The sequence below is a fragment of the Oratosquilla oratoria genome, chromosome 14 (genome assembly GCF_046742065.1).
Source record: "Oratosquilla oratoria isolate Oo_2021 chromosome 14, ASM4674206v1, whole genome shotgun sequence".
NCBI lineage: Eukaryota > Metazoa > Arthropoda > Malacostraca > Stomatopoda > Squillidae > Oratosquilla > Oratosquilla oratoria.
In genome coordinates this window covers 24626059-24698147 of record NC_134790.1, presented here as the reverse complement: position 1 = coordinate 24698147, position 72089 = coordinate 24626059, and the positions used below count along the sequence as shown (strand labels likewise).

The 72089-nt window shown below is 38.9% G+C and overlaps 1 protein-coding gene across 2 annotated transcripts; it reads right to left on the bottom strand.

Moving 5' to 3' along the window:
• Window positions 1–40035: 40035 nt before the first annotated feature.
• Fkbp12 (peptidyl-prolyl cis-trans isomerase Fkbp12) lies at window positions 40036–58637 on the bottom strand. Of its 2 annotated transcripts, none has more exons than XM_076197852.1 (4): window positions 58527–58637; window positions 42730–42777; window positions 42290–42402; window positions 40036–41590 (listed from the first exon to the last, which is right to left on the bottom strand). In XM_076197852.1, exons 1-4 carry the CDS (start codon window positions 58561–58563, stop codon window positions 41459–41461), a joined length of 330 nt encoding a protein of 109 aa, XP_076053967.1. In that variant the 5' UTR covers window positions 58564–58637; the 3' UTR covers window positions 40036–41458. The 2 variants fall into 2 exon arrangements, with proteins under 2 accessions (XP_076053967.1, XP_076053965.1); XM_076197850.1 differs by lacking the exon at window positions 58527–58637 and adding an exon at window positions 57946–58009.
• Window positions 58638–72089: the final 13452 nt, after the last annotated feature.

Here is a 72089-nt window from a genome sequence, read left to right as displayed (position 1 = left end):
GAATTTTCTCTACATATGTTTTATTATTACATTATTCAATTTTCATCTTGTTACTATTATTATTATCATCATAATTTTTATGACAATGCCTGTGTTGTGTACTTCAATCCAAGCCAGATTAGATTTTTTTTTTTTTGTCGTCTCGTCCATGCAGTGACCACGGGCCTAATTGTGTGTTTTGACGACGCTACCGCAGCATATTCCAATTTAGGGCGAGTCAAGTTTCCCTTTTTCTTTTCTTTTTGTTTTTCCTTATCATATTTTCGCCCATGCAGTGGAATGGCCACTCTTATGTTTGTAAATAGTTATTCAAAATATTTCATTCCTGCAAAAAATTTGGAAAGAATTTCCGTTGATTTTTTCCTTGATTACTTTTCAGCCTAATTTTAGACCATTCTCTCTCTCTCTCTCTCTCTCTCTCAGTTTCTCTGTTTACGTGTGGGCATGTGCGTGTGTTCGTGTGTGTGTGTGTTCTGTTTTAACCCCGTATGTGCATTTAGCTAATTTCGTTTATCTTAATGTCGTATACAAGAAATGAGCGTTTGTGTATATGCGTACGTGTGTGTGATTCACCATGGTCTTGGACCATGTGTTGGACTCTTGATCGACAGCTATCCCCCCCCCCCGAAAGAGAGCTCAGAGCTTATATATGACCGATCTATGGGTAATGCACCTTACACGCACACACACACACACACACACAATTCCCCGCCCACGAGAATTGGAGTAACGACTCGTACCACAGTAATATTGAAATTATTACAGCCCATGGACGGGATTCGAACTCGGACCACTGTAGTAACGGTTACGAACGCTACCACTGCGCCGTCGGGTGTGCGCGTGTATGTGTATGTGTGTATTTACCTAATTGTACCTATTTGTAGTATACAGGAGAGGAGCAAAACTCTTGGGCACTGCGTTCTATGTGTGTGTATGTGTGTGTGTGTGTGTGTGTGTGTGTGTGTGTGTGTGTGTGTGTGTGTGTGTGTGTGGGTGGGTGGGTGTGCGTGCGTGTACGTGTGTGTGTGTGTGCGTGCGTGTACGTGTGTGTGTGTGATCGACATTCACCCGACGGAGCAAAACTGCGCCAAATAATAATGAAACGCACAATCTAGCAAATATTATAATAAACCAAATTGAGTCCCTTGATTATGAATGTTTTTCGATTAACTTGAGAAAAAAAAGTTACATTGTGGGCTAAAAATAAAAGTTGTAGTACAAAGCTGTTTATCAAGATTCTCCTGCTTATGCAAGAAGACTGTGTACCCTCCCCCAACCCCTTCCCTTCCTACCCTCTCCCCCTCCTCCTCCCTCCCCATAAACTTTTCTTGGAAATCAGTGGACTGGATAAAAACTGGAAGGTTAGATGCACACTTGCATTAAACATAAATGCACACACGTCCGCCCAAACGCACACTCGAATATTTACACTCGCAAGTATGAACATATATGCACACACATGTAAATAGTTGTGTCCTACTTACACTTGTAAGTATGCAAATATAGACACATACACACATATAAATGTGTAATGTCTGTGTTCTTAAATATGTATATGTAAACACACATGTACGCGCACACACACACACACACACACACACACACACACACACACACACACACACACACACACACACGCACACACACACACACACACACACACACACACACACACACAAGCACACACACATAGAAAGAATACAGAGAGCAACAACAAAGTTGGCACCAGCTCTTTCCAATTTAACATACGAAGATTATCGAAACTGGAACTACCAACACTAGAGCAGAGAAGAGAAAGAGGTGATCTACTGACTATATATAGAATCATGAAAGGAATAGAAATCCTTGACAGGAATGATTTACTAAAAAATGGCAATGAAAAAACAAGAAGTCATGAAGAGAAACTCAAAAAGGATAACTATAGAAGAGATCGGAAAAAGAATAGCTTCCCACACAGAGTGCTGGATATATGGAATAACTTAGATAAAGAAACAGTGTGTGCAAATACTATTCAAAATTTTAAGAAAAAACTTGATGCTGAAAGATACAAAGACGGGGTCATTACGAGCATAGCTCCCTTCCCGTGTAATACAACCAGGTAAATACAACTAGGTAAATACGCATTCAGATCATCAAGACACTTTCTGGGATTTTAAACAACGGACAAATCTGAAGCGGCGACGACTTCAGTAACCCCCCCCCACACACACACACATACACACTTCCCAGCTCCCGCGTGAGATACGTAACTTAAATCTAATGTAAACAAATTTAGCTCAGAGCTACCATTTGGTGAAATGGTACGTATAACAATATATGTATATGTATAGGAATATATATATATATATATATATATATATATATATATATATATATATATATATATATATATATATATATATATATATATATACACTGAATGGTTCCCAGTGATCCATTAATATCTTTTTTCAACCACAAATCACTTTTAAATCCATGCCATCGCAGTCGAGACTGAAGAATCGCTCGATGGAGGCATCCGTTGGAAATTTAAACGTGGATGAGCCAAGGATTCGAACCCAGCTAACCCGTAATAAAGTTACAGTGACTTAAACCAATACGCTATCAAGAGAGATATAAGTTGAGTACGACTCTCTTATATTTGTATGCTCGAATTATATACACCTACACGAAATATCGCGTTCAACCCACCTCCGCTATGAAAAGTCGTACTCAACTTATATCTCTCTTGATAGTGTATTGATTTAAGTCACTGTAACTATGTTACGGGTTAGCTGGGTTCGAATCCTTGGCTCGTCCACGTTTCAATTTCCAACGGATGCCTCCATCGAGCAATTCTTCAGTCTCGACTGCGATGGCATGGATTTGTGGTTCAAAAAAAAAAAAAAAAAAAAAAAAATATATATATATATATATATATATATATATATATATATATATATATGCAATAAGAACACTAGGAACGTGTGTTTTATAAATGCAAGGTAACCACTTAAGAAAATAAACAAACGCTTTCGTATATTACATCTTCAGATGTAAAATACGAAGATGTAATATACGAAAGCGTTTGTTTGTTTTCTTAAGTGGTTACCTTGCATATATATATATATATATATATATATATATATATATGTATATATATATATATATAATATATATGTATATCAAGTAACGTAGGTGTCGTAACACACGAATAAAATAAAACTTAAACCCACTCTCGGAGAAAGATAAGCTGAAATACAAAGTAAAACCGTATATTTCGACCACTGACTGTGGTCCTCTTCAGCAGTTACAATTATAGGGTACATAGACAAGAGGTTATATACAGAGGAGGAAGGAGCATTGGGGGACTCAGTAAGCCTCAGGTCACTTGCCCCGAGTGAGGTCGGACGTTACGTCCTGTAGAGATGAACTTGTCAACCGCCATACTAGTTATAGCATCAGGTGACCATTGACCTTTGGATGTATTATAATTAGGAAACTTTTTTATTAGTGAGGACTCAATAATTTTTCTTTTGAAACTACAATTTGAATTGTACACTGTAGCTGCATTCCTCCAATCTATTCTGTGATGTAAAAGGCTAGAATGGAGGAATACAGCGGAGTTTTCTTGGCCGTATCGTAAAGAATTTTTATGTTCTTTGATCCTAGTGGGTAGATCACGTCCCGTTTGTCCCCAGTACACTTTATCACAGTCGAGACATGGTATCTTGTATACTCCAGATATGTCCTTATTGGATGTTCTATGATGGACATTTACTACTTTTTTAAAAATATTATTTGGGTAACTAAAAGTGACCTTGATTTGGTTCCTAGGTAATAATTTAGATGCGGCATGCATGGATTCGTTATAAGGGAGTTTGATATTTGATTTTTCCCAGACAAATTTTGTGTTGGAATTGTTTGTTCTAAAATAACTGGTTTTGGCTTTGCTGAGGGCTTTTGTCAGAAACCAGTCTGGGTAGCCTATTTTTAATAATTGAGTGCGCACTGATTCAATTTCTGAGTTGAGAAATTCCGGGCTGCAAATCCGAAGAGCTCTTAAATAAAGGCCCGAGGCAACACTATATTTTATATTATCCGGATGATTACTGAAAAAATGTAAATAACTGCCCGTATGAGTAGGCTTCCTGTATACTGTAAAGGACAAATTATCTGGACATCTGATCACTAAAATATCAAGAAAAGGTATTCTTCCTTCAATTTCCCATTCTACTTTAAATCTAATATTATGTGCTAAATTGTTAAGACTATCAAGAAAAACATTGAAAGAGCCCCATTTGTCATCCCAGATAGTGAAAACATCATCTAAATATCTGAACCAGAACATGTCGGCTGGTTTGATACTAGGTATTAGTACGCACTCAAAGTATTCCATGTATAGGTTCGCCAACACCGGGGAAAGGTTAGAACCCATGCTGCATGTTTTCACTATCCGGACTGTGCTACTTCCTCATTTCTCGGCTGATGTGTGACGTCATCATTCTCGCTCCGTCGTCCAGGGACCGTAGGTCTCCTTACACAAGGGAGAGCCTCTAGATCCGTGGTTTGTGTATTTAGATTGGGGGGTGATACTTTTATGAAGAGAGCTTCGAGGATAGAGTCTATACACATTGGTATAAATGTGTGTGTGTGTGTGTGTGTGTGTGTATGAATATATATATATATATATATATATATATATATACATATATATATTGTTTACTTTTGTTTCTTCTGTTGATATATCTTGAAGATGTCTGAATAGACGAAAGCGCTCGGTCTATAATTTATTGTTTTTCTTTGTGATTTCCGCCTATATATATAATATATATATATATATATATATATATATATATATATATATATATATATATATCAAAGGTTTTTTTTTTAAGGGAGGTAGCCAAAAAACAAAGACATAAAAACCACTCCCACCCATTCCATCCCCATCACACTCCACTCTCCTCCACCCTTTTATCTTGGCACCTCCTAATTGACGGGTAATCCCTGCATCTTGTCCAGTGCCTTGGGCCAGAGGCAGTGTCGCAAGACACAGCACATCCACAGCAAGGCCGCTTCATAAAATCGGCGAGCCCCTCTCCATCCCCTCGTGCAGAAAAGGAGAAGACGGGGAGAAATCCCTTCGGGCTGCGTCAAATTTTTCTCACACATACTCCCTCATCCCCCACCCATTCCACCTCATGCATCACAACATCATCCATATACAACCATTCTCCATTCACCCCTGTCTTCTGTCCTTCCTCAACAGACATTGCCCTCTTCCCCAAAGCCCCTTTTACCCCATCCATCCATCTCATCCTAGGACGCCCCCTCATGTTCACTCCTTCCACACCTCTTTTATTAGTCTTTCTTCACTCATTCTTTCCATGTGTCCAAACCATCCTAATACTCTTTCATCCACCCTATCTCACAACTCCCTTTCCACCCCCGTTCTCCTCCTCATTTTTCACTCTATCCAGCCTAGTAACCCCTATCATAATTCTCAGACATCTCACCTCAAATACATTCAAACTCCTTCTCTCTTCCTCTCTTATGTTCCATGTTTCTGCCCCATACAGTGCTGTCGGTACAATCACTCCTTTGTACAATCTCCTCTTAGCATCCATTCCCAAATGTCTATTTCTCATTACACTTTTTAATCCACCAAGGTATTTACTCGCTTCTCTCAATCTACAATCTTCAATTTGGTCAAACGTCCGATGATCTTTTGTCCGGCAGGTTCCAAATTCCACACTCACGTAAGTTTTCTCATTAATTCTACATTCTTACTCATCTTCAATACATGATTTAAGAAACTCATTTTATTTTATCTTATTCATTTTATTTCATTTTATTTATTTTCAATTAATTAATTAATTAATTAATTACAGGTCTCTGTCTACCGACCCGCGTCCCTTGCCCAGTTGGTGGGATTGTGGTGTCGGACTACTATGTATACCGTCATATATAAATACATATATATATATATATATATATATATATATATATATATATATATATATATATATACGTATATATATATATCAATTTATATATATATATGATATATATAATATATATATATATATATGTATATATATATATATATATATATATATATGTATACAGTATATATATATATATATATATATATATATATATATATATATATAGACATATATATATATATTCAAACACTGAATGGTTCCCAGTGAACAGATTAACATTTTTTCCACCACAATTCACTTTTAATTCCATGCCATCGCAGTCGAGACTGTCGAGGAGCTCGATAGAAGCATTGCGTTAACGCAATGGGCTAAGTCACTGACACTTTGTTACGTCCGAGCTGAGTTCGAGTTCCCAGCTCGACCACGTATCAGTTTCCTCATATATGCTTCTACTGAGCTCCTCGTCAGGCACGACTGCGATGGCATGGAATTAAAAGTGAATTGTGGTGGAAAAAAAATATATATGTGTATTTAATATATATATATATATTCAGACCCTACATTTTTTCTCACTTAAGTAAGCAAAGCTTTTACTTAAATTATATCAAGAGTAGGGTGAATACCATTAGTTTTGGTTACATTATTTTGATTAGTTGTGGGTACTAATGAAAATCATTACGGATAATTATTAAAAAATATATGTATGTGATGAATCAAAATATTTTACAAATTACCTGAGTTTAGTTTATTGATGCTATCACCAATGAGATTCTTATGCAGTTTATACATAGGGGGTTTCATAACAGAATAATATAAAGATACCATTTACATCGTTCCCCCCCTTATCTTAGGGGGACAAGGGGATCTATAAAAAAAAAAAAAAAATACCTGAGGGGTACATAGGAACAAAAAAGTCGGGAACCCTTCTTTGGAAACTCCAAAGTGATCTGTCCTTACTAACAACTGCCGCTTCCAGACACGCCTCTTTGTCTTTACTCTCATTCCAGTGAAAACATAACAGTGCTACGCCGACAGCCTCTTCGTCCAGAAGAGGTCGGCCATTGTTGCTGGAGCTGGAGGTCGTAAACAAACGTATCCACTAGAAGGTGTCGGCAGTACTGGCAGATATCGGAGGTTGGAGGTAGGATGTGGAAGGAAAAATAGCCACTTTACTCGAGAATTTCTATGCCCAATATAAGATGAATGGGCTTTTCTTTAGCTGAATAAATTCTTCTGGTGATGAGGTGGCTGAACTACTGAACGGGGTACATTATTCCATGCATAATATTTGCCTTGTGCAGACGCCCAGCAGGGATGGCGTGGCGTTACATGGTCCGCCATACTTATCGATCGGTTCGCGTTCGTGTCGGTTATGAAAATAAGAGTTGGAAATATACTATGGCCCACGCCTGTTGCGAGCGGCATGATCTAGTTGCCCCATCAATTTTCGCTGCTAGACTATATCTCATAAATGTATTATTCTATCCTGTTTTTTTTTCGTTTTGTTACACATGTATCATTTTCTGTTCGTTTCCTTGCTTTCAATTTTCTTAGTTTCTGGTATATGCTACATTGTTTATAGAATTGACATAATATTTTTGGCGAGCTATATTGTTTATAATTCCCCTAAATTAATTTAATATGTACTTGATAATTATCACTACATTACTGTATAGTACTTATAGAGAAAAAAGATTTCATTATCATGAAAATGGACCATAATGAGGATATGAGGTACTACATACGTTAGGTGTGACTTTGGGCGGTTCAATGCTTTATTATATTCCCCTGTACCAACTCGACTGCATATGCATGTTGAGCTGGTCTGGAGCCATTTAAGTCTTGGTCTTGGAATTATCCATCGATTAGTTTTTGTATCGGTCAATGATTTTGTCTGCTTGTGCCCTGACGCACACGACTTGTTCGATTCCTGTGATTGTATACATGAGTTGAAGATTTGTTCTTTTGTTGCGTGTTCCCATGGCATTTGGCAGAGTGCAGATAAGGTTAATAATTTCGTTGTGAAATTGGGACTTCGGTGATGTAGTTAGGAAAAATTAGCATTCAAGGCAACTGTTGATATCCGTGGTTAGAAATGTGATTACGTTGAAGTGCAATGCATTTCCAAAAGCATTTATTTGGAAATGAAATTGTTTTTTTCCTGCAGATTTTAGACGGGAAATTATGAAATTATAATTACTTTTTTTTTTCCTTTAGATGACAAATAGGAAATCATTAATGTATAAATATAATAATTACTAAAAGAAAAAGTAGTTTATTGATTATACAAATGCGCATCTCCGTGTTCGTTCGAACTGGAAGTAAATCATAGAATTTAAGAAACGAGAAGAGCTAAGGTAGAAATGAAAAATGCTTTAAGACAGAGAAAAGTATTGCAATATCAAACGAGACAAAAATCCTCATGGTTTTAGGCAACCCCGTTTATGGTAACCACGCTACTGTAAGGAAGTGAGTCTTGGATATGTTCGGAAAATGTCTATGGAAGAAAACAAAGCTAGACTGGCTGAGGGTTTCGGCCATACTAGAATGAAACAGAATGCAATAGAATGAAATAGAGTAAAATAGAATAAAAAAGAATAAGATAGAATAAGATAGAATAAAATAAAGCAAAACATGAAAGCAAAAAAATGAAAAGGGAGAAGGGGAGATTTTCAGAGGAAAATAGAAAAAAAAAATACTGTTCTGCTGAGGTAGTATAGGTACAAGACAATGATCTATCATTAGAAGAGTATGTGATGTGAGTGTGGATGGGAGTGAGGAGAGGAAGTCTGAAAAAGGGGGGAAAAAGAGATGGGTTTAAAGAGACTCCTAGGGAGGATGTAACTAACCGTCACTGCTGAGAATCAGAAAGAGGCGCGGGACTTGAACCTACAACTAATCGAATGCGAGTCCAGTACGCTTCCGTTGACGCCACCAAATAGATGAGACCACCTATATCTTCTAGTTTCTTTAGATAATTTTCTTGAATACTTATTTTTTCAGTAAAAAGACCAAACATAACAGATAAGGATATTTCTTCCCACACAACAACGCCAAGACTGTGAATTAGTATTTTTTCACTAATTAATTAGTTTATTTATTCATTTTCAATAGCTGTGTTTCACATTTTTGTTTAGGCTGAATTGTTCTTTATTTGCTCAATTTTGTACTGAAAACAATTTCTTTAGTCACTTTCATTATGATACTAATTACAAATTTAATTTCGTCCATTCTGACCATCATCATCGAGTGTATCAATTATCCAAATTGTAATTATTTCCATAAATCTTTGCAAAGCTGTTCTTGTAATATACTACCTCATTTATATTTCTATGTTCTATTTTGTTTGTTTATTTAAACTATTGCTAATCTGTCATCTCCCTCTGTGATGATTTTCTACGCTCTGCCCTGTTTTTACTGATCTCTGGTTGCCTATGTCCGTTACTGAATCTATTTAATTCAATTTTATCTAATTATTCATTATCATGTTATCTAATTCATTTATTATTTATTTGTTAATTTATGCATTTCTCTTATTGTTTATTTATGTAACTTTTTTTTGACAATTCATATATTGGTTGACAACTTATTGAAGTGTGTTTTTTTAATTAGTTTTGACTTATTTTTCTTACATCAACGTTCTTTTTTCTGGTGATAGCCATTTTTCGAGTAGAGCTAAACCCAGCGTAGGAAACGTCGATACTGATTTGCATTCGATTAGAAACAGATCTAAGCATAAACTGCAAAAAATAAGGGATATCACTGTCTTCAGGGAGATTCACGATATACAAGATTATTTTTCGGGGGAGGGGATATCCCTGTCTTTTTCCTTTTTTTTTTAATGTAGTTTTATGACTTCTGTAACAAATGCATTTATCTAGTTTAATTTTTTTATGTATATTTAAAGCAATACTTTAAACCTAAGTACTTATTTATTTATTCTATTTAATCTTACTTTATTATTTTTTTGCTATCGGGCTTAAGTTCCAATAATGTCCGCCAAGCTTAGGGGTTCATGAAATTAGAATCCGGCATTGCATCAGATTGATACCGAGCAGAAACTGGTCGGCCCGTACAACCCTGGGATTGTTTTTGTTGCGTTTTTTATTTTTTCGATTTTGGCTATATCCTTCTCAGGCATGTACTACATACTAACTTGGGTGGAATTACAGTTTTGATCACGCATACACTCAATTCATGTGTGAATGAACGTTTTACAGGTATATATTAAGGAATATTTTTTCTTGCAAATCTAATGCTACATACGACATATATATACAAAAAATGAGTCTATCATGACATTCTAGAAATATTCATAGCGAATATTCCACGCAAATAAAAACGCTTGTTACAAGTTTGCAAAAGATGCAAACTAATGTAGCTTGTATGAGAAACCAAGCATACTTATTAGAGCATGTAATTCACCCGGCAAGAATTTCTACTTTTTATACGACATAATCTGTATAAAGTTCTTCGTACACATCTTTCTTTCCAGACGTAAGTGTATATACATGTACAACAACACATTGCATGCCTGTGTGCAGCTTCTTCCAGCCTAATAACTCAAATAATAATTCAGTTGAGTTGCACCGTCCACGCCTTATGTGGCAACGCCGCTTGCAACGTAGCAGAGGCGGCGGACGGAAAATGTACGATTCAAAAGTAATACAAGGTTACCGTTTCTAATGGGCTTGCCGACAGGTTCAGGGTGGATGGGGGTGATGGTAGGATGATGAAGGACTTTAGGTGGTGGGAGGTAAAAAGAAAGAGGTGGAGGAGGAGCAAACGAGATGGAGTAGGGAAGACGGAGGTGCAGGACGAACAGACGCGAGGGAAAAATATTAGTGGAGAAATAGAGGGTACATCCTGAGGAAAAGATTAATGCGATAAATAGAGATACATGCATAGAGATAAACACAGAGAGAGAAGATAGAGTATTAAGTCAACTTTATATTCAGCATGTTAGAGGTATACTTAGCTGAACAAATTTGTCTATAGCTTTGAACAATTTGACTGTAGCTTTCCTACAGTTGAATGAAATACCACCTGACGGGAAGCATAAAAAAATCATGCTGTTTTCGATAGTGAAAGGATGAAAGAAAAAACAAAGAAAATGAGGACATTGAAAGAAGGGAAATTGTATGTAAGGAAGGCTAGGAGGGGATGTGACCCAAATGGCTTCCGATCTTGGAGGGCACTCAGCAATGCGTCAACAAATGAATAAAATAAATAAATGAAATGAATGAATAGATAAATAAGAATAGATAAATGCATAAGTAAATAATATAATATAAAATCAAATAAAGTGGAATCAAGTAATTTTTATTAATAAATGAATAAATAAAAATCTTATATTCCTACCATAATGAAGAACTGCACCTTACATCCAAAATATATAATTTAACTGAAATTATCCAAATTTGCCAATTCAGGCAGAACACTGTCTTCTAGACTAGATAAATTTCTTGGTGATTTGTTCAAGAATATCAACTAATCGTACCAAATAAGGAAACTCCTCCACACCAAACGACGGGAATGTTAATTTGTTTTCCACATATCTCTATTTTTGATCTTCCTAGTTTTGGTGCGTCTGTTATTGATCCTGTTTTGTTTATTCATTCATGTACTTATTTACTTATCTATTCATTTATCTATACATTCATAGGCCTCAGACCTGCTTACCGAGCCATGACGAAATTCCACTCCAAATATGTGACCCATAGGAGTACAGTTCGTACAGATGATGGACAGTCAGTATCAGATGTGAAATGGTGGAGTCCCTTTACCAAGTACTATGATCAGTTTCTCATGGGCGACCCTCCAAATGGACAGCATCCACTCGATGGTGTTTGGGTGGCGGTTGCCGATCCACCGATGGACGAATCTCCACCCTCTTTGACAGAGGGTGGAAAGGCAGCTGGCATCTGCAACATCAGTACGGAGTTGATGAAAGCTGGTGGTGAGACCATGATCCACAGGTTGTATGCGGTACTGTTTGCCGTCTGGCAGTTATCATACCCTCTTACTGGAAAAAGGGTCTGATCGTTCATATCTGGACATGGAAAGGGGACCGGTAATACTGCAACAACTACCACAATATTACACTGCTCAGTGTGCCAGGTAACGTGCTTGCCCGTCTGTTGCTGATACGGGTTCGTGTTCTGTACATCAAGTAAAGTTTCAAATGTCTGACCAGTCTGGGTTCACGTCAGGTAAGTCGACAACTGATCGAATCCTAGCGCTTCGTTTTCTTGTGGAGCGCCGACGTGAGTTTCAACAGAGGTTTCTTGCAGTTTGTGTTGATTTCAAGAAGGTGTTTGACTCGGTATATCATGGGGTGTTCTGGAATCTTCTGTGAGATCGTGGGATTCCTGCGAAAATTACTGACTTGATATCTAGTTCATGCCTTGGGACAGAGAGCGCTGTAATGTAGGGAGGAGGCGTGTCCAAGTTCTTTCCTGTTAATTCAGAGGTGAGGCAGGCGTGTTCCTTACCCTAACACTTTTCAACACCTGCATGGATCGGATATTAGACAGAGTTGTCGATGAGCATCTATTGGCAACACAAAGGTCACTGACCTTGTTTTTGCTGCTGCTGATGTCTTAGAGGAGTCGTTGGAGGTTCTGGTTGCAGGCCTTGAGTCACTGGACAGGGAGGGTAGACCACTTGGTCTCAGGTCTCCTGAACCAAGACCAAAGTCCAGGAGTTTGGGAGTTTACAGGATGACACAGTTCAGTCTGCCCATGCATGTGGCGAGGACACTGAGGTTTTGGAATGGTTCACATACCTTGGCAGTTGGCTTACCTAAATTCAATTGACATTCAGCATCTGACATATTTCTTAAATATTGAAAGAAATGAACATGGTTACATTGAAACTCAAACACATATCCAAGTTGAAATAGAACTGTTTGGACTCATATATGTGTTGAAGAAATAACATTTCTATCTACTTATATATCATAAATCCTCAATATATATATACCATATATGAATATATATTTGCAAGCTTTCACATCACCGTGAAACGAATTATGCAATATCACCACAGGAGAAGAGAAACTTGTAGACAGTAAGTACTTCCGTATATTACATCTTCAAAGTAAGGCAGATACAAGGGTGTTTAAATACAAAAGTACAGAAGGAATGCGGGCATAGGGGAACTGCAGGGGGGGGGGAGAGGAGACTGTACAGAAGATGGGAAGGGGGACTTACCTCCCTTGTTTCGACCTGGCGGAAACCATTTCATCCCCAGTTCCGTTAACAATTGATCGCATTTGAAATGTCCATAGCTTAAGTTTACATTTCTATCAAAAGTGCCTGAGATTAAACATGATTCAATTACGTTTCTCTCAGGTCAACTCTGCTTTTGCTACGATTATGGCTTTGGACCAATCAATATGATGGTTATCTAATAATTGATAATGAAACAAAGCATTGATTTCTTGGGCAGACCTCACATTATATTTATGTAAGGTGCTAGCGGCGACAACGGAAAGAGCACCACAGAGGCTGCGCGCGTAGGCTCCACCGAGACATATGGCAACGGCGACAACAGAAGGAGTACCACTGAGGCAGACGACAGCGCCCCCACCCCACCCCCAAATAGCAACGGCAATAGAGGCGACGGATGGACAATAGTCGGCGCTGCCAAAAAGCAACGCGCCCCTCGCGTGACGGGTCGCCACAAGTTCAAGCTCGGGGAGACCAACGGACATACTAGCCACACTGGAAATATTGAGGACCACAATGGAAATAAGCTTACGAGTACATGCTTTTTTTGTGTGTTATCCTCGGCAATTTGCAATTATCATTTCGAACTATGTGTTCTTGTCATCTGCACTTCATGTATATTGATTCTTTGCCAAATAAATTTATCATTATTACTATTATTATCATTATTATCATAATATCAGGCGGTGTTATCCCTCCAGCGAGACAACGCAGGACTAAACATAGCCATCAGGCCAAACCTGAAAGGTGAATATGGGCTCACCCCCATGGATGACGAGAGCACATTGAGGATGCGTGCTCTCGCACAGGGTCCCACCTCCAAGATGGTGCTGCTGGATCTCAGTGGCAAGCGCACGAAGGGCATCGTTCAACGCTTTTGAGTAGATAGCTGGAAGCGGTGAGGAACCACTCCAACGTCTTTAGGGCGAAGCGTCTCGGCAGCACGCGGGACAAAACTACAACTCCCCAGGTTCTGGTAGAGCTTGAGGGACCCCTATCGGAAAAACTCGACCTAGGACTATGGAGAAAAATACACCCTAAGGCCCTACGACCGAGATCCGATACGGTGCTGCAAGTGCCAGAGTTGCTGCCACAACACTGCAAGGTGCGGAGTGTGCAGCCAAGCACACGCAACGGAGGTGTGCATCGCGAGGCATAAAGGGAACCAGGCCACCACAGCTCGGTGCCCCAACTGCCAAAAGAAGCACCACGCGTGGCATCCTCACTGCCCAGAACGCCTCCGACGGCTCCCCGGTGACAGGTGAAACATTCAAGGGGAAGGACGGACCCCCCCTCCCCCAACAGCAGCAGCCCCGGTCCATGCCTGCTCCCCCACCATTGCACCCAGCTTGGGGGCAGGCACCCGCCCTCTGCCAAAGATTGGAGGAGCAGCCACATCCTTCCCCGCCCTGCCGTGGCTGTTTTCCTTGTCCTGGAGAAAGCATTCGAGCTAGCCAGAGCACATGCCATCCTAGATGCGCTGGTACAGCGGGGTGTTCAGGGACGACTCCTCGCCTGGATAGAGGACTATCTGTTGTACCGACGCGCCCTGGTCAGATTCCAAAGCCACCTTTCAGTCTACCGTGAACTAGAGAACGGCATACCACAGGGTGGGGTCCTCAACCCCGTCCTCTTCAACCTCCTGATGGAACAGTTGGTGAACCCATCCTCCCGGAGTGGCACGGTGCTTCTGAGCTATGCCGACGACTTAGTCCTCGTCGTCTCGGGCAGAGCCCGAGGCAGTAAGATCGCAAGAACGCAAGAGGCCCTTGATCTCATCACTTACAAGTGTGAAGAATTGGGCCTCAAGATTATAGCTTAGAAGTCCAAGGCCTTAATGTTCAAGGCCTCCACCTCGGACACCCATCTCCGCATCCAGCAAGCCTGGACCAATTCGTACCAGTATCTGGGAGTATGGGTTGACCAAGGTTTATCCTTCAACACCCAGGTCGCCAACCTAGTGAGAACGAGGACGAGAATCACTGTCATGAGGGCAATGACGAGGACACATTTAGGTGCCTCATACTCCGTGCTGCGGCTGTTCTACATACAGGCTGTCCACTCGTTGCTTGATTACAGCTCTGTCGTGCAAGTCTCTGTCACCCACCCAACAAAGGAGGATCGAGTGCATCTAGAACTAGGCCATGAGGACCATGCTCGGAGTTCCTCACTGTACCAGTGTGTCCGTAATGCAAAGCGAGATTCGACCGGTTCCTCTGGCCTCCAGGGCCCAACAGATTGTGATTTGCCGGGTGGCCAGGGTCCTCCGACAAGGTGACCATTGCACGAACCAAAATCAAAAGGACGCTACCGTAGCGACGGGACTTCATCAACACCAACATCTGGCTATGAAGGCTAGCTGACGCCACCAACGCACTGCTCGACGACGACCATCTAACTCTGTGGGTTCTGGATCTGCCCTCATTGGCATCTATGGCATAGGCCAGCATCCCAAGCGGAACCGTGTACTACACAGACGGGTCCGTGGGCCCTGTCCGAGACACGACGGCGGCGGCTGCAGTCACGTCACTGGCGGGGAGACGATGTCATGGAGGACCCCCGACCAGTGCCCCACCCTGCAGACGGAGTTAGCTGCCATTCAGGAGGCCCTGGATCACGCCCTTCCCCATCGTGAAGGTGTGGTGATCGTAAACACGGACTCAAAATCTTCCCTCCAGAAGATCCAGCAAGCTAGCCCCATCGACAACATCTAGCTGGAGACATTCCATCCAGTTCAGTACACAGAGGCTTGCCAGGGAAGGTCGGCATCTGCGGCTGAATTGGGTACCCAGTTACGTGAGAGTCCGAGGGAATGAGTTGACGAATGCGGCAGCCCGTGCAACTAGCACGATGCCCACAGTCACCTGCAACGTCCTCCCCAGGATGGTATGCCGCCACCTCGAACTACCAGCCACTACACTGCAAGTACCAAATGTCCAGAGCCAACCAGGTCCGGTGGCATAGGCTCTAACTTGGCTACGGCACGCTGGAATAGATGCGGCCCGAGCTTATTAGCCACGAGTGCGAACATTGCGGTCTCCGGGCCCGTCGGCCACTTATACACTACTTGGTCCACTGTCCTGCCGCAGCGCAGCTAAGACAACCCGTCGAGGGCTCGCAGGACGAGGAAGCTTTGGCCGCTAACTTGGTCAGGCGCGCTCTCGAAGCGCCCGACGAGTTGTTGACCATCCTGCGAGACACTCCGCCTCCTCGTTAAGTCACGAGGCGTAAGCCCCAACGGCGGGCTTGTGGCGCCCACATTTGTGGGCCTATATGTATATATGTATGTGACTGTGTGCACATATATTTATGTATATGCATGCATGTACTGATGTTAGATAGATTAAAAATGCCTTACTTTGTCTGAAAATGTAAAATACGAAAGTACTTACTGTCTTCAATCTCTTATCCTGTGGTGATATTGCATGTGTGTGTGTGTGTGTGTGTGCGTGTGTGTCCACGTGCGTGCGTATTTACCTAATTGTAGTAAACAAGAAGCAACATCCGCCATGCTCCATCGTTATCATACCCAGAATCAAATCCATGTGTGGTTCCAGCTTGGAAACCATACCTACATGGTGTCTGCGTGCGTGTTTGTGTGTGCGTGCGCGCGTGTGTGTATGTGTGTATTCGTGAGTTGTGTTCCTGCATGCATGGAGGGAATATTATAGAGATCAGCAAGTAGGAGGAGCAACTGGGTCAGTTCTGAATTGAACTTGGAAGATGGAAAACAATGAAGGGAAAGGGGAAAGGATAGGATAGAGGATAGAATAAGGAAGGAAAGAAGGATAGAATAAGGGAGGGAATAGCTGGAGATAGAAGGGGAAGGGGGATAAGAGTAGACGGAAGGAATGGGTGTTCCTAAACAATCAGACAAAATTTGTATTTTACTGAGTGGTAATTCATCTAGGTTGTATAACACACAATAATGAACTGCAATGCATGTTTTCCTGAAGTTGGTGAGGTGGTTCATGGTGGTCTGTGAAAGGACAGCAACGTTTTTTGCCCGCTGCGTTTTGTTTTGGCTCAACAACGAGTTTTTGTTTTTCGTAAAATGAAAAAGAAGAAGAAGAAAAAGTAGAAGAAGAAGGAGGAGGAGGAGGAGGAGTAGGAGAAGGAAACGAGTCTAATCAGATTTGAGAATCCTTTTATTTTGTTTTCGTACGTCGATGTAACATTGCATCTATAACGACTTTACAACACTGGGTTTGTTCTTATATCTAATCTACTTCTAGATATGTATTTTTTCCGCGAAGTGTTATGTTTATCTTCGGATGAAGGGTGAGTGGACTGGGAATCAGACAAGCCTCGTTTTTTGTTTTGTTTTTCTTTTTCTTTTTTTTCGACCAAATCACTCTTCTTGCTCCGAATACAAACCTGATATAAATAAATTCGTTTTGGATTATAAAAAAAAAATAAGTAGAGGAATATAGAAATTAAATGAATAAATGAAAAAATAACAAATAAACTAAATGATGATAATATATGTTACATTGCCTTGCTGAGATTCTGACGTCAGTCGTCCCCAAGCGCCAGTCCCCTTCCTTACCGTACTCCCCTTTTCTTTTTATTCTGTCTGTCGTTGTATGGTTTTATTCATCGCCGTGGCACCCTCTCGGTGGGAGAGAGAAGGAGACAGAAGATGAACTGAAGAGAGACTGTGGAGGGATTAGAAGGAGAAGGGAGGGAGGAGGCAACGGGAAGAAGGAGCTTGTGCAGGAGATGAAGGCAGGAAAATGAATTCGAAAATGTGTGTTGGTGGACAAAGGCAAAGGATGCACCGAAGCGAGATGATGTGGGAGAGGCAGCCGGTTAGGTGGATGGAGAGAGACTTCTTGGGGCTCGGAGTGAGAAGTTTCGTGGAGAAGAGGAGAGCGAGAGGGAGATAGAGGTGCGGTGGTGTAAAATGTGAAGTGTAGTTCTTCTAGGTGCAGGATCAGGTCTCGTACTTGTTTGTCAGTGCGGGAGGGGAACACTGTTCAACGACGCTGAGGAGAAGGAGCCTGACATAGTAGCAAACGTCAAGATGATGATCATGGGAGAAAATGAATAAATAGATAAATTAATAAATGAAGAAATGAAGAAGAGTCAGACTGCATTCATGTTCCCATTGCAATTGTTGTTACTATTTATTTATTCCTTTTTGTAGGAGGATTCAGGGGATTTTGGTTTGCGCATGCGCCAAATTATTACGACCATCTTGAAAAAGAGTTATACACAACTTCGCCTGGTAGTATTTTTCTTCATCTAACACACACACACACACACACACACACACACACACACACACACACACGCACGAACACACACACACACACACACACATATATATATATATATATATATATACATATATACATATATATATATATATAGATATATATATATATATCTATATACATACATATACCAAAGGCTTTTTTCCCCCTCCATGGGGGGTAGCCAGAAAGAAAAAGGCATAGAAACCACTCTCACCCATTCCATTTCCTATATATTCCACTCCCCTCCACCCTCCTCCCTCTTCTCTTGGCACCTCTTGGATGACGGGTCATCCCTGCATATATATATATATATATATACATATATATATATATATATATATATATATATGTATATTTATATAATATGTATATATATGTATATAATATGTATATATACATATACAGTATATATATATACATATATATATGTATATATACATACACACACACACACACACACACACATATATATATATATTATATATATATACGTACATATATACACACACACACACACACACACACACACACACACACACATATATATATATATATATATATATATATATATATATATATATATACATACATATACCAAGGCTTTTTCCCCCTTACCAGGGAGGTAGCCAAAAAGGACAAGGCATAAAATCATTCCCACCCATTCCATCCCCGAAAACACTCCACACCCCTCCACCCTCCCTCCCATCTTAGCACCTCCTAGATGACGGGTCATCCCTGCACCCTGTCCACTGCCCTGGGTCAAAAGCAGTGTTGCAGTACACAGCACATCCACAGCAAGGCCGCTTCATTAAATCGGCGACCCCCACTCTCCGTCCCCCCATATAAAGGAGAGGACGGGGAGAAATCCCTTCGTGCTGCGTTAAAATTTTTGCTCACACACACTACCTCACCCCCCCATTCCCCCGTCCATTCCACCTCATGCATCACAACATTTTCCATATACAACCATTCTCCATTCACCCGTCTTCTGTCCTCTCCCGTCCTTCCTCAACCGACATTCCCCTCTTCCCCAAAGCCCCCTTCACCCCATCCATCCATCTCATCCTAGGACGTCACACATACACACACACACACATACACACATACATACATATATATATATATATATATATATACACACACATATACATATGTTGAGACATTCTGACAGGTTGACGTAAATGTCGCGGGATTTGACTCTGAAGAAGAGGAGCTAACCATATATGTTTAAGTCCATAATACAACGCCAAACGTCAAAAAGATGACCAGGGAATGACTGAGCATTCCAAAGCTGACCTTCTTGACGGTGATGATGAAAATGGGAAATCCAACCAGAGGAGTGAAGAAAGTGGATAGGAACAAGATCAGGAAGAGAAAAACTAGGGATGCAGGTCAGAAGGAATAGGAAATACTGACAGATATGCTTAGGGATAGGCTACACCTTGGGCGAAACTAGATCATCATTGTTAACATAATCATTGTTAACATCATCAATGAAATAGTGATGTGGCCAAAGGGATAACCATAAATTTACTCCCCCCATCCCCCTGACCTAGTGCCAGCCATGACAGTCTCTGTCTCATGTCACGTAGACATAAGACAACAACACAGGCCATAACTTGGGACAGTCACATTCATCTCTGTTGTCTATCATAGGGTCTAGGCCTACATATGCATGTGGCGTGTCGTTTGTTTAGGCTGCCATACACATTTTGTGAATCTGCACATATTATGAATATTCGTTAAATGTACATACATACATATACCAAAGGCTTTTTTCCCCTTACACGGGGGGTAGCCAAAAAGAAAAAGGCATAGAAATCACTCCCACCCATTTCATTTCCCATATATTCCACTCCCCTCCACCCTCCCTCCTATCTTGGCACCTCCTGGATGACGGGTCATCCCTGCATCCTGTCCACTGCCCTGGGTCAGAAGCAGTGTCGCAAGACACAGCACATCCACAGCAAGACCGCTTCATAAATTCGGCGACCCCCCCCCTCTCCGTCCCCTCATGCAGGAAAGGAGAAGACGGGGAGAAATCCCTTCGGGCTGCGTCAATTCTTTTCTCCTACATACTTCCTAACCCCCCATCCCCCCACCCACTCCCCCTCATGCATCACAGCCTCACCTATACACAACCCTTCTCCATTCACTCTCCCGTCCTTCCTCTACAGATATTCCTCTATTTTGTAAAGCCTCTTTCACCCCATCCATCCATCTCATCCTAGGACGCCCCCTCATGTTCACTCCTTCCACACTTCTTTTACTAATCTTTCTTCACTCATTCTTTCCATGTGTCCAAACCATCCTAATACTCTTTCATCAACCCTATCTCCCAGCTCCCTTTCCACCCCTGTTCTCCTCCTCACCTCCTCATTTCTCACTTTATCTAGCCTGGTAACCCCTATCATACTTCTCAGACATTTCATCTCAAACACATTCAAACTCCTTCTCTCTTCCTCTCTCATGTTCTATATTTCTGCCCCGTACATTGCTGTTGGCACAATCACTCCTTCATATAACCTCCTCTTAGCATCCATTCCCAGATGTCTATTTCTCATTACACTTTTTAATCCACCAAGGCATTTACTCGCTTCTCTCAATCTACATTCTACCTCCACCCCCACTCTTCTCTTTCCTGTCACATTCGCACCCAAGTATCTGAAACTATCCACTTCCTCCAGTTTCTCACCCTTAATGCTCACTTCCAGCCTACTGTCACTCTCTCCCCTTGTACATCTCATCACCTTACTTTTGCCCACATTTATCTTCAGCTTCCTTCTTTCGCACACCTTCTCAAACTCTGTCACTAACTTCCTCAATCCCTCCTCTGATCCTGCTACAAGCGCAGTGGGCGCTAGGAATATTGCCACTGGGAAAATTGCCACTGGGTAAATTGCCACCGGGAATATTGCCACTGGGAAAATTGCCCACGTAGGAATATTGCTACCCGGAATATTGCCACTATGATTTTTTTATTTACTTATATTCGAGACTTTTACTATCAGTTTATCACTCAAGATTTTTAACCTTTTTATTTTAGTTTTAAAAACTGTTTACCTATTAATATTGCTAGATATATTTCTTTAATAAAAGTGACTTGAAAAAATATAGAGGGAAAAGAAAAAAAACAAATAAAAACACGATTTTATTACAACAAGTATTTTAAAAATTTAGATCATAAAGAATACATAAGAGAGAACAAAATTGGTTTATTAAAAAACATGCATGTTATAAGCAATGGAACGTAGATATCTTATTTTATCATCATAAGTGCTGTAGTTTAAGACGATGTTCTTTATTCTGGCATTTAAATCTTTATACTTTTTCTTGTCTGGAAGTGAATCCCCGCGCTCAAAATGAATTCTCTTAGCTTTTGCTAAGCATTCCTCATCTTTGAGTGCGTCAATTAGTCTCCAGATACTGGGGTGGGCGTTACTAACTGATTTATTAAGCGCATTATGAAATGCCTCCGCGTTGTTATTTGTTCGTGGTAAAGAATTTACAACACGGCTATAGACATTCCAGAAACTGATCGGAAACGTAGGTGTAGCTCTTCGTCTGTTATTCCGTGTCCCTCTCTCAATTCCTATGTATGTTGATTCAAAATAGGCAAGAAATTCCTGTGGTATCGCATCATCGTCCGATAGTTCTTCGAAAACCCAAATAACATCTTGGCTTGGCACAAAAGCAAGGGCTGAAAAATGTCGCATTTTTAAAGAAAATTCGTTGTTGTTGTGGTATTCTTGTTTAAAACCCAGCTCAACTATTTTTCTATACAGTGATTGTGATAAATGGAAGAAACACCCATTAAGGGAAACATTAGGGAAAACAGCCATTATTCCATTGAAACAGGCCCTTTCAAAATCAATTGTTATATTTTCGGGCTCTTCACTACTTAAAAGCTCACTCACTTTTTCATAAAGTCTTCTATATGTTAGTTCTGTCTTGTTAGGTAAAAGAGCAAAGACACGCGGGATGCTCAATTTACCTTGCTGCACATGAATGGTTAACAATTGATAATAACATTCCGGAGCAACTTTAAATGTACCGTCAATTGCCCAGTTCTTAAAGTATTTCAAATCTTGTTGCCCAGCATCAGATGCAAATATCAATATGCGATCCTGATCGTCAATACCTGAATCATATTGAAGGAAAGTTTTCCCGCCATCTATGATTGTAAATTCTAGTGGTATTGCATACCCTGTCCTTCCACTTGGTACGGAAGGAAAATTTGAAAGGTTTTGTCTCCACTTCCTGATATTTCTGCTTATGTTACTTGTATTGGGCATTTGAGATACAACAGCTTCATCGAGAGACGCTGTAGCTTGAGATACCAGGACACGACTTGATTGGTGAGACGTTTTCCCTTTTTCTTTTAAAGTTTTATGTGCAACTTTAGCATCTACTTCATCTTTCGTTGATGAGTGCGTGTGTTCGTTTACATGTTTCAAAACTTCAAAGTCTTCGTCCGACGTTTTTGTATCCAGTCTAGCCTTGCAGTGTCTCTTTTTTCCGTTGGCTACACACCCAGTATATGACTGTACTGTCCTTGTTTGTCCCATGTTTATGATACATAAATTGTTGCTCATCAACGAGCATATTATTTCCACGTTCACCCTTAATGATCGACACCATTATGGGCTGAAGTTAGCAGAAATACTAAATTGTTAGTTGAATATTTGAACGTTGTCAACTCGTTTAACCTATACAAAAAGTCAGTTGTTACCTAAATTGGTAATTAGCAATTTCCTAAATAACAATTGTTGGAAAAACTATCTAACAACTTTAAGAGGTAAACAGTTTTCAAAACCGTAATAAAAAGGGAAATCTTGAGTGACAAACAGATAATAAAAGTTTGGGACATAAGTAAATAAGGTTGTAGCGTCTGTCTGTATATTTCTTAGTGGCAATATTCCGGGTAGCAATATTCCTACGTGGGCAATTTTCCCAGTGGCAATATTCCCGGTGGCAATTTACCCAGTGGCAATTTTCCCAGTGGCAATTGTCCGCGCACGGCGCAGTGTCGTCAGCAAACAACAGCTGTCTCATCTCCCACTTTTATCCTTTTCTTTACTCATCTCCAATCCCTGACCCACTACCCTTGCATTCACCTCTCGCACCACCCCATCCATGTAAAGATTGAACAGCCAGGGCGACATAACACACCCCTGACGAAGTCCCACCTTTACCTCAAACCACTCACTCTCTCCTTTTCAAATCCTATCGCAAGCTCTACTACTCTCATAAAAAGTTTTGACTGCTCTTACAGCTTTCCTCCTATCCCATATATCTGCAGTACCTCCCACAGTGCCTTCCTGTCTACCCTGTCGTAAGCCTTTTCCAGATCCATAAAAGCCCAAAAAACATCCTTACCTTTTCCTATAGCTTTCTCACATATCTGTCTTACCACAAAAATCTGATCTACACATCCCCTACCTGTCCTAAAACCACACTGTTCCTCACCAATTACTCCCTCTGTTACTCTCCTAATCCTCTCAATCAAGACCCTCCCATAAGCCTTACCAACCACACTTAACAAGCTGATCCCTCTATGACTACTACATTCACACTTGTCCCCCTTTCCTTTGTAAAGTGGAACTATACATGCACTCCTCCAGTCCTCTGGCACTCTACCCTCTCTTAAACACACATTAAATAACCTCACCAGCCAGTCCACCATAACTGTACCTCCTTTCTTCAGACATTCTGCATGGCACCCATCCAACCCAGGTGCCTTACCTGCTCTCATCATCTTAACAGCTGCTTTCACTTCATCCTTCCCTATTTCTCCTCCATTTTCCTCACTCATCACTTTCATTTTCTTAGCGCTTCCCACTGCAACTACCTTTCCCTCCTTATCCTCCTTCACATTTAGCAACTCCCTAAAATACTCTGCCCACCTTCCTCTCACTGCCTTCTCTTCCATTATCATCTCTCCATCTGCACCTTTTACCTTTTCTTCTCTACTTGATTCGCCTCCTCTTCCTCTTTTAACTTCCTTCCAAAACATCTTTTTATTACTTTCAAAATTTTCTGTCATACTCTTTCCCTATTTCACATCTGCTCTCCTCTTTGCTTCCTTTATCTTATGCTTAACTTCCTTTCTCTTTACTTTGTACCTCTCATACGATTCCCTCGTCCTAATTTGTAGCCAATCTATGAATGCCTGCTTCTTCTCTTCGTTACATGTACAGCACTAATAATGAATTCATAATTGGACGTACAGATAACAAATCCATTAGACATGCAGACATTCTGGGCCTAACCTAATATTTTATGAACCTTCATAATGTGTGCATATTAAATGGATTCGTCACCTGAGTCCAATTATGAATTCATTATAGGTGCTGCACATCTTATGAATATTCAAAATCTGCGCAGATTCACAAAATGTGTTCTAAATAGGCCTATCGCCTAGGCTATGACCTGTGTTGTTGGTCTAGTGCCAAACACTGCAGTGTAATTAGCAATGCCTTACCTCTTGCCTGCGGCGTCTGTTGAAGATCTGACTTCTTCAACTTTTGGCCACTTTAGGGGTCGATCCAAGGACTAGCTTGGGTGCAAAGATCAATGGGATCGTATCTGCCTTTAGACGAGGCCTTACAACCCCCGAATATCCAATAGAATGAGCCAGATTCTCCACAAAACAGTCGGGTTCAAAGTGATCCATGCAAAGTTTAGAATGTGTACTGGGTACCCACAACGATCCCTTCTTTCTCCCGGCTCCGTTCACTTTCCACACCCATTCAGCTCGTCGGCCTGCATCATTGGGAAATTGAAAGAAGCTCCAACTGCTACTTTGACCGTTCTTACACTCGGCAGCTATACAATAGACCATGATTTATTCAATTTTCTCACAGCTATTCAATAAATTCAATGTCAATGATGAACAATGGCGGGTGAATAGCGATGTTTGCCTACTAATGCGTCACGCTTCCGAAGATTTCTGACAATAGCCGGTATGAAGGAGCTGTTTTCGAAATGTAGACGATTTATTTAGAGTTAAAAATAGATTTTTTGAAGCGTAAGTTAAATTTTAATAACAAAAATATATCGTGGGAATGGTCGGCAATGCTTTTCTATTTACTCTGTATGGAATTAAAAAAAAAAAAAAAAAAAAAATCTCCAGTTTTGCTTACTGACTTTTAAATTTAGACCGAGATTGATAATAGAAAACATATAGATTCTGTTTCTTAAGATTTTTTCCAATAACATATCTATACTAAAATATAAAGATTTCCCATTCTAAACACACAAAATAATCAATAAGTAATATGCAATATTTTTGGTGTCTGTATCACCAATATAGTATTTCTTAATCTCTAAATAGATTTAGTGAAATTTGTAAGATAAACTATTAGGTATGTGTTGCTTTTGAAGATTTAATAGTCAAAAAAATTATTCCTTCATCCGGAAAAATTAAGTCTTTTCTATATCAGTGAAAATGTTTGCTTTGATCCGGAAAATTTGTCTTATAGTTAACTTTTTTATTAACTGAATGAGGACAACTTGGATTTTTTACCACTATTTGATAGACGAAAGATCTTCTATATTGAACTTTCCTGTACCTATCTTTACTTCGGGTTGGGTAGAAGATTTGAAAACAAGATGTCGTGGAGTCTTTTCTGCAAAGACGATCGACTTTCTTAGCCTTCTCTGGCTCTTGAATGATATTTTTGAGGCTTGAATATACAAATTCTTGAGTTATGTAAAATTTAGGTAGCGACTTGATTAGTTGCAACTAGTGGTGCGACGATTATAAGAGTTACTTTGCTGAAATCTGGCTGAAAAGTCGTCGTTGATCAAAAGCAGATCACGCATATTCTTGAAATAGACATACATATAGACATATATGATCTCTCGGAAGAGACTATTCAGTCTGTCGCCAGCTCTACCCCGTCACCGTCATCACTAGTTTGACGGCAGAACTTACCCAATTAATTTTCAAACTCTTTTACAGTTGCACATTTCACCAATGATTCTGGTAACGCATTCCACATATCAATCATTCGACATGGGAACGAATATTTCCGTTTTGTTGAGTCTTGATTGTGGCTTGAATAACTTCATTCAATGCCCTTTCGTCACACTGTGGTGACCCCTCTCCACAAAGACATCCTCAATGCATTCCTTATCATACTTCCCACTAATAATTTTGTGTGTTAGGTCTCCTCTTAATCTTCTATATGATAGTGCAGGAAGATACAAGGCTCTCAGTCTATCCTCGTTTGTTAAATGTTTCATGTTGGGCAAGAGTCTGGTTGCTCTGCGTTGGACCTTCTCTATTGCTTCAACATCCTTCACAAGATATGGAATCCAAACTTGATTGGCAAATTCCAAGTGATGGAGAACTAGAGCATGTCTGCATCTAAGGCGATGAATGTCCTAATTATTCCTACTACTTGTTCGCTTTATTCACCTTATCAGCAATATGTTCTGAAAACTCAAGCTTGTCATCGATGATTACGCCCATATACTTTTCTGCAGTTGATCTTTCGACTACGTTGTATATAAATGATGTGCACCATCGGTTACTTCTGTTGCACCAATTCTCATGTATCCGTTTTTGTGAAAACTGCAGCCTCTCTGGTCATCTCTTCATATTGTCCTTTTTTGTAGTTTCAAGCAATCATCTTCCTTAACTATCTTGAAGAAAAAAAAATTGTAGTCTGCCTATAGGTAGATATCGGTACAGTTTTTCGAGCAATATGGTAAATCATTTACATAGATGATTTGATTTATGAAATTTTTGGCTCGAAGGCCAAGCGCCGGAGCCGGTAGGCCATTCAGCGCCATTTACATGGATGACGAATAGCAAAGGCCCCAGAACCGGACCTTGTGGAACCCCGCTAATAACATCTTCTCAATCATAAGCAACTCCAGTTACCATCAAACGTTGTCTCCTGTTTATGAGAACTTCCATAATCCAACATAGTGTCTTCCTACATGCGATTTTTTCCATTAGCTTTTTCTGTGGAATTCTATCAAATGCCCTCATGAAATCGCTTTTGTCCAGTTATCAATTAGTTTAATCAATTGTAGTACCGTAGATCTTCCTGAAAGGAATCCATACCGTTTTTTTTTTTTTTTACTAAATAAGTTATTAAGTTTCATGTGATCCATTATCTCCTCCCTGATCAAAGAATACATAATTTAATACATTACATTTGTAAGACTCGCAGGTCTATAGTTCAAAGATTTTTTTTTTTTTTTTTTTATGATGATTGCCGTAATATTTTTGATGATGATTGCCGTAATAATGTCTCCAATCCACTGGTAATTTTTGTGTTTTAAACGAGCTTTAAAATAGGATTTTTGGTGGGTCAACTCATTCCTCCATCATCAACTTTATTATTATTGGGTGTATTTCACCGGAACCTGGTGATTTCTTCTTTATCATTTTTTTATGACCTTCCTAATTTCCTCCTTGGTGATTTTTTGTTCACGCACGAATACCTTACAGAGTTTCCTTGCAAGTACCTCTGCTTTTCTTCCTGTCATTAGTAGCCATGTTGGTTCTGTGTTGATCGGTAAATAACTGGTATTCTTCCTTTGGTCCTAGTTTTTGACTGGACATATTTCCAAAATATCTTTGGGTTCTCCTTTGCCATTCTTGCGATTTTCTTATCATTATTCATTATTTTCCTCGTTTCACTCCTCACTTGGTTGTACATATTACTTTGATATTACACATTAGAACATAAAAGAAACATATGCATGTCGTCTTTGGTATTGAACACTATGCATCACACAGAAATAGCAAGCCGCATTGTTGACGTCACAGCTACCCCGCTCTTTATCGGCAGTTGGGTAAATTACCAAATTGCGGAAAATCTCAATACATTAGTTGAGTAAACAAAGTCAATGTGCCAGCTTTTTCCATAGGTTTTATTTTTAGTGGATGATGTCCATGGGGGCAAGATAGATAGTCAACGCATTGACAGTTATTCCAAAATTCAACTGAAGTCGAAATGTCGAGGACTAAAAAGTGGAACAAAACTATTCGGCCACTTCTGTTAGTCCCGTTGATTGAACAAGTCACACCTAATATTTTATAGTTACTGAAGAATCGCTGCTAATGGAACATAAAGAGCAAGGGGCATACTGTAAATGCGAGCCTTGATGACATGAGGAAAGTTATTCTGAATAGTGACATTAAAAATGAGTTACGCTAGGTTCGTTTGTGATTTTCCACAGCAGCCTCTGTCAAAAATACACTAACTTTTTTAAAAATCGCAACTGACGTTACTATTAATTTGCGGTACTCTGTGGGGTTCAAAATATTCAGAATGATAAGGAGTTATCCAATGATATAGATAAGAATTATATCTGTGAGACTGACAAGCAACTTCTTATATTTACCGATTTTTCCTTAATAAAATAGGCCAGTACGATAAAGTGTAAGCACCTGGAGACCACAGATTATAATGCTTTCCTTGCTCCCAGCATTATCAACGCTTTGCAAGACTTTTTAGGTTAGGTGCGCTTGTTATTCTCCATCGAGCCCCCACCGGAAGAAAAACACTGAATATTTACAAACCGCTACTGACGTTAATATTAATTTGCGGTATTCAAAATACTGAGAATGGTAGGAACTATCCGCTGATATATATAAGAACTGCATCTGTGAGGCTGACATTCTTTCCTCGTGTCCACTTATTGTGGGCTCAGCTTTCAACACTACATACAGATCTGCATTAGGCAGTGTACATAAGGACCCGGCTACCTCTGATGCTCTAGTTGACAATGAATGAATAAACCATATTCGAATATGAATTAGACAACACTGTACTGTTTCAGTACTTGATGGACTAACCTGTTTTGGGGTTGAGAGGGCAGGATTGGATGTGGATATCAGCAGGTCCAGATTCACCCAGTGTTTGCAGCATATGTATCTTTTTTGTTCTATGTTCTCGGTGGTTAAGTCCTTGCACACGCTCGAACCCATCACTGATATAAACAACACCTTCCATGTGTCTATCCTCATAACATGAATCACTAGTAACTACATTATCCACAGCAGCAGTGTTAAGTGGGTGGCATTTTGAAAAATTCAAACAGGTCGGATCCTGTCAAAATAGCCGATAAATGTGGATATTTTTCACCAGATAATTAGTAATGTGCCGAAGCATTTGTCCGCAAGGGATTTTCCCGCGCAATAACATGTGACGTCATAGTAATGTTTGTTTTAATTTGTCAGGAACTTTGTGGATCGATATCACGGTTTTACCTTCCTTTCCACGCATATTCATAAGATATAACATATAATTTGTACGGGTCACGATAATATATATATATATATATATATATATATATATATATATATATATATATATATATATATGTATATATATGTTATGTATGTATCACGTGAAAACCACAGTTGCAGCAAAAAAATAAATAAAATTAAATAAAAATACGAGTATATAGATTCCCTGTCTCTAGTCTTTTTTGCTCCAACTGTGGTTTTCACGTGATCGACAAATGCGGTACCACAATTTTCATCAGTTAATAATGTATATGTGTGTGAGTGAATATGTATATATATATATTTATATATATATATATATATATATATATATATGTATATATATATGTATATATATATTGTATATATCAAGGACTACTATTACACAGGACGTGCGCACCCAGATCCCTGGGTCCGCTAGCGGAGGCCATTGCTTTCTTTGTAACCTAACATTTTATATTGGACAAATACATCAAAACTAGAAACCTAAAATTATATATAGGACAAATATATCAACTATTGACTTATTCAATGCAGTATAAGTTAATATAGACTTTTATAGTGAAATAAGAAAATATTTTTAAGGCACTGTTATGCTTTGAAATGCCAATTTTAGCCGGACTTGACAGATATTATTGTATGAGGTTAGTGGACACCAGGGTTGGCGATTTTTTTTTTTTTTTTTAATATATATATATTTTTTTATTTAAATCAGATTTATTTGATTTAAATAGATTTTTATAGATTCTAAATATTGTGGGATTACTATCTGATATGCGATCCGATTGCTAAAGAACATTTTTAGCATATCAATATAAGGAGCAGTGTTATATAGACTTGCCACAAGTATACAAGGAACGGTATAAGCCTACATGTATATATCACTGTGCAGCCCACAACAAGTTTCAACAAGATTCTTGTTGAAACTTGTTCTAGGTAAGCAGCTTCTCATTCAGTCAGTTGCTGCTTTGGAATGAACCAGGATGATGTGTTCTGGACCTGGCAGAGTGGTTCCTTCAGGCAGAAAAAATGATCCTCTCTGGAATTATTTTGAAAAACTACCAACAACTTCTGGCAAAGGGTACCAAGCTAAATGCAAAGACTGCAGCCAGGAACTACAGGGCACTGTGTCAAGATTAAAATCTCACAGAGATAAATGCCAAGGTCAGCCACAGCATACAGAAGAAGAAATTGATGACCCAGGTAAATAATTTTACTTATATTGTGTGCATTTCTCCCTTTTCATACGCAACTATATAAATTTGGTGAACAATGGAGAGCATGTGCAATAAAAATGTGAAGGCCTAAAGAGATGATACTTCAACTTCATTACTTCTAAATTCGGGTAATGACTATATCACTATAAAATACTGTATCCACTCAACTTTGGGGCATAGATGATTGTTATTCATTTTATTCAACATTGTGTAATATATTTCATAGGCTCCATTGGAATTCAGCCCACATGGGATTCAGCCCAAAGGGATTTAGCCTAACCTAACCCAACTAACCCATTATTTTTAGTGAATTTAAATGTGGACTGAATCCTGTGTGGGCTGAATTCCAAGCCCACCTATTTCATATCAAGTTAATTATTTCCAAATGATTTAGTGGCTTGTGTGAATATGATCATTATCAGAAAAAATAACTACTGTACTCAAAAGTAGCCTAAATCACACTGTATTCATTCATTTATAAATTATGCAATATGCTAAAATTTTCTGTTTCCATTTCAGGATCTGTATCAACAGCTTCAATCCCTTCATCATCGGCTCCACTTGAATTATCTGCAAACCTGACTTCACCATTAAAATGGTCACTATCAGACTCCTCCACAGGCGCCATTTCTGCTAAATCATTTTCATCTAAAAGAAAGTCATCAACATCTCTGGACAGATTTATCATAAAAACTTCAGCCTTTCAAAAGAAAATCTCGACAAAGAAGTTGCAAGAATTATATTTGCCACAAATTCACCATTTCGTCTTGTTCAGCATCCTCAGTTTCTCAAGAAGGTTCAGAACCTGAGGCCAGGTTATATTTCTCCATCCAGAAAAGATATTGCTGATAATTACTTGGATCTTGTGTATGAAAAGGAATATAAAAAGTGTGCAGATGACCTGAATAATGAAACTGTATGTCTTTCAATTGATGGGTGGTCTAACATCCATAATGAGCCCATAATATGTGTCACTCTAACAACATCCACTGGTCAGATTTATTTAGTTGACACAATAGACACATCAGGGAAACCTCACACTGCTGAATATCTTCTACAACTTGTAAAAAATTCGATCAAGAAGGCTGAACAAGATTTTGGTTGTCACATTGGAAGTGTTGTGACAGACAATGCAGCAAATGTCACCAAGATGAGAAAAGTCTTGGAGGAATCGAGTGAAACTGAGCATACCGTCCTCACATACGGCTTATACCGTTCCTTGTATACTTGTGGCAAGTCTATATAACACTGCTCCTTATATTGATATGCTAAAAATGTCCTTTAGCAATCAGATCGCATATCAGATAGCAATCCCACAATATTTAAAATCTATAAAAAAAAAGATATTTAAATCAAATACATCTGATTGAAAAAAATATAGATTTTTTGTTTTAAAAAGATAAAAAAAAAAAAAAAAAAATCGCCAACCCTGGTGTCCACTAAACTCATATAATAATACCTGTTAAGTCCGGCTACAACTGGCATTTCAAAGCATAACAGTGCCTTTAAAATAGTTTCTTATTTCACTATAAAAGTCTATATTACCTTATACTGCATTGAATAAGTCAATAATTGATCAATTTGTCCTATATACAATGTTAGGTTTCTAGTTTTGATGTATTTGTCCAATATAAAATGTTAGGGTTACAAAGAAAGCAATGGCCTCCGCTAGCGGACCCAGGGATCTGGGTGCGCACGTCCTGTGTAATAGTAGTCCTTGATATATATAAGTCTAAATAAAAAATATTCTTCTAAAAAACGCTGCGGAAGTCGGGGACAGGTGGTATGACGGTGACACTTTGTCCTAAAAATATTCTTGAAAAAGCGCTTGGGTAAGTCGGGGTCAGGTGGTATTCTTCTTCTTCTTCTTCTTCGCGTTCCTCTTCTTCTTCTTCGCGTTCTTCTTCTTCTTCTTCGCGTTCTTCTTCTTCTTCGCGTTCTTCTTCTTCTTCGCGTTCTTCTTCTTCTTCTTCTTCCTCGCGTTCTTCTTCGCGTTCTTCTTCGCATTCTACTTCGTGTTCTTCTTCGCGTTCTTCTTCCTCGCGTTCTTGTTCGTGCTGGGGATCCCGTGTTGGGGTTCCGCCCCGAGGCCGAGGCCGAAGGGGAAAACGAGGGATTAGAGCAAGGAAAGCTGCGGCCGTAGGCCGCTGTTTGCGCAGCCAAGCCCCCGGCGAAGCCGGATAGGGCGAAGCCCGCGGCTTGTATATATATATATATGTATATATATATATATATATAGCATATATATATACATATATATACATATATATACATATATATATGTATATATATACATATATATGCATATATATATATATATATATATATATATATATTATATATATATATGTATATATATATATATATATATGTATATATATATATATATATGTATATATATATATATTATATATATGTATATATATATATATATGTATATATATATATATATATATATATAGTATATATATATAAATATGTATCATATATGTATTATATAAATATATAAGTATATATATATATATATATGCATATACGTATATATATATATATATATATATATACAGTGCTCAACAAGGATGTACGAATGGTTAGCGAGAATGAGTGATGAGGACAATTTTATTTAAAAAAAAAAATTAGCATATTGTTGCATTATTTGACCTATTTTCTTTAAAATCTGTGATTTCCATGTAATTTGATCAAAGAAAAGTTACGTTTTTATCCTCTGCAAAATTACCGACAACAGCTATGAATACCGTCCGGTTTTTGCTGAAATGCACAATTTATATATATAAAAAAAATAGCATATGGTTGCATTATTTGACCTATTTCCTTTAAGATGTGTGATTTTCATGCAATTTGATCAAAGAGAAGTTACGTTTTTATCCTCTGCAATATTGCCGACCGACTCGCTCATAGGCGACCAAACTCGAACAAGAATGGTTTTTGCTGAAATGCACGATTTTATATATAAAAAAAAATAACATATGGTTGCATTTTTTTTACCTATTTTCTTTGAAATGTGTGATTTCCATACAATTTGATCAAAGAGAAGTTACGTTTTTATCCTCTGCAAAATTACCGACAACAGCTGTGAATTCCGACTCACTCATAGCCGACCAAACTCGAACAAGGACAGTTTTTGCTGAAATGCACTATTTTATATAAAAAATAGCATATGATTGAATTTTTTTACCTGTTTTCTTTAAAATGTGTGATTTTCATGTAATTTGATAAAAAAGAAGTTACGTTTTTATCCTCTGCAAACTTACCGACCATTTACGAATTTCGTCCGACTCATTAATAGCCGACCAAACTCGAACAAGAACGGTTTTTGCTAAAGTGTACGATTGTATATAAAAAAATTAGCATATGGTTGCATTATTTGACCTATTTTCTTTAAAATGTGTGATTTCCATGTAATTTGATCAAAGAGAAGTTACGTTTTTATCCTCTGCAATATTGCCGACCACAGCTATGAATGCCGTCCGACAGTTTTTGCTGAAATGCACGATTGGTCAAATTACATGAAAATCACACATTTTAAAGAAAATAGCCGAAATAATTTGACTATATGCAATCTATTACACTAATAACACAATAGTAAGAAACTTAATAGAGTGTAGTTTGATCCATACCACCAGTGATCATAGATGGCGGGCTGGACGAATCGTAGCTGTGGTCGGTAATTTTGCAGAGGATAAAAGCGTAACTTCTCTTTGATCAAATTACATGGAAATCACATATTTTAAAGAAAATTGGTCAAATAATGCAACCATATTCAAAATTTTTATATAAAATTGTGCATTTGATCAAAAACCGTCATTGTTTGGTTGAGGTCGGCAATTAGTGAATCGGACGGCATGTAGTTGGTAATTTTGTAGAGGATAAAAACGTAACTTCTCTTTGATCAAATTACATGGAAATCGCACATTTTAAAGAAAATAGGTCAAATAATGCAACCATATGCTATTTTTTTTATATAAAAGTGTGCATTTCAGCAAAAACAGTCAACAAACATCATTCTCGCTAACGTTCGTACACATATATGTATATATTTATATATATATATATATATATATATATATATATATATATATATATATATATATATATATATATATATATATATATGCATTTTTTTTTTACTGAATCTATGCCCCATACCTTGATTGTAACAGGCAAGTTGTATCACTGGTTGCACAGCTTCCTCAATGACAGCAATGAGTAGCCATCAACGGGACAGCCTCAGACCTGTTTTCAATGATAAGTGGCGTCCCACATGGCCCTGTGTTGGGTCCATCCCTGTTCCTTTTACTCATCAGTGATATCGACAGCACTGTTCAACACTCCAAAATATCCTCATTCGCAGATGACACAAGAATCACCCAAGAAATAAGGAAGATAGAAGACACCAACCTCCTTCAGAATGGCCTGAAAATGTATACACCTTGGCTATTGACAACATGAAATTCAGCAAAAACAAATTTGAGCTAATGAGGTATGATAATGGCTACACAAATACTATCCAACCCACCACAGCTCACGACCAAAGCGAATATAAAATCCTGGGAGTAATGCTGAAAACAAGATGGCAAGTTCACCACACACTTTGACAACATTGCTGACAGTGCCAGAAAACTATTGGGAAGGATCCTCAGAATATTTACATCAAGAAGCAAGGATTACATGATCATATTGTGGATGACCCTGGTACTACCTAAACTTGAATACTGATGCCAACTGTAGAACCTAGATAGTATATGTGAAATAGAGAAACTTGAGAGCATCCAAAAAACCTTCACCAGCAAAATTGAGAGTATAAAGACATAAATTACTGGGACAGACTCAAGTGGCTCAAACTGTATTCACTCCAAAGGTACAGCTAATTTACACATGGAAAATGCTGGATGGTCACTTCTCCAATATTGGAATGACACTCAGCCAGGAAAGAACAAGAGGGAAATCTTGTTATGTTGAAGAAATTGCCAGCAGCAACAGGAACACCACATAACTCTGAGTAAACTCTTCCACCAGAGCAGCCCCCAAGCCCTTCAAAAGTCTCCCCAACTACCTGAACACCACATCCTGCACATTTGAAGTATTTAAGTAATGGCAGGATGCCTTCCTACATGAAATTGAAGACACACCTCCCACATCATCCAAGTAACACGTGGCTCCACTAAAGCAAGCTGGTACATCATATTCCACTTCACAAGAGGCAGTTTCTGTAGCTGAGGTGTATTCACTGAAACTTTTGCAAGGTAAAGTACCAAGGTTATGGTCATATGATGGCATATACAACTTCCTATATATGTTCACAATAGTAATCATTCATCTGTGGCCTGGTCTGGCTTTGCAGGGTCATTCACCTCAAAGATATGTCAAATGAAAATCCTTAATTGACTTCCTATATTCTGATTGCAAACATTAATTCAATTTTTTTAATAGGTTCTTTAATAATTTGCGATATTGAGAAAGAATTTTCAAAATACCAATTAATGTCACTTCTTGAGCTGCCTAGTCAGCCTGTTCATTGCTGGGGATGCCAACATGGGATGGCACCCAGCAAAAGGATACTGATTTGCAGCAGGAAAAGTCTCAGATGATTTGTGGGTGAATTTTGTACACCGATGAGTGGTAGGGATGAAGGGCATTTTCAAGATGCTTTGTGAGTCAAACATGTTTATATAGGGTGAGGGAAGGCTTCGACCACAAAGCTGTCACCTTTGTCCTATTATTTGCGTGGACTGTTGGGGTAACAGTCGCTGCTGGGAATCAGAGATGTAGGATTTGAACCCTCAACTTGATTATGCCACCGGCAGAAATTTTATTTTGCAGATGGAATACTCATGTTTGACTAGTCCCTCACTACTTGGACTAGGGGGTTGTTAGGTCTATGGGACTTTGATGTTTTTGTGAATCTGAGGTGTGGAGTTGGTGTCAGGTCTGGAGTAGTTTGGACCTTGTTGATTTGAGGGAGTTCAAGCTCCAACAATCATGGAGGGTAGGGAGTGATATATTCAGATTTGGGAGGGACTTGCCTTGATGGATTTTTTTTTAACTCAGGAGTACACTGTCATGGTGTTTGTATTTGGCTACTAGTTCTGCTGTTTCTCCTGGGGAAATAGGGTATTTTTTTAAGGTAACATGGATACAAGGGATTATGGGGTGGGTCTGTTGTGGGTATGCTGGTATGGAGTGGGAGATTGTGGAGGTGAGGTGTCATTTCAAGGTGGCAGGGCAGTGCATTTTTGTACATGTGGTTCTAGGCTCATCCATCATGAATCTTATTCGGAAGCTGATATGGTCAGGTTCTTGAAGGTAGAGGGCTTCTTGTTTGTAGCAGTATACTGTGGACTGAAGATCTTACTGGGTGGTTTTGGCAGTAGTTTGTGTACTTAATTAGGTGGAAAACTGAGTGTGGGCCAGTGGCCAGTTATCATCATTACTTAATGTGTCCCAAGCATTGGTAGTCTCAATGGCAACATGAGCATGAGTATTATCTTTTTACACATCTTAAGTATCTCGTCTATAAGAATTGGGAGTTTGGGGACATGGAGGTTCATGCAACTCAAACATCTATAACCTGACACCAGTACCTCATAACATACATATACATCTCCTTTTATATGGGGTAGGGGAATGACCATGCAGACACCCACCCTTCACCTGTCACACAGTAATGCAAATTCTGTCAGTTGTCATCCTCCCTGTGGATGGTCATCCTGCCCAATACTTGGATTAGTGGCAATGCAAGACAGAATATTCATAGCAAGGCTCAACAGCTGATGGCAATATACCACCAGTCACTTCAATACATGACCCCCCCCCCCATAAAAAAAAAAAAAAAAAAAAGGGCCTCGTCAGTTTCTCATCCATTCAACACTCACCATCTCTTGCTCTTTCCCTCCCCATTCAACACATTGCCCCTGCCCCCACGGCCCCATTTCACCTGTCTTTTCCTGAAGCTCGCTTCATGCACCTGTCTTCGACACTTTTTTTTTAGCCTTTCTTCATTCTTTTAAGTGCTCAAGCTATCCCACTATTCTTTAGTCAACCCTACCTGCCTGTTCTCTGCTTCACCTCTTCACTTCTATTCATCCTCATAACTCCCAACATACTTTTCAATTACATTTAGGCTCTTCCTTTCTGCCTGCTCAATTTCCAAGTCTCTGCTCCATACAGTCATGGGCAAAATCACTCCTTCATACGGTCTCCTTTGTATTCGTCCTTCATATACCTATTCCTAATGATACTATTCATTCCTCCCTGATATTGACTTCCTTCCCTTACTCTATAATTCAGCTCCACTCCCTCACTCCCTACTATAGTACATGTGATCTTAATTACTAAGCTCTTCACTTCCTCCAGCCTTTCCCATTAAACACCTCAAACTCATTGCCATCCTTTTTTCCTTTCAAACACCTCCAACTTAATGCAATCGCCTCCCCCATCCATGTACATGTTGAATAATCAAGGAGACATTACACAACCTAGGCACAGTCCCACCTTTACCTCAAACTCTTTCGATTCTTCTTATAATAGCTTTAATAATGCAGAAACTTAACTGCTCAACAAAATTTCACTTGTACGTCTGCAACACATCCAGTCACACGCTTTCTCCAACTCCACAAACTAGGTATTCGTACATTTTGTCAAGAAATCACATCTGCCTTACAAGACAATTTTATCTAGGCACCTTTCTTTGTTGAACCCACACTGCTCCTCAATTACTCCCTCTGTTCACGCCCTAATCTTACCCTCCCATGTGACTTTCAAAACACCCAAGAGACTGATCCCTCTAAAGCTACTACATTCATGTTTGTCCTTTCCCTTGAAGAAATCTACATAAAACTTCTCACTCCACTGTCACAATTTTACTAGCTTCATTGGTGATTGGAGTCTGTGTGCATTTTTGTGTGGACATGTTGCAAGACTCCTTGTATATCCACAAGAGAAACTTATCATAAAGCCAGCACTTTAAGACTGACCCCCTAAATTATACTCCTTTTGACTGTACCCTCACCAAACATCTGAAATGAAATCTATTACATGGCGGGCTGGGACTACTTCAACATAAGTGAGTTTTGACCAGTGGTTCTCATCCTAGTCTATGGCTTGGTTTTGACAAATGATAGATTTCTACATGCAAGGAAAAGAGAAGAAAAACTTCCCTACTCTGTCCTGGCAGAATGAATAAATATAATTAAATTTGTTAACTTTGTAATAAGGCAATAAAGCAAAATGTTTGTTCATCAACCATTTTTTGGCAGGGTGGGATTTGGAAGAAAAATGAAGGGGAGCCATACAAATGTTGTGTATTCATTAAGGGGGAATGGAGCTAAAAAATAAAGTTGAAAACCACTGGTATAGACCATTACCCTATACTGAAACCCAACCATTGCAGAATAAGCCTAGCAATCACCAATCAGGGTAGAGACCAGCTGGGAGCTGTGGGTCTCCTACACGACAGACCTGGGTTAACATTGATTTCATTGTAGTTTCTGCTGCAGTACGGGCAACTTTACTGGGGGCAGCTCCCTAGCCAAGGGAGAGTGGGCAGAAGAATAATATACACGTACTTCACCTTCAACTGATCTGGAATTTACCCAATTTTTTTTCTTTTTAACCACTGGTATACTGATGCCTATGTACAGTAGGTGTAATGAAGTGCAAGTTGGCACATGAGGATCCCAACATCAGTATCTTAATTGTACAATTTTTTGTGGTTGTAAACGAGTTACCCCCGGATTCCAAGAACTGGTTTGATCACATTTTCCATTTTATTATTGCTCAGACTAAGAGTAATACAGCAGTGACTTATATTCGATAATGCATATAGCTTGATGCATCATATACATGGCAGCTGATGCTGCGCGCGAGAATTTGACTCGCTGAAATGGTTAAAGATCCCTGCCAAAGTCTCCATTGAAAAATTCATTCTGATCTTTATGAAAATAACAAACACAGACATTGTCCAGTAATGTCGTTACACATTAGTAATTGCACTAAAAACCCACTATTATTTGGATTTGAGAAAAGAAGGAAGTAACGAATTTCCGTATATTTCGATCACTTACTGTGATCCTCTTCAAGCGGAATACGACATCTTTTGGAAACTGAGAATAAAATGAAAAGTATACATATTTTCCAAGTTTATTTGACCAGAAGAACCTTGTACTGAAAAGTTACAAATGAAAAAGGACAATAGAGTAGTCTCACTGAAACAAGGACAAGAGCAAATGTCCTTCCCAATCAACTGCTGTTCACACAAAAGCTATGTAAATGATGTCAGTCTTACAATATCAAGTTGGAAATGAGAAGAGAAAAGAAAATATTGGCCATGAGATCAATTAAAACTGTCACCAAAGTCATTATAATCAGTAAATTCCAAAAAAGAATCTGTTGGCTAGTACAGATATGAAAACTTTGGGGTTGTACTGAACAATTACAAAAACATCTTTTTGTATGTATAATGGCATTGCAATCTCACTGGGAGGTTAGGAAATCACCAGCATTAAAATGTACAATAAACATGGCATAGAGAAATGGGAGGGGGAGGTTGCAATGTAGTACATTGGTAAGGTTCCCTGCAGTAACATTCAATTGGCGACAATGTCTGCACAAATGGACAACTAGTATGTCCCTGCTTGACCTAATCTTCAATACATTTACAGTTCAACACATACTGTTGGTACTAATCATGAAGCATGTGTGACACGTTGCAACCTTCTCAAAGGTTAGCAACCATGTATTTACATGCTAGATTGGAGGCGCAAATTCCTACACAATGGCCCTTGACACTCTATTGGCAATGCTGCATCCATACATAGTTAAGCTGGCAGTTTATGTGGCCTGAAATGCTTTGAATATCACAAAAATGGAAACGACTCCGTCCGCTTGGCTGAAACCCTTCCATTTTCACGATAATCTTCAAAACTACAGCAGGATCATTGGGGAAGGGGGGAGGTTATCGGACACTAGTGAAATCTATCATCGGTATATACTGCAAAGCAATATCTTTCCTCCATACAATCGCTCATGTAAATAAAAGCGTGATGCTTAAGAGTACATTTTGTATTATTACAGTTGTGTGGTTCATTAAACATAGTACCCTGAATACATGAGCTATGGGAATATCCATCAAGAGAAAAGCTGAAATCCTAAGAAAGGAGTTTGCATATGATATAATGCCTGGATGCCTAAAATATGAAAACATATTTCATGTGCATATATTGGCTTTTCAGAACCCACATTACCTTCAATAAATGCTCTTCTGATGACAACTTAAGAGCAAACTCGCTTAAGTGTCCCCAAGCGTACAAGTGTATAAAAGTATGCTAGATACTAGGACTTGAAAATAAGTCAGAACTTCCAAGTTCACATTCAGAATCCCCACCCGTTGTTCAGATTGAAATAACCTATTTTGTACTAGGATAAAGGAAAGGACTAACAAATGACACAATCGTTCATACAAAATTGAAGGAGGAAATGAAGGAACATGACAACAGACAGGGCCATTCCTGGTGTGGGCTTATGTGCTCTTCATGAAGCACATTACTTAAGGATCAACAGAAATAAGTTCCACGTCAAATATGAGGACAGAATTCGGGGGGATCAGGCCGGGGAAACCTCGAGATCCATAAGCGTAATCAGGGGAGCAAGTCAACTTGGCTTGCTGTCCAACAGACATCTGAAAACAATAAAAACATAATTCAAATCATCCATTACACTAGCACAATGTGCCTATGGCAGTGTGATTATAATTGGACTATATTAATCTTAATGAATGAGAAGACCGATAACATGTGCCTCCTTGTCATGGCCTTACAAAATGAATGTCATAAGAGAATCATCTCTTTGCTGCCCATCTTCAAAAGCTATAAATACCCTCACCACCATATAATACCTTTAACTATATTTCCTTCACATTCATGCAAAATTCTGATTTGACAACTGACAACTGCACACCTCCCTCATGCTACAATAAATGGGCACATAAAAAAGGACCCACACTAATAAAACACAGGCAAGTCCAAAGTTAAGATCTAGAGATGGGTCTGTGGCTTTTCAGTCAGTGAAACTTGGGGCAACACTGGTGATTAACAAATGAGCTTTGGGTTGTATTATGACTAACTGGGCTTATGTGGTCTTCATGGTTACACAAGAATTTCATTCCGATCCATTCCACACCAAGAATAGAGAAACCAGGATATTACTACCACACAATGACCTCTTAAATTTACAACAAGTAGACCAAGATGCTTATTCGTCACTAACACCTATGGGTAAAAATACATCACTACTACACTTTTGCTCAAACCTTTTATACATAATTCTACCCTATCCTGGTGGCCAACAAAAATTACACCTTGCATCAACCTATCATTACCTGTGCCAAGCCTTCATCCCACCCTCGAATAACTTCTCCTTGACCAATTGGGAATTTAAACGGCTTCCCACGATCTCGTGAAGAATCAAACTTTTTGCCACTCGTCAATGTACCTGTAGAAATAATGGTACATTAAAAGAAAATGTACTTAATTCAAAACATTAATATCAATGGAAATCACATTAAAATTAAGTTCTAGGTGTTTGTCACAAATTTGTGGTATTAGAACTTCTTGGTAAAGAAAACGAAGACAAATACCATGACATGGTCTTGTCATATCCTCACTACCAACAGTGGGCAAGAAAGTAACCTTTACTAAAATGTATACATTCAAATACATCATGAGAAAAGTTTTAACAGCTACCACTACTGCAAACTGCATCCTTTTTGGTGAACTTACAAAGTCTAATTTTCCAAATACAGAAACAATTGCTACTCACCTGTGTAATGGACAACGACCGTTTGGCCTGGCTTAGGAAACGTCACACCTGTGGGTGTAAAGAAGACACAAATCGATTAATTTCTAAAGCAAATCAAAATATATTTTATTCTCATCTATATCAGAAGGCACTACTGTGTAAAACACCTGGGCCAAACAATACAAGCCTCAATATTTCTTCAACCACTACTTGATAAGTACCGGCAATCTTAAAATTGCACCATCCTAACTCCCTGGCATTTTAAACACAAAAAAAAAAAATAAATAAATAAAAAAAAAAAAAAAATAAATAAATTAATATATGTATAAAACCCTGTGTTAGGGGAAAAGAATACTGCCACCAAATGTTCCCTGTAGCACCAAAGGGGACATTCATGAAAAGTGTCTGGGAGTTTTCTGTCCAGAACCCTAAGGTTTGAACCTTTTAATGTGCATGGATGTGATACAGATGAAAGTAATTGGAGCGTGTCTAGAGAGATATCAAATACAGCATTTAGGAAGAAAGTCGAGCACAAGTACACATGGGAGAGAGTGGTAGATAGGGCATTAATGAATTACACAGTGGTATCCAGGAGTATAGTAGGAAGAGTTAAGGATGTACATGTTCTAAGGGGAGAGATTGGGGGAATATCAGACTTTTTTTTTTTTTTGGAAGGTGGATAAATAGAGAATGAGGAAAAGGACAGAAGGTAGGGAGGTGCTTGAAGTAAAATGCTTGAATGAGAAAGAAAAAGAGTACAAGAAGCTGAGAGGAGTGGGAGGGAGTGAAGGAGGAATGTGGACGATTCAAGGAGGGAGTTGCACAGGATGTGTAGAACAAGGAGGATGGGAGGAAATAGAAAGAAGGGTAGCTAGTGGTGGGATGAAGAAGCATAGAAGGTTGTAGAAGAGAAGCCTTCACAGATTAGTTATGAAATAAGACGAGAGAATCATACAAGGTACAAAGAGAAGTAAAGCATAATATAAAGGAGGCAAAGAGGAGAACAGATGTGAAATGTGGTATGAGTATGACAAGAAATTTTGAAAGTAATAAAAAGATGTTTTGGATAGAAATTGAGAGAGGAAGAGGAGGCTATCAAGTAGAGAATTAAAGGCAAAAGGTGCAGATGGAGAGATGATAATGGAAGAGATGGCAGTTAGAGGAAGATGGGCAGAATATTTCAGGAAGTTGTTACAAGTGAAGGAGGATAGGGAGGTAAAAGATAGATAGTTTCAATGGGAAGCAAAGAAAATGAGTGATGAGTGACCATAATGGAGAAATATGGAATGATGAGGTTGAAGGCAATTGTTAAGATGATGAGAGCAGGTAAGGCATATGGATTGGATGGGTGTCAAGCAGAATGGAAAAAAATGAAGGTACAGTGATGGTGGACTGGGTGGTAAGGTTATTTAATGTTTGTTCAAGAGGATAGTGTCTGTACAGTTCTACTTTACAAGGGAAAGGAGGACAAGTGCGAGTGTAGTTTCAGAGGGATCAGTTTGTTAAGTGTAGTTGGGAAGGCTTATGGGAGGGTTTTGATTGAGAGGATTTGGAGAGGAAGAGAGGGAGTAATTGCTGAGGAACAGTGTGGGTTTAGGACAGGTAGGTTATGTTGCCTTGGCTGTTCAATTTATACAAGGATGGGGTGGTGTGAGAGGTAAACACAAGGGTAATGGACCAGGGAATGGAGATTGTTAAAGAAAATGGAGAACAGTGGGAGAAGCCAGTTGTTGTTTGCTGGCAACACTGCACTTGTGTTGATCAGAGGGATTGAGGAAGTTAGTGGCAGAGTTTGGGGAGTGTGCAGAAGAAGGAAGTTGAAGATAAATGGGAGTTAAAGTAAGGTGATAGGGTGTACAAGGGGAGAAAGTGGCAGCAGACAAAGTGAGTACTAAGGGAGAGAGGCTGGAGGAAGTGGATATTTTTAGATACTTGGGTGCGAATGTGGTGGGAAGGGGAGTGGAGGTACAATTTAGATTGAGAAGCAAGGAAATACCTTGTGGGATTAAAAAGTCTAATGAGAAATAGACATTTGAAAATGGATGCTAAATGATTATATGGAGTGACTGTGCTGACAGCACTGTATGGTGTAGAAAAATGGAACAAGACAGGAAAAGAGGAGTTTGAATGTGTTTGAGCCTGAGAAATATGTTAGGGGTTACTAGGCTGGATACAGTGAGAGACAAGGCGAGAAGGAGAATGGGCGTGGAAAGGGAGTTGGGAGATAGGGTCGATGAAAGAGCTTTGGGATAGTTTGGACACATGGAAAGAATGAGAGAAGCACAATTAGTAAAAGAGGTGTGGAATGCAGAGGTAGGAGTAAACATGATGGATGGATGGGGTAAAAGGGGCATTGGGAAAGAGGGGAATGTCTATTGAGGAAGGGAGAAGACAGAAGATTGGGGTGATGGAGAATGGTTATGTATGGATGATGCTGTGATGCATGAAAGGGACTGGGTGGGGGATGGGTGGTGAGGGAGTGTGAAAATTAACTTGACGCAGCCCAAAGGGATTTCTCCCCATCTTCTCTTTTTCTGCATGAGGGGATGGAGAGGGGGGTTGCCGATTAAATGAAGCAACCTTGCTGTGGATTTGCTGTGTCTTGCGACACTGCTTCCGACAGAGGGGAGTGGGCAATATGCAGGGATGACCCGTTATCCAGGAGCCAAGATAAGAGTGAAGAGGGGGGTGATTGGGAGTGGAGTATGTGGGGTGGAATGGAGTTCATGACTTTTTTTTGTTACCTTCCATATAAGGAGGAGGAGAACGGAAAAAAAAAAAGTATATGTATATACATTAATATATATATAATCAAATTATTCAACACAAATATTGAGTTCAACAAGAAAGCACAATCAGATACAACAGACAAATGGTTTTTATAGTCTAGACATCCTTCAGTCCACACAAAAGACCTGACTGTAAAAACAAAAAGTAATCACAAGAAGATATATAGCAAGCACTGGTTTAAGAAGTACTAACCATAGTATACAAACAAGTGACTGCCTTCACAACATGGAGAGGGGAAGAGAGAATAAAAAAGGTACAAGTTCAACAGGATACACTAAAACCACCCCCGATAAACATCTACACAAATTCTTGCTATACAATAGAATATGAAATGATAGGTACAGAAATACACAAAATCCTTCAATCCTATCATCACATAATATGCACCATGAAGTAGGAGTGTGCAGCCCTAGGTACAGAACTCGCTGTATTAGAACCAAAGATTAAGAAGTTGAAGAATCATGAGGTAGGCCTAATGTTGTTGAAATGTATCAATGAACAATGTAATGATGCAATAGATAAAAAATATAAGAGGTATGAACCACAGAAGGAAATGAGGATAACTGGTGGAGGGAGGGAGGGAGGGAGGGAGAGGAGCCGATACTGAAAAAATGTCCATGTGGCTACAATACCCCCGAAGGGATCCCGAAACTTAACACCTGTGTCAATGACAAATGTGGTGGCTAAAATGTGCGAGAATGATACCTTTGAGTTTGTTACAAGTTCAACTCTTATCTTTTCTAATTGTACTGTAATGTGGTCTGTCAAGTTCTTAGTTTCTTGTACGAAAATTAATGTAAGGTATGCTTGCATAAAAATTCCTACCACTCTGCAAGTTTATGTTTATATTAACGTATTTTTGCACTGTAGTATGTTTAAGTGTGCAGGCAAGTCCAATTTGTTGTGTATTAGTACATTTGCTATGAAAAAAGGTAGTTATTACAGTGGAGATGCATATGTGTATGGAATGGGTTATATGTATTTTGGATGAAAGTGGGCCAGAGTTTTATCAATGTTGCTGGCTTGTAGGAACTGTGAGGGCAGATGTATGCTGCTCTTCTTGACAGAACAAAATGAGTACAGGATGGTGAGAGATGAGGTGTTGAGAGAGTGTTGGGCCTGTTCCAGACGCCAGGTTTTGGACCACAACCCTGGTAATTCTTATTTTTCTCGACCACTATGCACTGTGCCTTCTGGGATTTGCCATCCTTTTATAGTGTCAGGGCTCCCCTTGAAGGTATGGACTTAAAGATACACTCGAGAAACCAAAACCCTTCCCAATGAGCAGAACATAAGGATGTTTGGCTCACTGCACTAAACCCACCATTGACACCACATCATACATTGTTACAATCTACATTATCATATGCATACATTAGTTTTGATGGACACCAAGATCTAAGGCAAAATATAAATGACAGTCTTTGCAAAATTATCTAAAATATTATGTCAGGTACAAGAATCAAGATAAAAATAGGTAACCATACAAAAATAATTGAACAGCTTAGAAAGTGATATAGCTAAGCTGGAACAATACATTAATTCAAATCTATGTATGACTGGAAATAACAGATATACACAATTTTGGAACATCTGTTCAATACATACATACATATACCAAGGCTTTTTTCCCCTTACCAGGGGGGTAGCCAAAAAGGACAAGGCACAAAAACATTCCCACCCATTTCATCCCCGAAAACACTCCACACCCCTCCACCCTCCCTCCCATCTTAGCACCTCCTAGATGACAGGTCATCCCTGCACCCTGTCCACTGCCCTGGGTCAGAAGCAGTGTCGCAGGACACAGCACATCCACAGCAAGGCCGCTTCATTAAATCGGTGACCCCCCCTCTCCGTCCCCCCATATAAAGGAGAGGACGGGGAGAAATCCCTTCGGGCTGCGTCAAAATTTTTGCTCACACACACTACCTCACCCCCATTCCCCCGTCCAATCCACCTCATGCATCACAACATTTTCCATATACAACCATTCTCCATTCACCTCTGTCTTCTGTCCTCTCCCGTCCTTCCTCAACAGACATTCCCCTCTTCCCCAAAGCCCCCTTCACCCCATCCATCCATCTCATCCTAGGACGTCGCCTCATGTTCACTCCCTCCACATCTGCCTTCCATACCTCCTTTACTAGTCTTTCTTCACTCATTATTTCCATATGTCCAAACCATCCTAATACTCTTTCATCCATCCTATCTCCCAGCTCCCTTTCCACCCCTGTTCTCATGTTCCATGTTTCTGCTCCATACAGTGCTGTTGGCACAATCACTCCTTCATACAGTCTCCTCTTAGCATCCATTCCCAGATTCCTATTCCTCATTACACTTTTTAAACCACCAAGGCATTTACTCGCTTCTCTCAATCTACATTCTACCTCCACCTTTTCCTGCCACATTTGCACCCAAATATCTAAAACTATCCACTTCCTCCAGTTGCTCTCCCTTAATGCTCACTTCCAGATTACTGCCACTTTCACCCCTTGTACATCTCATCACCTTACTTTTACCCACATTTATCTTCAGCTTTCTTCTATCACACACTCTCCCAAACTCTGTCACCAGCTTCCTCAATCCCTCCTCTGATCCTGCCACAAGCGCAGTGTCGTCTGCAAACAACAGCTGGCTCACCTCCCACTTTTCTCCATTTTTCTTAACCATCTCCAATCCCTGACCCACTACCCTTGCATTCACCTCTCGCACCACCCCATTCATGTATAAGTTGAACAGCCAGGGTGACATAACGCATCCATGACGAAGTCCCACCTTTACCTCAAACCACTCACTCTCTCCATTTCTAATCCTGACACAAGCTCTACTACTCTCATAAAAACTCTTGACAGCTCCCAGAAGCTTTCCTCCTATCCCGTATATCCGCATAACCTCCCACAGTGCCTTTCTGTCTACCCTGTCGTAAACCTTTTCCAGATCCATAAAGGCCCAGAAAACATCCTTCCCCTTACCTATAGCTTTCTCACATATCTGTCTTACCACAAAAATCTGATCTACACAACCTCTACCTGTCCTAAACCCACACTGTTCCTCACCAATTACTCCCTCTGTTCCTCTCCTAATCCTCTCAATCAAGATCCTCCCATAAGCCTTCCCAACTACACTTAACAAGCTAATCCCTCTGAAACTACTACATTCACACTTGTCCCCCTTTCCCTTGTAAAGTGGAACTATACACGCACTCCTCCAGTCCTCTGGCACTCTACCTTCTCTCCAGCAAACATTAAATAACCTCACCAACCAGTCCACCATCACTATACCTCCTTTTTTGAGACATTCTGCATGGCATCCATCCAGACCAGGTGCCTTACCTGCTTTCATCATCTTAACTGCTGCCTTCACTTCATCCTTCCTTATTTCTCCTCCATTTTCCTCACTCATCACTCTCATTTTCTTAGCAACTCCCAAAAATATTCTGCCCATCTTCCCCTTACTGCCTTCTCCTCCATTATCATCTCTCCATCTGCACCTTTTACCTTTTCTTATCTACTTGATTTGTCTCCTCTTCCTCTCTTAATTTCTTTCCAAAACATCTTTTTATTACTTTAAAAATTTTCTGTCATACTCTTACCCCATTTTACATCTGCTCTCCTCTTTGCCTCCTTTACCTTTTTCTTTACTTTTCTTTTCTTTTCCCTGTATGTCTCATATGAATCTGTTTTCCCTAAAAAAGCGTAGACTCAGAGGTGACTTGATACAGGTCTTTAAGATTTTAAAGGGAATTGACAACATCAAAAGTGACAACATTTTCACATTGAATGAGAATCAGACAAGAAACAATGGTCTCAAACTGTCCGGAAATAGATTCAATTTGGAAGTAGGTAGAAACAACTTTGCCAACCGTGTAGTTAATGAATGGAATAAAGTTCCTGCACAGGTAGTGCAATGTAGTTAGTTCGAAGCTTTAAGAATCATTTAGATAAACACCTAAGCAAGATGCTGTAATGATTATAATTAATTTTATATTTGTTTTTGTTTCGTTATCATTTGTCTGTTTGATTTTCATTTATTATTAGTTATATGTCAATTTATCATTATTTACTATTTACTTGTTTGTTTATTATTTAATTATACGTATGCATTTATGTATTTTATTTGTTATTTACATTATTATAGTTTTTATTTATTATTTTATTATTATTATGATTTTTTTTTGCATCCGACCTAGATATGGACCAAAAGGTCTCCTGTCGGCATGCTCCGCCTTTGTAATCCTTTGTAAATATGACTCCCTCGTCCTAATTTGTAACCAATCTGTGAAAGCTCGCTTCTTCTCTTCTATAACCTTCTTCATTTCCTCATCCCACCATTCACTACCCTTCCTTCTATTTCCTCCTGACCTTCTTGTTCCACACACCATCCTTGCACACTTTGTGACTCCCTCCTTGAACCATCCCCATTCCTCCTCCACACCTACCTCCACTCCTCCTTCAGCTTCCTCTTGTACTCCTTCTCCTTTTCCTCTTTGTTTAGAGAGTTCACTCTAAGCACCTCCCTACCTTTTGTCCCTTTCCTCTTCCTCCATCTGTCCTCCACTCTCAACTTACCTTCCACCAGAAAATGATCTGATATTCCCCCACCCTCTCCCCTTAGCACATGTACATCCCTAACTCTTCCTATCATAATCCTATTTACCACTACATAGTCCATTAAAGCTCTATCTACCACCTTTCCCTCCACCACCCTCTCCCATGTGTACTTATGCTTGACTTTCTTCCGAAACACTGTATTTGCTATCATCAACTCTCTTTCTAGACACATTTCCACCATCAACTCTCCACTACGATTCTTTCCTGGAACACCACATTTCCCTACCACTCCATCAATTGGCTCCTTTCCTACCCTAGCATTAAGGTCTCCCAGTACTATTACATTTACACTTCTCCCTAAACCCTCTATGCACTCATTTAAATCTATCTGTTCAAGTGTTCATTATTCTTTAAAAATATATTTGACCACAAAATTTTCTATCCTTCAATGTTTAACAAGTTATAATCTTTCATAATTATCTTGTACTAATTTTATGGGGCTTTCCCTCATGTCCAATTTACATAAAACACTGGGTTATGACATGACCTTTGGAACCAATTAACAATGCATGGTGTGGCATCACATGAAAAACAACACAAGAACTGTTAACTTGTGTAATCCAGCACCCAGTTACTGAAAATTGCTAATCAATCCTTTGTCCCTGTTCTACCATAAAAGAAAAATGGCCCTGATGCAGCCAAAACAAAGAAGGCCCAGAAGGCCCCAATACCTTGGCCATACTTGCAGCAACACAGTATTTCTTCCTTGAGCAACTTATGGGCAAATTCAGTGGCTCTTGCCCACTACTTGGGGGCCATAAGTCTCTTGTAAAAGAGATCTGGGGCAACAGATTAGTTAGCTGATCTATTACAGAAGATCTACAGTTCCTAGGTAACTGGCAACAGCCCATGGACTGAACTGTTAAGTCCTTTTCAAGAAATGTTGTGTTATCTGGCTGGGGCTAAGGCAAGGCTATGCAGGATGTGTTCAGTGTCTTTGACACATCTGGAGCAGTTTGTTTCTGAAGTTTGGCCTATTCTCTGTTAGTGTCACTTTTGCTTCCCTTGAGAGGGATTTTTCTGTAAGACTAATGTCTGGAGAGGTTTCCAGTAGTAGAGCTTTGTGGTTGGTTTTAAAATGCTGGTTTTGTGATCCAAGTAGTTTTGTATGGAAGTCCTGTAAGTGGTAAGTTTTGATGTTTGAGTAGTATGCTACCCATGTGATTTTTGTTGTTGCTGCTTTCAGTTGGTTGTGCTTGTGTAATGACAAGAGATGTGTGGGTAGGATTGAGGGCTCTTACACAGAACTGAGCCCATCAATTTATGTGTTCAGTAAGGGAAAGGTGAATTTGGGTGTGGTTCCAAGAACTGTTACAGACCAATTCATTTTCTTCTTTTCACCAAACCCATGATTGCTACTAATCTGGGTATATTAATTTTCTTGTTGGTTCTTCAGTATTAGCTTTTTTCAATTCTTCTCCAATGAAAGGATATGGCAGTTCTATTTTACTATTGAACGTTTCCTTGATTCATGGTCATTTGGGGTGAGGAAAATTACTAAAGAATATTGAGGAAGGTTCCATTCTATTTCGCCTGAGATACTACTCTAGTTTAAGTAAGTATGGATGCTCTTAGCAGCTGTGCCCTGTTGTCATTTGGTCATCTGCACATGCAAGTACTTTTGTGTTATGCTTTGGATCTAGTGTGGGGAAATCATTTGCAATGAGGTTGAATAATGTTTGAGAAACTCCACTGTAGTAATTTGGTCCCAGATACATGGCTATCTTAGGGTACTGTCTGGCAAAATTTTTAAAAATTTTTAGTCATTGTTGTAGATGCTAGCTTCAACAAGTTTTTTGATAGCATGTCTGGAAACCATCAAACTTCATACTGACAGTTGCCACCATGAAAGTTAATTCTTGTGGAGCTTCTTACTAAATCCTTTAACACTTATTATGTGATGTTCAAGAACAGCATACTGGTGGAGTGGCCCTTTCTAAATCCATGAAAATTACAAAATATTTAGTTTATCATTCTGATGTCGTTGGGTAAATTCTTAATCAATACTTCTCAAAAAGATTTTTGAAAGGAAGATGCACGAGGACAATTTTTAAAGGATAAAATGCCAGGATGGAAGGCAGTGACCAGTGGAGTTCCACAGGGTTAGGTGCTAGCACCTGTAATGTTCCTTATCCAAGATGGAAGGCACAACAATTTATGCCAACATATTTGAAGATGATTCAATGATCATGGGCAAAAAATTAGGTATATTGTTGCAAAAAGATTGACACAATAATGAAATGGAGTTATGAATGGAAAACTAATTTCAATACAAAAAAATGCCAAATATTGAAAATGGGCAATAGCTCAAGAAAGCTATCTGAACTATTCCTTGCGAAGCAAATCCATTACAAAGACAAGAAAACGATTTGGGAGTGTTGATAAATGACACGTCACCACCTGACTTAACATAAAATTGTAGGAGAGACATGTCCTGTGCAGAACATTAAAGTAGCTTTCCACTACATGGATAAAAATGACAAAAAAATTGTTGAAACCATGACTGGAACGTGTCAATGGTAAGGTCCCTGAAGTGTGAAAAATATAAGATCTAGAGGATACAAAGGTCTGCAAACAAACAGGTTCCCAGTCTGGCAGATAAACCATATGAAGAGACCGAGAGCATTGGATCTGCCAACATTGAAATATCAAAGGTCACTGATGGAGGTAGACTACATTGATAGAGATCTCTGATTTGGGATGGGAGGGCTGTATGAAGTCATGAAAGCAACTTAAGAAATAAATATCTGAAGTGTGTAAAGCAAATTAAGAAATAAATATCTGAAGTATGCAAAAGCAAATTAAGAAATATCTGATGTAAAGATATATATTTTTCTATAAAGAAGCATAAATATTTGGAATAGCTTAAAAGGCAATATTCAGGTTTAAATCTAAGTATAACTTGAGTACAAGGACACACAGTCCAAGTTTGAACCATACATGAATTTTAAAGCTATGATAACTGGATAGGAGACAAGAACCCACATTGTTCCTTTTCTGTATACTACAATTGGGTAAAACAATTAGTCAAAATGTTCAGTGTATACTGGGCAGTGAAAAATTACATTTTCTGTCTTTTGTGTATACATCCAGATAATTTTTTGGAAGGTAAGTTGAGTGTGGAGGATATATTGAGAAAGTGGGAAAAGAGAGAAGGTAAGGATGTGCTTAAGAGTAAACTGCTAAAACGAGAAAAACAAGGAGTACAAGAAGCTGAGAAAAGAATGGGAGGGAGTGAAGGAAGAATGGGGATGTTTCAAAAGGTGTGCAAAGATGTATGGGAACAAGGAGGATTAGAGGAAATAGAAGGGTAGAATGTGGTGGAATGATAAAGCAAAGAAGGTTCTAATAGAGATGAATCAGGCATTCACAGATTGGTTGCAAAATAGGATGAGAGAATCATATGAGAAGTATAAAGAAAAAATATAAGAAGTAAAGCAAAAGATAAAGGAGGCAAAAAGGAGAGCCAATGTGAAAAGGGGTAAGAGTATGACAGAAAATGTTGAAAGTAATAAAAAGAGGTTTTGTAAGGAAATTAAGAGGGGGAGGGGGGCAAATCAAGTAGAGAAGAAAAAGTTAAAGGTGCAGATGGAGAGATGATAATGGAAGAGACAGCAGTAAGAGGAAGAGGTGCAGAGTACTTCAAGGAGTTGTTAAATGTGAAGGAGGAGAGGAAATGAAAGGCAAGCCCAAGAAAATGATAGTGATGAATGTGAGGAAAATGGAGGAGAAATAAGAAAAGACGAGTTGAAAGCAGTTACTAAAATGATGAAAGCAGGTAAGGTACCTGGGTTGGATGGGTGTCATGCTGTGCCTAAAAAAAAAGGGAGGTACAGTGATGGTGGCCTGGCTGATGAGGTGGTTTAATGTTTGTCTAAAAGAGTAGCATGCCCAAGGACTTGAGTGCCTGTATATATACACTTTACATGGGAAAAGGGGGCAACTGTGAGTAGTAGTTTCAGAGGGATCAGTTTGTCAGGTGTAGTTGGTAAGGCTTACGTTTGAAAGGCTTAGGAGAAGAACAGAGGGAGTATCTGGTGAGAAACACTGTGGGTTTAGGACAGGTAAGGGTTGCGTTGATCAGATTTTTGTGGTAAGGCAAATACATGAGAAAGCTTTAGGAATAGGTATGTTTTTTGGGCAGAAAGTAACTGTGGGAGGTATTGCAGATATATGGGATAGGAGGAAAGCTGCTGAGAGCAGTCAAGAGTTTTTACAGGAGTAAAGCCTGTGTTAAATTTAGATGGAGAGAGAGAGTGATTTGAAGTAAAGGTGGGACTTCGCCAGGGGTGTGTCATGTTGCCACGGCTGTTCAATTTATACATGGATGGTGCAAGAGGTAAATGCAAGGGTGAGCCATGGACTAGAGATGTTAAGGAAAATGGATAGAGGTGGGAGATAAGCCAGTTGTTGTTTGCTGATGACACTGCACTTATAGCAGGATCAGGAGACTATGGAAGTTTGCGATTCAGTTTGGGAACGTGTGTGAAAGAAGTTGATGATAAATGTGGGTAAAGTAAGGTGATGAGATGTACAAGGGGAGAGGATGGAAGCAAATTGGAAGAGAATATTAAGGGAGAGAGACTGGAGGAAGTGGATAGCTTTAGATGCTTGGGGCTTAATATGGTGGGAAAGAGTGGAGGTGGAGTTAAAATGTAGATTGAGAGAAGCAAGTAAATTTCTTGGGGGATTAAAGATCATAATGAGAAATAGGCATTTGGGGATGGATGCTAAGAGGAGATTGTATGAAGGAGTGATTGTGCCGACTGCATTTTATGGGGCAGAAACAGAACATATGAGAGGAAGAGTTTAAGTGTGTTTATGATAAAAGCCTAAGAAGTATTGATAGGAGTTACTAGGCTGGATAGAGTGAGAAATGAGGTGAGGAGGAGAGCGGGGGTGGAAGGGGAGTTAAGAGATAGGGTTGATGAGAGTATTGCGATGGTTTGGACACATGGAAAGAACAAGCGAAGAAAGATTTGTAAAAGAAGTGTAGATGGGAGGTGTGGATGGAGTGAACATGAAGGAACAACCAAGGATAAGATGGGTGGGGTGAAAGGGGAATTGGGAAAGAGAAGTGAAAAGACAGATGATAGAGGAGAGTGGAGTACGGTTGTGTATGGATGATGCTGTGATGCATGGAAAGGAGTGGGTTAAGGGAGTATGTGTGAATGATATTTTGATGCAGCCCAAAAGGATCCCCCCCCCCCAGTCTTCTATCTGCATGAGGGGACGGAGAGAGAGGGGGGGGGGTGTTGCCGATTAAATGAAGCGGCCTTGCTGCGTTGTTTCTGGCCCAGGACAGTGGGCGAGATGGAGGGATAACCAGTCATCCAGGAGCCAAGAAAACAGGGAGGGAGAGGTGGTGAATGGGAGTGGAGTATGTGAGGATGAAATGGGTAGTATATTTATGCCTTTGACTACAACCCTTGTAAGGGGGGGAAAAGCCATTGGTACGTGTGTACATATGATGTATATAACCAGGTCAATAGTGTTAATATTCCATGCCATTCTTGTGTCTTTGGAATATCATCTCTGGATTTATATTGGGGACCGAGTTGAGGTGTGGGTTGATTTAGCAAGTAACATCTTAAAAGTTGGCTTTCTCTAATGTGTATTTCTGCAAGTGTTGTAGAGATGAGGCCAAATTTTGGATTAAGCAACATCCTACAGGCATGAATTTCCTAAGATAGAGAAAGGGAGGAGGAGAGAAGGAGAGAGGGTAGGAAAAGGAGATAGGATGGAGGAGAGATGGGGAGAAGAAATAGGGAGAAGATATAGAGGGGGAGGAGGTGAAGAGATGGAGATGGGGAAGGAGAGACTGGTTCACACCAAAGAAACAGAGTGAGGTGGTAATTGCGAGACAGAAAGGGTAGTAGGAAATGATAGGAAAGCCTGGAGAGGCTTTGTGGCCGACACAGTTGTGCCCAAGGCATGAAGCAGAAAGAGAAATGGAGGATTTGTTGAAGTGAGATCAGCATTCTTCTTTGAGTGGAGATTAGTCTCCAATCATAAAAGAATGCTGTGTGACTAGTTCAAGAGGGTATCGCAAAAGTCTAACCCATTGAGCACATAAAATTTATGCAGTCAATACCTTGCATGAGGGGGGAGGGTGAGGGAGGTGGAAAGAGGTTGAGTGGGAGAGAGGAGTCTGGGAGGGAAAGAAAAGAGGGACAGACAAGACGGGAGGGAGGGAGGGAGAGAAGAGAAGAGGGAAAAAGAACACAGAAAGAAGGGAGAGATTTGAGGGAGAGAGTGGAAAGTGATAAGGAGAGAAGGGAGGTGAAAGGGAAGATGATGAGAGGACAAATATGGAAATAAGTGTGGTGGAAGGGGAGAAGGAGTGTGTTGAGCAACTATTTAAAGTTCTTTTCACTGGAGTATGCTAAATATAGTTGCAGGGAGAGAGAGAGGGAGTGGGAAGGGAGGGAAAAGGGAGAGGGAGAGGGGAGAGAGAGAGAGGGAGAGAGAGAGGGAGAGAGAGAGGGAGAGAGAGAATGAATGGTTGCAGGAACTGATGTTTAAAGTTCCTCTGTAACCTATAAACAAAGGCACAGCCAGGAAGGGTTGGGAAGGCCAAATTATTGTGTTCCCTCCCTTTGATTACAAGGCTGAAATTCCAAAAACTGCCTAGCAACACATGCAACCAGAAAATGTTTCATCTCTAAGCACAGACTATACTAATATATCAATGCAACTTTCTCACTTTGATACGTTTCAACAAATTAGGTTCAGATTTGGATATAATCTATATTAGTAATTGCATTCCCAGATACATTATTTTGCACAAAAGTTTACTGTCCATATATGACAATGTTAAACAAAGCTTTACTCTGAATACAAGCAAACAAGGAAGAGAAAAGAAGAGTTTAAGTGCTTACATCCTCATGCATCATTCTATTAAATTTTGTCTTTATTCAACAAATATAAAAAAATAATCAGGTCTACTGCAATGGGTTCCCCCTTGGAAAAATTAATAATAGTTTAAATGAAAATTTTCATATGCAACTCACGACAGTTAAAATGAAATGTTGGCCTACTAAAGTGTGATATACATGTTGGTAGTTTCTAGAATACAAAAATAGATAAAAAATAAAATAAATAATACACACTTGTATATACATATATATGCACACACACAAATATGATAAATTTCAACACCCTCTACTAGGTGTACTAATTTCATCATCAAAATTCCCTTCAGTGGCACCAGCAAAAATTCAGGAGAAAAATAGTGCTTCAAGGATATCACTTCATTAATCCCAATAACATATATAACCTACAAATGCTCCAATTTTGGTTGTGATGGTTATAAACCTGCTTGCTAAGAGATATTGATTTACACTATATTTACTCTACTGGTATGGCAAGTCTTTCTTACAATATTGCCACCCACATTCCACAGGATATATCAACACCAATGTTACACAATCAACACCAAAAATAGACAACCTATTCAAGTCAATAAGGATTAACTAATAAACGCTTTTGCCAAAATGAACACCTAGAGCCATTAAGCCTAACGTCTCTTCACAGGTTCCTAAGTACCCTAAATCCACGATTTAGTCACTTAGTTTAAGTGAAGATTCTTTGACTTTAGGGCAAAAATAGCAATGATGTTGCACAGATATTTTCTTGCCGAGGAACAAGTAACGAAATATATTTTATATAGTCCACTACCGGGTCTATATCACGACTGAGCACCGACATTTCTACGAGGGAATGCAGATCAATAATTACTTTTTAGAACGTCACTTCACCTTGCCACCCTTCCAATATTCCAAATTTAGGCAATCTAAAAGCAAAACTAGCAAAGTTATATATTCATATCACTAACTAGAAGTCGGTGTAGTCAATCGGCCATGTTCAAGTACACACGCCACCATCTCAGTTTAAGTAGTTCACTCGAGGTAAAGCGAAGGTCGACTTCACTAACGAATGGAAAACTTAACCGGTAAACTTTATATGTGCTATGGTATTTCCCCTCTACTTTGCCTCCCTGGTTACAGCAATAAGTGCATGCATTATTTCTTGCGGAGGAGTGGCCGACCTTGAGGTGACATGCGCCCTCTCTACCTCAGGAATGCAAACGCCATTGCTAACCATAATTCCAGTTTCCTTAAAACCGATTGCGTTCATCGATACTCCATCCCGAACGTTAATCCCAACCAATTCAAGTATTAAAAATCCCTAACCCCTGCGTGAGAATGCTAGTTTCGTCAAGCAGTAGTTTATAACCATATTATTTGACAATTTCCTGTAGAATAAAACCAAAAGTTTTGCGCATAAGACCGGTCCTCCATACCAGAGTAGCCCCATAGGAAAACTAACAAGCTCTAGCACACGTGAAAATATATAATCAAATTCACATTGGCAAACGTTAAGGCGAATGTTAAGCAGTTTATTACACTGACTTACCATCTCCAGGCCTTATAGTTTCGATTTCTACACCCATTTCGAGGAGGTCCCACTATATCTGCAGCAAGGTCCGCTATGTACTGTGACGCTCGATTCACTGCTGGTCTTGGATGCCGGGATTTGCTTTCAAGAAACCTACCCCATTATGTCGGAATATATCCAAAGGGATACCAAGTGCACTATTTTTCGTTCTTTATTGCATTTTATTACGTATGGATTATTCAAGATAATTGACATGGGTTCTGTTCTACATATTTACCGTTAATCGTACGTTGTGCAGGCAAGACCCTCAAGCGAAAATAAAGTTTGAACAATTCTTTAGCATAAGTTGATTGCACGATCTTGCAGGTACTTCCCAGGTAGAAGTCACACGTAAAACAACTCGAGAAGCTACGCCCTAGTCAAGCAATATATGATTTGGCAATAAATCATCCTGGGGGACTATTTTAAACGCTTCCGTTGTTCTTAGTCACGGACAGTTGGTCAATGTCAGTGTGAGTTCGAGAGATAAGGAAAACTGAAGAAATATTTTTGACATTGAGCTGTCAACTCCCGGTCAATAAACGCCTTACTTTAATTATTTCTTAAAGAACATATAGTATTATATTAACGAGCGATTCTGTTCAGGTCAGATTACTGCAGACATTATCATTTATGTAATCATATATCTCGTATTTCGATTTAATGTGCATTTTAATGTTAGTGAATATAGCTTATGCGAACGAAATATTAAAGTATTATCAGAAAATAACGAAAATGGTAAACGTCTGCAGAATAAACTAAACTCGGTCCAGTGCCAAGGACCACCCACGTCAATAGAGTTTTTCTGCACAATTGTTGTCGAAGCTGGAGGAATTCCAAATCAGCACTGGAAACTTTGGCGTCTTCATTTTTTTTTTCAGCTTATAAATTGTCCCCACTCCTGTTTCGGTTAAAACAAATCTAAATGCAACTGATCTTACTAAATATTTAATGTTTTCACATTTGTAAGATGAAAGCAATCTAGTACGTTTCTCAAATATTCAAATGATTTGGTGGTTTCAACGGCGGACCGCGGCCGGAAATTATCACTACAAATACGTCTAGTACCTTCTAGTTGGTTTGCCAAGCAGCGTTTTTTTTTTTTTTTTTTAACAATCATGGCGCGTACAATTTTTATGGTATATTTTTCCTGGACACCACCAGATGGTATTACTTGATAAAAAATCCTCGACGTTTAAAAGGGCTCTTATTTAGACTATTTTTTAAGAAAAATTGGAACCAGGAGTGATGATTTAAAAAAAATCTTTCGTCTATTTGTTTTGAATGCCATTGTAAGTGAACAACAAAGCGAAACTGCAGTTCTAGAATTTTTCTGCTAATTGTACTGAGACCTTTACATATTTTTGTTCGTTTAATGGTGAATGATAATCAATCTGCAAACTGCGGGAATATGTCTTACATATTATTTTCTGGTAGCAGACATGTGATTATATTCAATTTAAGGTGTCTCTTCGCTGTTTGAGGTAGAAACAATCTATTAAGCCGTACTATACTTATGCATTTCTTTGGCTGTAGTTTGTAGGTTAACTACAAACATATAACAATTGACGCCTGGAGAAATCCAAAATATCGCACACAGACTGAAACCATTTCTGAGCATTCGCAAACTCCAATTTTGTTCAGTTTTCAATATTAAGTATTTCAAAAGGGTGGCTGACGCTATATACTACTCTCTTGTCCAACGCCAAATGATTTAATTCAACTGAGACCTGAACCTAAGATTACTGGAGGTTAGTCGAGAAAACGCATAAATCTTTGTTAAATAATATCATTGATTTAGTTGGTATACAGACATGTTGAAGTAACCCACGGGACGAACTGACATAATCACATATTACTTCTTTCGATGCACATGTGCTTGCTTTTAATTGATTAAAATCACCTAACGGGAAACAATGTATATATATATATATATATATATATATATATATATGTATATATGAATATATATATATATATATCAAATATATTTATATATACATATGTATATATATATATACATATGCATATATATATATACATACATGTATATACCTATATACATATATATATATATACATTATATATATCTACATATATATATTCATATATATATATATGTATACATATATATATATATATGTATACATATATATAAAGTACATGTGGAAAGGTTGATAGGACGCCACACGAAAACAATAGTTGCCATATGGTTGTGAAAATTTACCATCCACAGAAACTTAGTCACACACATATACCGGGTTACGTAATATATTTGTTCGTGTTAGGGATATATATTTTGATGATAAGATGTTCATTTTATTTCCTGAGACATTTCCTCACTTAGATATATTACGTAATAAATGCAACAGAAAAGAAACGTTCTCAACTTATCTGACATCTTTAAATAATTTTGCTCTTGCAATATAGACACAGGCTGGGTAACATTAATATTTTTGATATTTTCAAAGGAGAATGTAAATATCATATGAGCTTAGCTTGGTGCGATATTTCTACCATTTCTTACCTTGATCCTCACCCGGTTGACCTTTTCACCTTGGAATAAGAAATAAAAAAATAAGAGAGAGAAATAATGAATTAACAGATAACGAAAGGTAGGGACTGGTAAGTATGCCCTTGGTGGAATTAAGTTATGTCGAAATAATTACTATTTGCTAATGTAAGCACTGTATGTTCAAGAGCTTGTCCAATGCAATTGGCCAAATTCATATAGTACTGGACCTACAGTTTGTTCAATCTAGGCTTAAATTTATCTAAATATAAGAAAATTCCAAGAAATAGTAAAGTGTGGTGAGGAGCCTACGCCAGAAGGCGCGTGGCTACGGCAGAAGCTGTCACCTTTGACCTATTATGGTCTTTAGGGATTGTTGGGGTAAGTTGCAAAGGGTTACCGGTGGGAATCAGAGAGAAGTGCGGGATTCAAACCCACAATTAAGCAACTGCGAGACCAGCACGTTTCCGATCACGACACCAGATGTTTATTGAGCTTTGGAAAATAAAAAAAGTTGATGACTTTTGAATACCCTGCGTGACTGAAAAATTGTGAATGTCCGATGGTTTTGGACCCAAATATTGAAAAGAAAAGATGACTGTTGATGTTCCACAAATAAATTTCCAATGCTAAATAAAATATGTTCCGATAAGATAGCCTTTGGCAGAAAATATGACAAGTGTTCCGCCTCGATACAAGGTCCACTTATCTAATCCATTGCCTTTGACTCCAGATTATAATATATCCGATGATACACGTAGTGTTCTGGTGGTGTGATCTGAAGCATGCTGGTCTCACATTTGCTTAGTTGGGGGTTCGAATCCCGCACTCCTCCGATTCCCAGTAGTGACTGTAGTTAACTGCGGTAAAAATCCTTAAAGAGTGTAGAGCAAAGGTGACGGATTTGACTGCAACTCCTCAGCGTCTCCTGGCGTAGATTCCTCAACTTACCACCTTACACAGTAGAAGCATAATCGATTGTAGAGTTGTTGCTTCGGAGGAATGGTAGTTTTGTTGCTTCGGAGCCACCGCTTGCCACCAGAATCTGGAGGTGTTTTTTCAAATCCCACCGCTGCCACCAGAATGTAGATTTATAGTCTACATTGAGTTTGGAGGCTTTGAGACAAAGTTGTTGTTTGTTTTCTTTAATCTCTACGTCTAGACTGGACAACAAATCAAACCATTCCTCTGAAGAAACAAATCTACATTCTGGAGGCAAGCGGTAGATACGAAGAAGCAACTCTATATTCTGGTGGCAACCGCCAGTGTTTTCCTCGTGAAATTATTTGAGATGTTGTTCAATCTAGACGGATGGATTAAAGAAAACAAACCACAACTTCGTTTGTATCAACGCCTCCAAACTCAATGCAGACTACAAACAAATCTACATAACGATTGATCTAATATAGGTTTTGTATAACCGTAGTATGAGCTAGGCGATCTGTTAACTGAACATTTGAGAAGGTAGCAAGAGAGTCCCCCAGCTTTGCGGGTTATGTCCATAACCACAATATGATTATGAAATTTCAACAATAAATCTACTACAACACCCCCATCTCAAGTCCTGGTGTATCATCAAAATTCAGTGGTGTTCATCTAAGTAGTAAAATGTTTTGGTAAAAGTCTGATTCCAGTCTATGGATCCTCTTTGGAAAGCATATTTGTTGACATTCAATTGTAGTCCACCTGATTTTGCAGTTGAAGGAAATTTGTTCTAATTTGCTTGTGAGCATTACATAACTTCTTTCAGTTCACTGGGTGAGTTATGATGGTACTCAACGTATATTTTCAAATCTTAATCAAAGACCATATAATTACAGGGAAGTGCATAAGTAACATAATTTATATATCAAAGCCCTGGGATACACCTTTTTATGACTGCCTTTCATCGAAACCTTTGTAGTCTTTCATATTAGGAAAGAATTCAATCAAGGTAGGAGGACCGCATAAATCTCAAGTTCCTTTAGCTTCATCAACAACCCTGCATGACCGACCCTATCAAAAGCTTTCGGAAAATCTAAGAAAGCAGCATCTACAGTGCGGAGGGAATATGGTAGGGAGGTTGTGCCGTTCTGAGTATCATTGGTCTTCCGTAGAATGCCCATGTTTAACCACTGCGGTATGATGATGCCTACGTAGGCGTTATGAGGCGCGATTGGGTATACGAGGATTCCGGTGTCGGCGTCCTGATTATATATTCTATTTTTTAGTTCTAAGATGAGTTATCACCGGATGCTGTGAACTGGTTTGATCATTTTCCGTGTTTATTAGTGCTCAAAGTATAAGAGAACGAATAATACAGAAGTGACTTTGTATTCTATAATGCGAGTAGTGTGATGCTGCGCGCGAGAATTTGATTTGTATCGAATTGGTTAAAACCAAATTAATGATCATAAATAAATTCTATTTTTCTTCTAAGGTATTTAGCTGTTTGACAGCAATCTTCTCAATCATTTTACAGGTACATGAAGTCAGACTAGATGGTCTGTAGTTCAAGGGGTCAGTGCGAGGACCTCTTTACAAACTGGAACGATACGAGGTATCTTCCACACAGATAAGTTGGGGAATAACCGAAGTAAGAAGTAGCTCCAAAATGGATACTCACTGTTTTAACAACTATGGATCTACATCGATATGATCCGCACTAGATGCAGTGTCCACATGTTTAAGCTGTTTTGAGGAAGCCAGTGGTATAGATTATATCTATTTTGTTTTGATAGGTTTAGTGGCTCGCTGGATCATGAAGTTAGTGTGATGTGTACACAAGAGCAAAGGATTCAGCTAGGAATTCTGCCAGCTCGTTCTCTTTTGTAACCAACACCCCAACGGATATCTCTAAAGGTTCCACACTTGGTGAACAGGTAAGTCTCAAAATACGTTTTCAACCAAAAAATAAACTTATAAATATCTTGTAAGTTAACAAATATATTAATGAAATTATATTTAGTGAACATTTGATAAGCGAGAATGAATTAGATATAGGTTTACTGTATATAAGCAACAATTATTGGAATAAACATCCTGCAGAGGCAGTTTTAATATTCAATTATATAAACACCTAAGCAATATGCAGTAATGCCTGCCAATTCTTTGATCCTCTTGTTTATTCATTTCTTCATTTAATTATCTATTCTTAACATCTGACCTAGTTATGGACCGAAAGGTCTCTTGGAGGTATGCTCTACCTTTGTAAATCTTTGTAGACACTACCTCAAAGTTCGGCTTTAAGCTTGTGTGCCAAGCAGCACAGTCCGTTTGAATGGCGTAACACAATCGCGATATTACAAGACCATTACAAGGCTATAATTTGGCGATACATGCTGGAACACCTTAAAAAAAAAAAAAAAAAAAAAAAAAAAATCCAGTACAGAAATGGGGCAAGATGATAGAGGGCAGGGATGGGTTTCTGGGGTTTGGTAGTAAGGACGATATGAGGGAATTTGAATAAGTGGGATAAGTGCTCAGAGGCAAGTGAGCTGTTGTATAGGGTAGTCATGCATACACAGTTGTGTTGAGTGGCGTGCGTTTGAGGAATTGCACCAATGCCTGAAAGGCCAGTGAATTTGAATTCTTAGCCTGATCTCTTCCATCTATATGGGGGTGATATGAGAGTCATCTTCGTCAAGCCTAACGCAATCGAGTGTCTAATTATGGGCAACGTCCCTTTTATTCTTCGTAAAACCAGTAATATACTAATGTCCTGGATCAAAACAGGTGACATGTTCAACAAACAACTACTCACATCAGAAAATTCTGAACGTTGTTCTTCATTTCATCACAAATTCAAAACAGAACAACTTCAGAACATTTACATCACTTTACTACAGTGCAGAATCTACCCCCACTGCCCTCCAGGCATCTTAACAAACTTCACGTCAAACACGAACATTGTTACGACATTTAACACCCAAATTTGACTTTACAGAATACTTATCTTCTGCGCCCTACCTATGTACACAAGAAATCGTGTCTCACTTGTATCCTTTGATCAAACATGACTGACACAGGTCGAACGTGAAATGGTATGTGACAGCCTTTTTATTTCTCATAGTATCACCATACAACCGGAGGCAGTGGTATTGTGCAATTACCAGACTTATTAGTGTTTAGTTTTTTTGGGGATAAGTGATTGAGTATTTCTAGTATTCCGTTATACATTGTGCCCAACATCTGTCTGTTTCTACCTCTCACAAGCCTTCACCATGGCACTGTCTTCACACGCAGCTGCAGTCCATCGATCTCTTTTATCGATATAAACATCACGAAGTCATGGGAATAAATTGAAGTAAAAACAATACTTTTTCATAGAAACGCATCAAATTCTGAAATATTTGAGTTAAAGTACACCAGGCTAAAGCCATCATCGAATTAAACATGTACATACACAACACACACACACACACACACACACACACACACACACACACACACACACACACACACACACACACACACACACGCACACACACACACGCAAATAGGTAAGTAAATTAGGTGGTCTTGATAATTGCTCACCTTACACTTGGCCTTGATTTGAATTATTGAATATCTGCCATTTACTTCCATTTTTTGTACGTGGCTCATCTTGATAACAGAATGACGTCATATCGCTTACATCGTCGACTGGAATCGACCGCTTCACACTGGGCCGGGTCTTGTCAAATGATGTGAATTTGAATAGCTAAAAGAAGACTTCGCTTACATTATTCTAGACTTCCCTAAGAAGGTTTCAAGAACGTGTTTAATATTTATATAGGTTTAACTTATCTTACTTCGTCATTCGGTTTCTCAGTGTAATTTGGTATTTGGAGATTCGGAACATGAAAGATCGTAACCAAAGTCATTTCTACTCAAACGAACTCAACAGTTGACAAGAATCAGCACAATGCGAAGTGGGCTGTACCCGTTCGAACGACTCTAGCACAAAAGTTGTAACATACAAAATTTAATGTAGATATATGATGTGGTCTAGTTGGTGCTGAGTTATGCGTTTTTTTGTAGTGTCTATTAAAACGTAAAACAAAACACGAACTTTATTTCCACAAGGGTTTTAAAACTCATCTTCGCAAGGAGAGACCCACAGTAAGTAATTGGTGGTGGCGGTGAAGGTGGTAATTGTAGAATTAATTATAATTATAAAGGTAATAATAATGATAGTGGTTCTAGGAATTATCATAAATTCAATTATAATAGGGACATAATTAAATAATGATAAGTAATACTGGTGAAAATAATGGTGATGATTACGATAGTATTAATGATGGTAATGATATTAGAAATAAGAATAATGATACTGTGCCAATAATGATATAAATAGAAGATATAAAGACAAGGAAAAAGATGTAGAAGGACAACATGAATAACAATAACAATACTAGATCTGAGATCAAGAGAAGGAAGAAAAAGAAAACGACATTGGCGATGACGTCGGCGATGAGCAAGACTAGAGAAACTGCATTCGAGTTTCAAGAAAAAAGAAAAGAAAAAAAGAAAAAAGACCCACATTTTTCGGTAGCCAACGAGTAAAATGCAATAAACACTTAATATCACCATTTACGGGCCATGAATTATAAAATCAGCAGCAGACAACGCTGAACTGTGCTCATACCTTTACATCCACGAGAATTCTGACCGGTGTTGATGTCCACTTTTATCGCAAATGCGGGTGATTTATCATTCCAATGAGCACTGCAACACACTCGCTGGAGTTTCATAATGTTTTTGGCGGTTTTCTCGATCTTACATTTTACTGCTCGTATAACATTTGAAGCATTTTCAATTAGTAATAAATACCCTTGGTGAATCATTCAAGCGTATTGGATGATGTTTTCGTTATATAATGTTAATTAGTCATTGCTGAAGACATAATTTGAGTGACTAAAGAATATTGTATTAGAAATCACAAATATAGTGATGCACGTCGTTCCAAGTAAAACAGACTCACATAATCACAAAAAGTACAAAAATACTGTGATGTAGCCTGCTTTTGTATGTTGTTTTCCCCATGAAAAAAAGAAAAAAAAAGAATGAATACTGTCCCTGAAGCAAGATAATAGAATTATAATCAAGGACCAGCAAATGCAAAACAAATTTCTCGGTGCAAACATGTTGCCGTGACTATTTACATTCTCCCAATCTGGTGACGTATTTTCCCATTTTCCCTTCTGACCTTCTCTAAACCCAAACAAACCTATTCACGTGAAGCACAACTTCATGTATAGTAATGTGCGCCTTTTAGGTTTGGGGAATACTTGTCTTATTAAGAATGAAAATATTTATGGTGGAAGAATGGAGAAAGGCAACGACTGTCCTCGCGTTGGGTTGGAGAGCGGGGCGAAGGTTAAAAGAAAAAAATAACACAGGATCATGTGTTGAACAATACCAGTATGCATATACATACATACATATATATATATATATTATATATATATATATATATATATATATTTATATATATATATATATATATATATATATATATGTGCGTGTGTGTGTGTGTGTGTGTGTGTGTGTGTGTGTGTGTGTGCGTGCGTGCGTGCGTGCGTGTGTGTGTGTGTGTGTGTGTGTGTGTGTGATTCATCTTGGTCTTTTGGATCACGTGTTGGACCAGTGATCGACAGCTGTTTCTCTCCCGGAGGAGAGCTCAGAGCTCGTATGACCGATCTATAGGTAATGCTGTGATATTACACGCACACACACACACACAACTCCCTGCCCACGAGAGTTGGAGTAACGACTCAAAGCGCAGCGGTACTGAAATTATTTCAGCCCTGGGCAGGATTCGAACCCGGACTGCCGTAGTGACAGTCGGGGACTCTACCAACCGCGCCACCGAGTGTGTGTATGTTTGTCTATGTGTGTGTGCGTATATATATATATATATATGTATATATATATATATATATATATATATATATATATATATATATATATATATATATATATATATATATATATGTATGTATGTATGTATGTATGTATATGCAAGGTAGACCACTGGGAAAAAAGAAACCAACGAAGCCGAGCGCTTTCGTATATTATATCCAGTGCAAAAAGTACTTTTTGCACTGAAAATGTAATATACGAAAACGCTCTGTTTCGGTAGTTTCTTTTTTCTAAGTGGTCTACTTTGCCTAAGTGAACACACGTACCCGTGTTCTTATTAGCAAGCATATATATATATATATATATATATATATATATGCATATATATATGTATATATATGTATAATTGTATATATATACATATATATGTATATATATATACATATATATATGTATATATATTTATATATGTATATATATATATATATATATATATATATATATATATATATATATATGGTTGACAAGGCGGGAGTGGGTATACGAGGATGCCGCCGTCGGCGTCTTGATTATATTTATTTTGTAGTTATAGATGAGTGTCCCCAGATTCTGTAAACTGGTTTGATCACGTTTTCTGTGTTTATTGTTTTTCAGAGTGAAAGAGAATGAGTAAAATAACAGTGACTTTATATTCTATGTTCCGAGTAGTGTGATGCATCGTACATTGGGCATCCGATGCTGCGCACGAGAATTTGACTCATTTTGAAAAGGTTGAAAGCACACAGTGTAGTCAAACCTTCCCATCACTGGAGTCTTTTGTTATTCCAACAAGAGTAAAAGAGAAAGGAGGAGTCTGTGATTGAATTAAATGCAGAACTACAAAAGCTGGCCAGTGATTGTGCATTTGGATCAGATTTTGATTCCAGAGTGAGAGACCAATTGTTTACGGCAGTAGAAAAAGAAGTGTATTTTTCAAACTTAGTAGTCTTAGATATATATTCAAGGAAAATGACCTCAGTTAAAGTTTTGCGAAAAATCACAGTTGGAAAAAGCTTATGTTAGGCAGTCCACAATGTCACAGTCTGAGGTTCAAATTCTGAATAAAGTTTATAGCCATTATGGATATTCACATGATAGTAGTTTTGTAGGTTTACGTTAGATGTAATTTGTCCCATAAAAAAAAGATAATTTCCAGAGAGTGTGTAAAGAGGAAAAACTAGTTTCTCCTAGGTTTAATAGAAAGAAAATTGAATATAAAGCTTCAATTAGTAAACGAAAAAGCAAGAAAACATTAGGCTTCTGAATGATGGTGAAGAAGGTAATGATGATAAATTGATACTGTGAAAGAACATAGTGCTCTTCGTCATGATGAATTTGATTTCCGATTGTATACGGGCCTTGTACCATCTGAAGTGGACAGAGGTGCTGCTGTGTCGACTTTGACCAAAGAATTGTTCAAAAAAGTTGAATTTGAAAATTGAAACATGTCATAAAAATCTTACTGTTTAAGATGATTAGGAACATAGAGGTTTTAGGCGAAGTTCAAGTTCAATATAATATATATTATGCTGTACAAACCTTTTATGTTGTTGGTTCTTATAACACAAATTTATGTGGACGTGACTTGATGGGTATCTATTTGGTTGGTATAGATCAGGGTTTCTCATTAGGGGTGAAATTCACCCCCAGGGGGGGAATTTTGGGATTTCTGGGGGTGATTTGTGGCCACAGTCAGCTTACGGGGTGAGGAAAGCAATTATAGGTTTTGGCCTATCTGGCCTGTCACCTGGGCTGGATTTATACTAATTTGGGAAAAATATATACTAATTTGGAAAAAATAAAAGGGTTTTTAGTAATATTTGCATATTATTTAGAATGCACCTTTTGAAACAGACAATCTTGGAAAGGAGGGGGGGGAATGACATTCTGACAAATGGTGAAAGGGGTGAATGGGCCAAGTAAGGCTGAGAACTGGTATAGATGAAGAGTCAGGAGAATGGATGAAGTGAAAGTGGAAGACATAATTAATAACTATCGTGTAGAGACAAGTAAATCCATTTCAGGTGTTTTGGCTAAATTGTATCTTAAAAGAGATGTGAAGCCAATTTTTTTGAAACACGTACGGTTCCGTACGCTTATAAGGGAATAGTAAATGGTGTTATGATAAAACCTATCTCATATAGTGAACGGGCAGTTTCCATTGTTCCTATTTTGAAAGAAAACAAGATAGAAATAAGAATTTGCGGCGATTTTAAAGTTGTGAATAAAAATCTTTATTGTGAAAAATATCCATTACCAAAGTTTGGAGAATTATCATCTGTAGTAGGTAAAGGAACATTGTTCTCAAAAATAGATTTGCAGAATAATTATCTACAAATACCTGTAGAAGAACAGAACCAAGATTACTTTGTCATTAATACTGATAGAGGACTGTTTGAATATAAACGCTTACTGTTTGATTTATCTTCATTTCCTGGTACTTTTTGGAAATTTATTGCGCAACTTTTTGCCAAGTTGCAGGGTGTTGCTGCATATCTAGATGATGATATAATTTGTGGTAGTACTGAAATAGAACATTGTACCAGATTGAGAAAACCTTTAGAACTCTTAGCAGAACATAATGTCTAAATAAATCAAAGTAAAACTGTTTTGAATGCTAGATCTATTGAATATCTAGATATTACATATCTTGTGTGTGTGTGTGTGTGTGTGTGTGTGTGTGTGTGTGTGTGTGTGTGTGTGTGTGTGTGTGTGTGTGTGAGTGTGTGTGTTTGTGTGTGATTCACCTTGGTCTTTGGATCACGTGTTGGACTCATGATCGACAGCTATGTGTGTGTGTGTGTGTGTGTGTGTGTGTGTGTGTGTGTGTGTGTGTGTGTGTGTGTGTGTGTGTGTGTGTGTGTGTGTGTGTGTGTGTACTACTCATTGCTCTAGTTCAAACAGCATAAATTTTGCTCTGAACTTTAAATAACCACAGTGAATTTCACCCTTGCACAGGTAGAAGACTGGAATCTCCTCTCTAGTGACTAGATTTAAGAAAACCTTTGTAAATTTCCTCCAGTCTAATTCAAAGAATTTCCTTAAACTTGTAAAAAAAAAAAATTAGCTGTATCTGCCGTGTCTATGTAATGCATCTCTTGGTTCAATATCATGCGCTACATTATAAAAAATTAATTTATTTTAATTATGGGACACATGCATAAAAATACATTGTTTTGTTTTTTGTTTTTGTTTTTAGTAAACTAGTCTCACTGGTGTGTCATTTCCTCTTAATCCTGCTGTTGCTTCAACCTGGTGGGTCACTGTATTCTTCATTGTTATATTTAGTGGAGCATTACACGTTCTATCAGTTCCCACCTCTCCATATTTACCTTTTAACAGTCACTCGTCAATATTATATTGTCATTTCTTTTAGGTCTTTCTTGCAAATGAATATTCAAATCCGATAACATTCATTAGCACTTAGTTTCGTTCCATAGCCTTGTCTTGGGAGGGGGTACGTCCTGTCTCGACGTCTTCTACTCTCCCCAGGGAACGTGGCGCGAACTCGGTACCTCAAGTGTGGAAACCCGAGACGTTAACCGCTGCACGAACTAGCCATGCGTACACGTGCATGTATATGTATGCGTGGGATTCACCACTTCTGTCTTAGATCACGTGTTCGACTCGTGATCGAGAGCTATTACTCTCCCGTATGAGAGCTCAGAGTTAACATGAGCTGATCTATGGGTAAAGCGCACGTGTGTGTGTATGTGTGTGTGTCTGTATGTGTGTGTGTGTGTGTGTGTGTGTGTATGTAGGGGGCTCTGACCGTGTCTCGGACAATGCCTTACTTTCTTCTCCCTTAGGAGGACGGAGGAGGGGAGGGGGGCAACTCTGAAAGGGAAGTGCAGAATTCTTTGTTGTCCATCACGCTTTCCCTCCCTCAGCCTCAATACCTCTGACCTTATTTGCTACACTATTTACGAAGACGTTCTCAGTGGACTGAAAGGGTCATGCTTCAGGTGAATATGATAACTTAGCGGCAGTTAGACTGAAGAGTACCTCGCGATAAGGCAGGACTATTTATAATCGTGGTTATTTTGTTTAATGTTTTGTTGTGGGAGATTCAAAATCACTGTCTCAGCTTGCGGTGGATGGCCTTACACCAGGGGTAGGCAATTCGATTTTCTGGGGTATGGGAGATGCTTTGAAAATTATATTAA

Coding starts and splice junctions, on each gene's coding strand:
- Fkbp12 (XM_076197850.1), bottom strand. CDS start 57,994: ATGGTGGCGTGTGTACTTGAACATGGCCGATTGACTACACCGACTTCT. Junction 42,403..42,729: donor GGTCGTTGTCCATTACACAG/GTGAGTAGCAAT, acceptor TTATTTCTACAG/GTACATTGACGAGTGGCAAA. Junction 41,591..42,289: donor GGGATGAAGGCTTGGCACAG/GTAATGATAGGT, acceptor TATTGTTTTCAG/ATGTCTGTTGGACAGCAAGC.